This window comes from Lampris incognitus, chromosome 18 (genome assembly GCF_029633865.1).
Source record: "Lampris incognitus isolate fLamInc1 chromosome 18, fLamInc1.hap2, whole genome shotgun sequence".
Classification (NCBI taxonomy): domain Eukaryota; kingdom Metazoa; phylum Chordata; class Actinopteri; order Lampriformes; family Lampridae; genus Lampris; species Lampris incognitus.
The window spans coordinates 43327257-43399345 of record NC_079228.1 but is presented as its reverse complement, the minus strand read 5'-3'; the positions used below and the strand labels follow the sequence as shown (position 1 = coordinate 43399345).

The 72089-nt window shown below is 45.9% G+C and overlaps 2 protein-coding genes across 3 annotated transcripts in view; one reads left to right on the top strand and one right to left on the bottom strand.

Moving 5' to 3' along the window:
* The first annotated feature begins 18710 nt into the window (after nucleotides 1–18710).
* On the top strand, nucleotides 18711–61422 carry rnmt (RNA (guanine-7-) methyltransferase). 2 transcript variants are annotated; one of them, XM_056298553.1, is made up of 11 exons: nucleotides 18711–18873; nucleotides 19571–19834; nucleotides 35368–35497; nucleotides 36085–36207; nucleotides 36332–36447; nucleotides 41863–42044; nucleotides 45188–45352; nucleotides 49263–49380; nucleotides 50909–51010; nucleotides 51222–51255; nucleotides 60342–61422. In XM_056298553.1, exons 2-11 carry the CDS (start codon nucleotides 19670–19672, stop codon nucleotides 60377–60379), a joined length of 1173 nt encoding a protein of 390 aa, XP_056154528.1. In that variant the 5' UTR covers nucleotides 18711–18873; nucleotides 19571–19669; the 3' UTR covers nucleotides 60380–61422. The 2 variants fall into 2 exon arrangements, with proteins under 2 accessions (XP_056154528.1, XP_056154527.1); XM_056298552.1 differs by having other exon boundaries at nucleotides 18711–18887.
* A 9851-nt stretch (nucleotides 61423–71273) lies between these two features.
* Nucleotides 71274–72089, bottom strand: part of LOC130128974 (zinc finger and SCAN domain-containing protein 2-like) — a 21264-nt gene continuing 20448 nt past the window's right edge. Inside the window, exon 2 of the mRNA XM_056298756.1 lies at nucleotides 71274–72089. This exon is cut by the window's right edge and continues 766 nt beyond it. Within this exon, the coding sequence (XP_056154731.1) occupies nucleotides 71870–72089 (220 nt within the window). The 3' untranslated portion in view covers nucleotides 71274–71869.

The window sequence follows — 72089 nt, the reverse complement described above, 5'->3', positions numbered from 1 at the left end:
TGTTGGTCAGGAAGTCCAGGGTCCAGTTACAGAGGGAGGGGTTGAGGCCAAGGGAGAGGAGTTTGGTGGTTAGTTTGGCGGGGATGATAGTGTTGAAGGCAGAGCTGTAATCTATAAACAGCATCCGGATGTATGTGTTGTTAAGTTCAAGGTGGGTCAGAGCAACATGCAGGGCAGTGGCAATGGCATCCTTAGCAGACCTTTTGGGATGGTAGGCGAACTGATGTGGGTCGAATGTGGGCGGGATAATGTTTTTGATGTGAGCCAGAACCAATCTCACAAGGCAGTTCATGGCAATGGGGTTGAGTGCTATGGGTTGGTAGTCATTCAGACATGTGGATGTTGGTTTCTTGGGGACAGGAGGTGGCCTTAAAGCATGCCGGGACTATGGATTGGGACAGTGAGAGGTTAAATATAGTTGTGAAGACCTCAGCCAGCTGGTCGGCACATTCCTAGAGGACCCGGCCCGGTATGCGGGGCATATGCGCTGATAACATTCATCAATACACCTTCGATTTCCAGCTTCATATTCATCACCCTGTCTGACACTCTTCACCTCCAGCACACTGTTGACATAGTCTTCCTTCAGAATTAGCCCTACCCCATTTCTCCTCCCATTCACGCCATAATAGAAGAGTTTGAACCCACCTCCAATGCTGCTGGCCTTACTCCCCTTCCACCCGCTCTCTTGCACACACAGTATGCCTACCTTTCTTCTATCCATCATATCAGCCAGCTCTCTCCCTTTACCAGTCATAGTGCCATCATTCAAAGTTCCGACTCTCACCTCCACACTACCCTTCCTCCTCTCTAGCTGCCTCTGCACATGCCTTCCCCCTCTCCTTCTCCTTCTCCTTATGTATGCAAGTGCATGTAAGAAATGGCAGTAAATTGTTCCTGTTTGTTACTGATTTCTGATTCCTTCATCCAACAGTAGCATAGTTTCCACCAGCACCCTGCTGGCCAACAGTACCGGTGGCAGTTGTTGGTAATCCGGGCTTTGACCAATCCACTATGAAAATCTGAATTTTGATCCTCATAATTGATTTGGCAACCTTGCCCATTTATCCGGGCTTTGGACCAGCACTAAGAATGCACTGGCTTGTGCATCCTCAGTGGCTGTTTAATTGGAACCATCTGGAAATTCTTCCTAAAGTGAGCTTTTGCCATGAGTACAGAGAATCGCTCCATCTATGCATACTCATCATCCAACCTCCCACCTCCCACACACACACACACACACACACACACACACACACACACACACACACACACACACACACACACACACACACACACACACACACAGGCAGAGTGGTGGTAATGGTACTCTGGTTTCTTTTCACTGGCTGGTGGTATCTGATAGCAGTCTTGTGTTATCAAAGCTTCTTCTGTCTGCCACAGGACTTTCCCTTCAAGTGGTACAGGAGAATTACAGACAGTGTCTAAAGAAGCTTTTTAAGCCCCTGTGCTCTGCAGAGACGGCCTATTCAGGCCTCATGTGCCGCTCTGAAAACTGGTAAGGTCAAATTTACATGTTTATAGAGCGACAGAGTTCCACATCTCTGTCTGCCATCCATACCGCTGTCTCCACCCCTGGGGTCCCTGTGACTACTGCACCTGTCTCCATCCCTGGGGTCTCCGTGACTTCTGCACCTGTCTCCATCCCTGGGGTCTCCGTGACTACTGCACCTGTCTCCACCCCTGGGGTCCCTGTGACTACTGCACCTGTCTCCACCCCTGGGGTCCCTGTGACTACTGCACCTGTCTCCATCCCTGGGGTCCCTGTGACTTCTGCACCTGCCACCTCTCCACTGCTGTGTGGAACTACACACTCTGACCCACACAAACATATACAAAAACACACATCCAGATGCAAGCTTACCATTTGCCGGTAGCTGCAATAGCGTTTTTATGACAGTAAGAAAATACGGTAGACTTATTATCAAATACGTAGATTTTCAGAAATAGATAGCCTATAGATGTATTGGCTGAGTGAACAAATACATTTTCTTCCCGCCTTGTCATTCACGCCGTGACCCCTCGGCTTGACCTCCAGAACTGCTCTACGAGCTGCGTGCAGGACACAGAACCAATCATTTCGCATTTTACAAGGGGGAGGAGGAAGAGGAGAAGAAGAAGAAAAAGAAGAAGAAGAAGAGAAAAAGAAGAAGATTTTTTTTAATCAAGACTTCAAATATACAAACCCATCAAACAAAGGCAGTATACTCTAAAGCAGCAGAGTAGCTAAGAACAGAACATCAAACATGTCAAAGACCATGAGGACAAAGCAAGGAAAATTAAAAAGATCAAATAAGATCAAATAAAATAGGACAATGCAATATTCCAGGGTTAAATTACATTAAATCGTTCAAATACAAAGAATAATTTTTGGGCATTTCCGTTTATCATACATTTTAGAGATTTTGACACCAATTCGGTTTTAAAGGCTGCCAGACAGGGAGGCGATTTGCAGTATTTACATTTGTGTATGAAACATTTTGCCAAAATAATCACATTATTCAACAAGAATTCTGTATTTCTATCCTCCATAAACACTCCACATTTGACACTTACTAGTAGAAATGGCGGCAGAGCACTAATGCTCGGCTTCATCCATACATACAAATTATAGCAACACGTGTAGAAGTCCTGTCACAGTGGAGGAATACATGACCCGTCGTTCCCATGTCGGTCTTGCAGAACTGGCAGAAATTACAGCCTACATTACATTTTAAACTTATAAATTCACTGGAGGGGTAAATATCATTAATTATCTTGAAGTGGACCTCTTTGGCTTTTGGGGGGGAGGGTGGGGAATGAAATGTACCTTTTTCTAATTTTATGGGCATTCAAATGTGAGTACATGTCTAAAATATGATTCCTTCTTAAAGGGCGAGGGCAGCACATCTTCAACAGAGAGTTTCTGATGAAGAGATCACTGCAGGTTCTGTCGACACGTGATACGTTGTCAGTCATGAAGGGGCCAAGTGCGGGGCTGCCAGAGGAGTAGATAAGACACTGTGAGACCATCATCTGGAGCTGTATAGGGATCACACCTGCTACCATGTCATAGACCTTTACACTGGAGGATAAGCTATATTCCAAACACAACTCATTATAATTCAATAGATTGCCTCTGTCATCCATGATGTGTGTAATGGATCAAATACCCTTCTTCCACCCCTCTTCCAAAAACACAGATTTCCCCTTAAACAGGACACACCTATTATTCCAAACTGGAGCCTTGTGGGAGGTAACGTTGTGTTTAAACACCAGTTTCCAGTATTGCAAAACTTGCTTATGAAAGGCGGATAAACGTAGCAGTATCTTGGACAGTTCAAATGAAAAGCAATCCCTCCCAACTTATTAAAGACAACAAGAAGAAGAAGAAGAAGAAGAAGAAGAAGAAGAAGCAGCAGCAGCACCACCACCACCAGCAGCAGCAGCAGCACCAGCACCAGCAGCAGCAGCAGCAGTACCAGCACCACCACCACCAGCAGCAGCACCAGCAGCAGCAACAGCACCACCACCACCAGCAGCAGCACCAGCAGCAGCAGCAGCAGCAGCACCACCAGCAGCAGCACCACCAGCACCACCAGCAGCAGCAGCACCAGCACCACCAGCACCAGCAGCAGCAGCACCAGCAGCAGCAGCAGCAGCACCAGCAGCACCAGCAGCAGCAGCACCCAGCCACCCTTTGGAACTCTATTGCAGCAGAGCTCTGCAACGCTGCTTCGTTGGGCCATTTTAAAAGACTGCTGAGAGCCTGCCTTGGACTAAGGCCTACGGACTGCAGTCTTCTGATCTGGGTTTTAAGCTTTTTGTTGTTGTTCTTATCTAGTGTAAAGCGTCGCTGGGTTCGTCACTGGATCGCTGGGGGCTATACAAAACTAAGTTGTTTTTGTTGAAGAAAGAAAGAAAGAAAGAAAGAAAGAAAGAAAGAAAGAAAGAAAGAAAGAAAGAAAGAACGAACGAACGAACGAACGAACAAACGAAAGAAAACCACTTTATTTTGTCATCGTACAATGAAATGTGCTCTCTGCATTTAACCATCCTATTGTATAGGATCCGTTGTGAAGCTGTGGTGCAGCTGCGATGCAGCTGTGGTGCAGCTGTGATGAAGCTGTGATGAAGCTGTGGTGCAGCTGTGGTGCAGCTGTGACGCAGCTGTGGTGCAGCTGTGATGCAGCTGTGATGAAGCTGTGGTGCAGCTGTGGTGCAGCTGTGATGAAGCTGTGGTGCAGTTCTGATGAAGCTGTGGTGAAGCTGTGATGAAGCTGTGGTGCAGCTGTGATGCAGCTGTGATGAAGCTGTGGTGCAGTTGTGATGAAGCTGTGGTGAAGCTGTGATGCAGCTGTGGTGCAGCTGTGATGAAGCTGTGGTGCAGCTGTGATGAAGCTGTGGTGCAGTTGTGATGAAGCTGTGGTGAAGCTGTGATGCAGCTGTGGTGCAGCTGTGGTGCAGCTGTGATGCAGCTGTGATGAAGCCGTGGTGCAGCTGTGATGACGCTGTGTTGAAGTTGTGATGCAGCTGTGGTACAGCTGTGATGAAGTTGTGATGCAGGTGTGGTGAAGCTGTGATGCAGCTGTGATGAAGCTGTGGTGCAGCTGTGGTGCAGCTGTGATGAAGCTGTGGTGCAGTTCTGATGAAGCTGTGGTGAAGCTGTGATGAAGCTGTGATGAAGCTGTGGTGAAGCTGTGATGCAGCTGTGGTGCAGCTGTGGTGCAGCTGTGATGCAGCTGTGATGAAGCCGTGGTGCAGCTGTGATGACGCTGTGTTGAAGTTGTGATGCAGCTGTGGTGCAGCTGTGATGAAGTTGTGATGCAGGTGTGGTGAAGCTGTGATGCAGCTGTGATGAAGCTGTGGTGCAGCTGTGATGCTAAAGGAATTTCCCATCATATTTGGTAAAAAATAATAATTCAGTTATTGAAAATATAGAGAAAAGTGCAAATGAGTTTAATAATATTTTTGTTAACGTCGGCCCAAATGTGGCAAAGGAAATTAACCTTCCTACAGATGAAGACAGTAACTTTGATTTTGCATTTGACAACAGAAATTCAATGTTCCTGAGTGGAGTCTGTGAGCGATGTGGCAGAAGTGCTTCGGAAGTTTAAGAATAAAAAATCCACTGATGGTTATTCCATCAATCAATCCATCAATCAATCAATCAATCAAGTTGCATTCTATACAGCGCTTTTCTCGCTGCAACAGCCACTCTAAGTGCTTTACATTTCTGGTCAGATCTGAACGTCAGACACCTGTTACAACAAACACAAGCCGTTTCCTGTCCAGTCGCTCCCCATTTCCTGTGCGTAAGGCCACCGAAATGTGATTCACAATGATTAACTTATTCACACGTGTATTACAAAAAGATGCGACATGGGCCGTTTCAGACTCCTGACAAGGCGCAGACCAGTGACAGACCTTAGTCGGTGAGCAGATAATGAGACTCCTGACATAGGGCAGACCAGTGACAGACCTTAGTCGGTGAGCAGATAATGAGACTCCTGACATAGGGCAGACCAGTGACAGACCTTAGTCGGTGTGCAGATAATGAGACTCCTGACATAGGGCAGACCAGGGACAGACCTTAGTCGGTGAGCAGATAATGAGACTCCTGACATAGGGCAGACCAGTGACAGACCTTAGTCCATGTGCAGATAATGAGACTCCTGACATAGGGCAGACCAGTGACAGACCTTAGTCGGTGTGCAGATAATGAGACTCCTGACATAGGGCAGACCAGTGACAGACCTTAGTCCATGTGCAGATAATGAGACTCCTGACATAGGGCAGACCAGTGACAGACCTTAGTCAGTGAGCAGATAATGAGACTCCTGGCATAGGGCAGACCAGTGACAGACCTTAGTCGGTGTGCAGATAATGAGACTCCTGACATAGGGCAGACCAGGGACAGACCTTAGTCGGTGAGCAGATAATGAGACTCCTGACATAGGGCAGACCAGGGACAGACCTTAGTCGGTGCGCAGATAATGAGACTCCTGATATAGGGCAGACCAGTGACTGACCTTAGTCGGTGTGTAGATACTGAGACTCTTGACTTAGGGCAGACCAGTGACAGACCTTAGTCGGTGAGCAGATAATGAGACTCCTGACAGTAAGCAGACCAGTGACAGACCTTAGTCGGTGAGCAGATAATGAGACTCCTGACATAGGGCAGACCAGTGACAGACCTTAGTCGGTGTGCAGATAATGAGACTCCTGACATAGGGCAGACCAGTGACAGACCTTTGTCGGTGTGCAGATAATGAGACTCCTGACATAGGGCAGACCAGTGACAGACCTTAGTCCATGTGCAGATAATGAGACTCCTGACATAGGGCAGACCAGTGACAGACCTTAGTCGGTGAGCAGATAATGAGACTCCTGGCATAGGGCAGACCAGTGACAGACCTTAGTCGGTGTGCAGATAATGAGACTCCTGACAAAGGGCAGACCAGTGACAGACCTTAGTCGGTGAGCAGATAATGAGACTCCTGACATAGGGCAGACCAGTGACAGACCTTAGTCGGTGTGTAGATAATGAGACTCTTGACATAGGGCAGACCAGTGACAGACCTTAGTCGGTGAGCAGATAATGAGACTCCTGACAGTAAGCAGACCAGTGACAGACCTTAGTCGGTGAGCAGATAATGAGACTCCTGACATAGGGCAGACCAGGGACAGACCTTAGTCGGTGTGCAGATAATGAGACTCCTGACATAGGGCAGACCAGTGACAGACCTTAGTCGGTGTGTAGATAATGAGACTCTTGACATAGGGCAGACCAGTGACAGACCTTAGTCGGTGAGCAGATAATGAGACTCCTGACAGTAAGCAGACCAGTGACAGACCTTAGTCGGTGAGCAGATAATGAGACTCCTGACATAGGGCAGACCAGTGACAGACCTTAGTCGGTGTGCAGATAATGAGACTCCTGACATAGGGCAGACCAGTGACAGACCTTAGTCCATGTGCAGATAATGAGACTCCTGACAAGGGCAGACCAGTGACAGACCTTAGTCGGTGAGCAGATAATGAGACTCCTGACATAGGGCAGACCAGTGACAGACCTTAGTCGGTGAGCAGATAATGAGACTCCTGACATAGGGCAGACCAGTGACAGACCTTAGTCGGTGAGCAGATAATGAGACTCCTGACATAGGGCAGACCAGTGACAGACCTTAGTCGGTGTGCAGATAATGAGACTCCTGACATAGGGCAGACCAGTGACAGACCTTAGTCGGTGTGCAGATAATGAGACTCCTGACATAGGGCAGACCAGTGACAGACCTTAGTCCATGTGCAGATAATGAGACTCCTGACATAGGGCAGACCAGTGACAGACCTTAGTCGGTGTGTAGATAATGAGACTCTTGACATAGGGCAGACCAGTGACAGACCTTAGTCGGTGTGCAGATAATGAGACTCCTGACATAGGGCAGACCAGTGACAGACCTTAGTCGGTGTGCAGATAATGAGACTCCTGACATAGGGCAGACCAGTGACAGACCTTAGTCGGTGTGCAGATAATGAGACTCCTGACAAAGGGCAGACCAGTGACAGACCTTAGTCGGTGAGCAGATAATGAGACTCCTGGCATAGGGCAGACCAGTGACAGACCTTAGTCGGTGTGCAGATAATGAGACTCCTGACATAGGGCAGACCAGGGACAGACCTTAGTCGGTGAGCAGATAATGAGACTCCTGACATAGGGCAGACCAGGGACAGACCTTAGTCGGTGAGCAGATAATGAGACTCCTGGCATAGGGCAGACCAGGGACAGACCTTAGTCGGTGATTAGATAATGAGACTCCTGGCATAGGGCAGACCAGTGACAGACCTTAGTCAGTGTGCAGATAATGAGACTCCTGGCATAGGGCAGACCAGTGACAGACCTTAGTCGGTGAGCAGATAATGAGACTCCTGACATAGGGCGGACCAGGGACAGACCTTAGTCGGTGAGCAGATAATGAGACTCCTGGCATAGGGCAGACCAGGGACAGACCTTAGTCGGCGATTAGATAATGAGACTCCTGGCATAGGGCAGACCAGTGACAGACCTTAGTCAGTGTGCAGATAATGAGACTCCTGGCATAGGGCAGACCAGTGACAGACCTTAGTCGGTGTGCAGATAATGAGACTCCTGACATAGGGCAGACCAGTGACAGACCTTAGTCGGTGAGCAGATAATGAGACTCCTGACATAGGGCAGACCAGTGACAGACCTTAGTCGGTGTGCAGATAATGAGACTCCTGACATAGGGCAGACCAGTGACAGACCTTAGTCCGTGTGCAGATAATGAGACTCCTGGCATAGGGCAGACTAGTGACAGACCTTAGTCGGTGTGCAGATAATGAGACTCCTGACATAGGGCAGACCAGTGACAGACCTTAGTCGGTGTGCAGATAATGAGACTCCTGACATAGGGCAGACCAGTGACAGACCTTAGTCGGTGTGCAGATAATGAGACTCCTGACATAGGCCAGACCAGTGACAGACCTTAGACGGTGTGCAGATAATGAGACTCCTGACATAGGGCAGACCAGTGACAGACCTTAGTCGGTGTGCAGATAATGAGACTCCTGACATAGGGCAGACCAGTGACAGACCTTAGTCGGTGTGCAGATAATGAGACTCCTGACATAGGGCAGACCAGTGACAGACCTTAGTCGGTGAGCAGATAATGAGACTCCTGGCATAGGGCAGACCAGTGACAGACCTTAGTCGGTGTGCAGATAATGAGACTCCTGACATAGGGTAGACCAGTGACAGACCTTAGTCGGTGAGCAGATAATGAGACTCCTGACATAGGACAGACCAGTGACGGACCTTAGTCGGTGAGCAGATAATGAGACTCCTGACATAGGGCAGACCAGTGACGGACCTTAGTCGGTGAGCAGATAATGAGACTCCTGACATAGGGCAGACCAGTGACGGACCTTAGTCGGAGAGTAGATAATGAATTGTCGACAGCAGTGGAATGGTCACCAGAAAGTACAAAGTTATTTTGCTGCACCTAACATGACCATCTCCATTATTACCACGCGGGAATGAACCAGAGCCTCTGAACACACACAGGCTTGGCACATCAACACGGCCGAACGGGTCTCCATGGTTATTTCAGCGCATGCCAGGCCAACCGCGTGCATAAAAATCGGTTGTCACTCAACAAGCCAAACAGACTGTGGAATGGAGGATGCTGCTGACTATTGAGCCACTGCTGCAGCGGTGCTGTCAACCAGCACTTGTACCATCAACGTTACCGCTGGCCTGACATGATATTTAACAACTGTATCATTCATAACTGTATCATTCATAACTGCTTGATTCCCTAGAAACAAAAGATGTGAGACGAGTATTAATCTGAACAATACGACTGGCTGTTTCTCCCAAATGTACTGGCTACACTCCGGCCGTATCCACGGGCCACTTTGTCTTGTAGTGGCTGGGCAGCTTGGCACAGACACAAACTCTACGGCCTGTGTCGTTTAAAAACACAAATAACAGCTCAACGCCACATTAGCCAATAGCTTATAGAAGTTGTTAATTACTATTGATATGCCACTAATAAAAGAGGTAATTGACTGTATCCTCAAACCATTTACTTATATATGTAATAAATCTTTTCGAACAGGTTTTTTTCCTGATATAATGAAAATGACTAAGGTGGTTCCAGTCTATAAAAATGGTGACAAACCTCTAGTATCAACTTATAGACCTGTGTCTTTGCTACCTCAATTTTCTAAAATACTTGAAAAACTATTTGTAAATAGACTTGATGACTTTACTGACAAATATGAGTTATTGAGGGACCATCAGTATGGGTTTAGGAGCAATCGATCGACATCTTTAGCAGTGATGTGTTTTGTAGAAACTATAGCAACAGCAGTAGATAAGAAACAAAACACTGGAGGTGATTTTATTGATGTTGCAGCGCTATGGTGTAAGAGGTGTCACACAACGCTGGTTAAGGAGTTATTTAAATAATAGGTGGATCAGTTCTAAGAGTAACTTTTGGTGTTCCACAAGGTTCAGTATTGGGACCTAAGTTGTTTATACTTGATTTAAATTATATTTTATGGTATCTAATATCTTTAAATGTGTTACGTTTGCTGATGATACAATTTTATTTTCTTCCGGGGAGGATATGAAAGAATTGCTGAAAGTAGTAGAAAGGGAATTGAAAATGTTAAAAATGGTTGGATATCAATAAGTTATCACTAAATGAAAATAAAACAAAATGTATGGTGTTCGGTGGTTTTAGGGTTAATTGTGAGACACCAAGGGGTTTTTGTTTAAAGGACAGGTTTAAGACTCGTGTTCAGTTGTCCCATAAGACACCATTGTAAAGCTGAGTCCAGTGGTGGTCCTGTGTCCAAATTCTCCAGAATGAAGCCGGTGGCTAAATGAGATCATAGCTGGTATGAACAATGGATAAAGTATGAAAATAAGACCCAGGTTGTAAAAAAAACCTGAAATATCCTGTGATGCTTCATGTTTCCAAACGCACCCAGTGGCATCACATTAAGAGAGCCCATGTAGGGCTGGCTGATAGCTGATCTGACATGAACCCTGATCCTGGTATACCAGAGAGGGGACAGATAGTGGCTGATCTGGTCCCATGAGCCGCCTCCGTCATATACAGGAGTCTTACAGCCCGCATCTCCATCACCACCGTCAATTAGAGGAGTGCTGAGATCCAGCCACATACCAGACAGGATTTCTATTGAAAGCTGTCTAGTCACCACTAATATGAATTAGCATAGAAACCCAATACAACCCATGACACAACATCCTGTGCTCTGTTCTCTCTAACCTCACCTAATACACGTGCTTCACAAAACCACACACTTGTGGCGATACACAGTTGAGGGTAGATTCCCCAGGGGCTGCTGCTCCTTAAGGCAGACGTTCAGAGTGATGACGTAAGCACTGCTTGGTGTTTCCGGGGCGGAGCCATGTTGGCAGCAGCCTAGCGGTTGGTCAGCTGGTTGCCAGGAGAGGTTGTGCTGTATCGGTGTTGTTTTGTGTGGCGAGTAAACGGGATGGACTCGACTCGACCTCTCTGTCACCTCCTCCCTGCACTCCCACATCGGTGACCCCGCACGTTGACAACGAACATGTCGACCCAAAGCGATGACGACACCGCTCCGGTTTCGAGGGATGCTAACGGTACGGCTCATGTTAGCGCTAGCATCTCAGCAGCGACGGGGAAGATGCCCGAGTTTTGGCAGCACCGTCCCCGCCCGGCCATGGTTTCAGCACATTGAAGCCCAGTTGGAGCTGGGAGGAATAACGCGGGACGGTACGAGGTGTTTCCATGTGGTGGCGGCGTTGGATGCCCGGATGACGGCCCGAGCTATGGGGCTACTGGAAGCCCCGCCCGGCTGTGGGGAAATACGGCGCATCAAGGCTTCCTTTTGCAGCTCTTCCAGCTGTCGGAGATGGAGAAGGCGGGTCGCCTGCTGTCACTCAACGGACTCGGCGACAGCAAACCTTCCGAGCTGCTGGAGAAGATGTTGGCCGTTTTGGGCTCGGCGGACCCCTCCTTCATTTTCACCCATATGTTTCTGCGGCAGCTCCCAGCGCCTGTGCGCACAGCGCTAGCCGGCTCCCCCCCCCCCCCCCCTCTCCTCCAGCAAAGACTACCGCGCTCTGGGTGCGGAAGCGGACAGGATTTCCCTCGCCAACCGGCAGCAGTTCGTTCATGCGGTGCTCCCCACCCAGACCTCGCCCCCGCCGCCAGCGTGACAGCAGCGGGTTGTGTTATTACCACAGCAGGTCTGGTGCCAGGGCCAGGCAGTGTCGCCCGCCATGCAGCTTCAGCGTCCAGGGAAACGCCAGGGGGCGCTCATAGCAACAGCAGGCTGTTATTTATCAAGGACGCCTCATCTGGCCGGCGGCTGCTGGTCGGTTCGGGCGCTCAGCGTAGCATCCTGCCTGCGTCGGCCGCGGACACCATGGCCGGCGGTCAAGGCCCCCCGATGGATGCCGCGAACGGCACGCCCATACGTACCTACGGCATCAGGTATGTGGAGGTGTGTTTCGGCGGGCGGCGTTTCGGCTGGGACTTGGTTATGGCCGCGGTGTCGGTTCCCCTCCTGGGCGCGGACATCCTGTGCGCCTTCAGGCTGCTGGTGGATGTTACGAACCGTCGCTTGATCGATGCTGTCTCTTTCGCTACATTCCCGTGCACACTGGGAGGTGCAGGGACGCTCGGCCTGTCAAACATGCTCACCGCCGGAGACGCGTATCAACGCCTGCTCGCAGAGTTCCCTGACCTCACCACACCTACGTTCTCCTCAGCGGTGGCCAAGCCTAGCGTGGAGCACCATATTGCCACCGACGGCCCCCCCGGTCTACGCACGTGCTCGGCGCCTCGACGCAGTTAAGCTCGCGATCGCCAGGGAAGAGTTTGCCCCCATGGAACGCCTCGGCATCGTGCGCCGCTCGGACAGCCCGTGGGCCTCCGCCCTGCACATGGTTTCTAAGGCTGACGGCGGTTGGCGCCCCTGCGGCGATTTTCGTCGCCTGAACAACGCCACAACCCCCGACCGGTACCCCGTCCCGCACATACATGACTTCTCCGCCCACCTGGCGGGGGCCACCATCTTTTCCAAAGTAGATTTGGTGCGGAGCTACTACGAGGTACCGGTCCACCCTCAGGACGTGCCCAAGACAGCGGTCATCACGCCATGTGGACTCTTCCGAGTTCCTGCGGATGCCCTTCGGTCTCAAGGGGGCAGCGCAGACGTTCCAGCGGCTGATGGACTCTGTGCTACGGGATTTGCCGTTCTTGTTTGTTTACTTGGATGACATTCTCGTGGCCAGCGCATCCGCGGAGGAGCACCTGACGCAGCTCCGGCAGTTGTTCGAGCGGCTCAGTGCGCATAGACTCATAGTCAACCCACCAGAGTGCCAGTTTGGCCTGTCGTCCATCGACTTCCTCGGCCACCGCATCTCCCCGCAAGGAGCCGTTCCCCTCCCTGCCAGAGTGGACGTCGTCCCCAGTTTTCTACGCCCCCGCACTGTGAAGTCCCTGCAGGAGTTCCTGGGCATGGTGAACTTTTATAACAGGTTCATTCCCCACGCAGCTCACCGCATGCGGCCCTTGTACGAGGCCCTGCGGGGCAAGGAAGCCAAGGGCGAGGTAGACTGGTCCCCGGGGATGGACGAAGCTTTCGACGACGCCAAGGCTGCGCTGACCAATGCCGCTTTGCTGGCGCACCCGTCCCCCACTGCCCCGACTGCCCTCACGACCGACGCCTCTGACTATGCGGTCGGGCCGGTGTGCGAGCAGTGGGTGGGCGGCGCCTGGCAGCCCCTTGCCTTCTTTAGCAAACAGCTTAAGGACAACGAGCGGAAGTACTGCACCTTCGACCGGGTGCTCCTGGGGTCTCTTCCTCGCCTCCCGACACTTCAGGTTCCTGTTGGAAGGCCGCCGTTTCACTGCCTTCGTCGACCACAGGCCGCTGACTTTTGCCATGGCCAAGACCTCCGAGCCGTGGTCCGGGCGCCAACAGCGTCAGCTCTCTGCCATCTCGGAGTTTACCACGGACATCCGGCACGTGGCTGGCAAGGACAACTTGGTCGCTGACTGTCAATCAATTGAATTTACTACAGGTGGACTCCAATCAAGATGTAGAAACATCTCAAGGATGATCAGTGGAAACAGGATGAACCTGAGCTCCATTTTGGGTGTCATAGCAAAGGGTGTGAATACTTATGTACATGCAATATTTCAGTTTTTTATTTTTAATAAATTTGCAAAAATTTCCACAAAACCTTTTTCACTTTGTCATTATGGGGTATTGTGTGTAGATTGATGAGGAAAAAAAGGAATTTAATCCATTTTGGAATAAGGCTGTAACATAACAACGTGTGGGGAAAGTGAAGGGATGTGAATACTTTCCGGATGCACTGTATGTGCGTAATGTGGTCAGTATGAGGTCGCGCTCTGATTCCTGTTGTAGCTCCTCCAATGACACTGCTGGCTGTAGGGGTGTGTGGAGCATCTGGATGAGGTCAGGTTCTGTGTTGTCACCTGGACAGATGATCGGTGTGGGGTTGTTGATAGAACGTGAGAATAGGTCGGCGACCACATTGTCCCTCCCAGGGGTAAATTTCTCGTAATCATATTGCCTCAGGCATTCCCCCCATTTGTGCAGATGCAGGGGTTTATGGCCAGAGCCAGACCGCATGGCCTGATGGTCCATTTGGAGGATGAAATGCTGTCCGTAGAAGTAGAGGTGCCATCTCTCGGAGGCCCAAACACAGGCGAGCGCCTCACGTTCACCTACAGAGTAGCACTGTTCTGTTGGTGTTAATGATGATAATAATAATGATAATAATGATTATTATTATCGTTATTATTATTACAATTATATAGTAATTTTCTAGACACTCAAGACCCTGGAGGCAAAGGGTACAGGCATCTCCACCCTGTCCTGTACCTGGGACAGGACTGCTCCAATCTCACGAGCTGAGGCATCACAGGTGATTATATTCGGGCAATCTGGATTGAAGTGGCCCAAAACAGGAGGTGTTGTGAGCTGGAGAAGCTGAGTTGGAAAAGCTGGGACTTGATTGTGTTGGAAAAGAGTGTCAGAAAAGCTGAGATGTGTATTTTAAAAACATCATGTCTCAGTTGCTTTCAAACCCCAAAACACGCTGCACCAGAAGTTGGTCCACGTCAAGGATCAGGTCCCCCGTCACAAACAGAGCAATATAGTGTAGCTGTTCAGTGCCAGGAGGGTTGCCGTGACTCGTACATTGGGGAAACTAAACAGATGCTGGCCAAGAGGATGACACAACCCAGGAGAGCTAACACGTCAGACCAGGACTCTACAGTCTACACCATCTACAGACCAGGACTCCACAGTCTACACCATCTACAGACCAGGACTCCACAGTCTACACCATCACAGACCAGGACTCCACAGTCTACACCATCAACAGGCCAGTGGCCACTTTTTCAGGGATGAGGATGTGAATATCCTTGATAGGGAGAAACGCTGCATTGAACGGGGAGTCAAAGAGGCCATCTATGTGAAGAGGGACACATGACCATTTTAACTCTAGTTATTGGTCACACCCATATTTGGATATGAAACTGGTGGTTGGTTTGGGTTGTTATGACACTGTATACCTGCAGTCACTGTATTGTTTATAAGGGTGGGGGTACCTGCAGTCACTGTATTGTTTATAAGGGTGGGGACACCTGCAGTCACTGTATTGTTTATAAGGGTGGGGACACCTGCAGTCACTGTATTGTTTATAAGGGTGGGGACACCTGCAGTCACTGTATTGTTTATTAGGGTGGGGACACCTGCAGTCAGTTGAGAGTGAAGAGGTCACTTAGATCAGTGGTTCTCAACCTTTTTGGGGTCCTGGACCCCCTGCGTATTGTTGATCTACCCTGAGGACCTCTCCACCTGATCTTGGGGGAGGGGGGTTGCAATTTGATAGAAACAGTAGAAACTGCGTTTTAAATTGCATTATAGCATTTATTCACTCTTTGGGGCAAAAATAAGAGCTTTCAGTTGTAACTTAGATATAGTTAACAAAACACAATTCTTATACAGTAACTTTCAGATATATGTAAAAAACAGAATATGTATTCAGTAACTTTCAGATATATGTAACAAAACAGAATATGTATTCAGTAACTTTCAGATATATGTAACAAAACAGAATATGTATTCAGTAACTTTCAGATATATGTAACAAAACAGAATATGTATTCAGTAACTTTCAGATATATGTAACAAAACAGAATATGTATGCAGTAACTTTCAGATATATGTAACAAAACAGAATATGTATGCAGTAACTTTCAGATATATGTAACAAAACAGAATATGTATTCAGTAACTTTCAGATATATGTAACAACACAGAATATGTATTCAGTAACTTTCAGATATATGTAACAAAACAGAATTCTTATGCAGTAACTTTCAGATATATGTAACAAAACAGAATATGTATTCAGTAACTTTCAGATATATGTAACAAAACAGAATTCTTATGCAGTAACTTTCAGATATATGTAACAACACAGAATATGTATTCAGTAACTTTCAGATATATGTAACAAAACAGAATTCTTATGCAGTAACTTTCAGATATATGTAACAAAACAGAATTCTTATGCAGTAACTTTCAGATATATGTAACAAAACAGAATATGTATTCAGTAACTTTCAGATATATGTAACAAAACAGAATTCTTATGCAGTAACTTTCAGATATATGTAACAACACAGAATATGTATTCAGTAACTTTCAGATATATGTAACAAAACAGAATTCTTATGCAGTAACTTTCAGATATATGTAACAAAACAGAATATGTATTCAGTAACTTTCAGATATATGTAACAAAACAGAATATGTATTCAGTAACTTTCAGATATATGTAACAAAACAGAATATGTATTCAGTAACTTTCAGATATATGTAACAAAACAGAATATGTATTCAGTAACTTTCAGATATATGTAACAACACAGAATATGTATTCAGTAACTTTCAGATATGTGTAACAACACAGAATTTTTATGCAGTAACTTTTAACAATGCAAACGGGAGCGAGGTCTCTTATTAAAATACAATAAATTACACTTGTGAAACAGATGTAATTAGAGAAAAAAGTCCTGTTACCCTTTATAGTTTAGGTAGATAAAGGTCTCAGTCACATTTGAGTAAAATAATCCTATTTCTATAAATGTCATAGGATCTTTTTTTTAAATATATTTTATTTTCACGGACCCCTTGCAATTACACCACGGACCACTAGGAGTCCGCGGACCCCCGGTTGAGAAACATTGACTTAGATGATGACGACACGTTTCTGTCAATAAACGTGTCCACATAAACTGATTCAACCTTCTTTGACTTTTGCCCAATGGCGTCATCTTGTGGCCTGACTAATGAGCTTGCGACTGTATTCATGGCGCTTGTTGCCTCTGACGTCTAACGCTTGAAAGGCTTTGGCAGGCCAAACATTACGGTCATCTCCACGGTCAGTTCGGAATGTGACCTTCCTTTTATTTGTTATAAGATCTTCAGTCCATCTGTCTTGATCACTTTGTGCAGTTTCAAAGGCTTTGATGCTCTTCATCTCTATCGTTCCAGTGAACATGTCACCACTGTCCTGGCTGCTCCACGACATGCATTATTCTGCGTTTAGGTCGACTGTTTGCTCTGCACATTCTCGCGAAATTCTTTTTCTTTTCACATTGTTTGCATGTTTGTCCAAAGGATGAGCTTTTTCTTTGTACCTTGGTGATGTGAGTTACAGGGTGCGGCCATATGACACTTTCATGTCCTCCTGCTTGGACTACTGCAACTCCATGTATACTGAGATTAACCTGCCTGCACTCGGTCCAGAACGCCCCAGCCAGGCTACCGACAGGTACCCGAGAGAGACCATATGACCCCTATATTGGCCTCTCGACTGGCTGGCTGTGCAATTCAGAATTGATTTTAAATGTCCCCTTTTTGTTTATAAAGCCCTAAATGGGCTGGCCCCCTCCTACATCGCAGACCTTTTAACTCTCTGTTCCCCCCCCCAGGTCCCTCAGGTCGGTTGACTTGGGGCTCCTGGCTGTCCCGCGATCTAAACTTTAGCTCAGGGGTGACCACCCCTTTGCGGTTGCAGCCCCTAGACTGTGGAACAGCATTCTCCTCTCTACCAGATCTGCTCCCTCCATCGACTCCCGGCTCAAAACTCCCTGCCTTTATCTCTAGTGTTTTAATCTTTCTGATGTGGCTGATTTCTGGCTTGTACCTATGTCCATGTGTTGTTTATTTGTGCCTACGAGCTATGTGCTTTGTTGTGTTTTAGCTATACCTACTCTGGCCTGTACAGGGGTTGTTTTTTTTTAAATGTGCTCTATAAATAAATGTGACTTGATATGACTTGAGAGAGCTCCTGTCAGAGGTTTCTGCTGCTATCAGTAACATGGACATGATGCAGCAGTAAGTAATGGAGTCAAGATGTGTGAGATGTGGGGGGGACAACTGCAATATTTAAGATTGTAAAGTTGATAAAGCGCAAGCAAAGTGCCTCCACTGCAAGGGAACTCATGATACGGGGTCAGCACGGTGTCCAAAACGAATTAAGAAAGAGAACGTGAGTAAGATGAGAGCAGACAAGTCAAGTCAAGTCGGCTTTAGTTGTATAGCCCAATGTCACAAAACACAAGGAATTGTCGTGCTGAAACTGGTACAAGAATGGAGAGAAGCAAGGAGAATGATGTGAGACAAGAACCTAAGGAGGACAAGTCAGTCAGGAAGCATGCTGAGTTTTGTTTCTGTAACCACCGGATGAAGTTTGGGGCATTTTGGGCAATTGTAATGACCTGTACTGCTGGAGCAGAAGTGGCACAACAGCAGATGCAGCGAGGACACAACATCCGGTGTTGTGGGAGTTTCTGGAGAAGCTGTGCAGCAGCTGCTGAGAGAGGCTTTTAGTCCCGCTCACAAACCTGAGAAATAACCCGTTTGATTTAGAAGGAATCAGTTTCGTTTGTGTTTTTGTGTTTTTTTGGGGGGGGGGGGGGGGTTAGCAACTAGACATTCTGGTTCAACCACCACTCCAGTTGGTGGCGGTAATGCACGAAATCGTTGTTCGCCAACCGCCAATAAACCTCGAAAAAAAAGGAAGAAGGAGAAATAAACCCAGACGAGAGCGCGAGCGTCTCACGGGGGCGCGCACCATGCGGAGGCACGATGGCGGAAAACGGGCTTGAGCGTGTTCTGTGGTTTCCAAGTCTGCCAGCTTGAGAAATACTTGACATATACTTTGAAAGAAACACATTTGACTTTTCGTCTGAGTTGGGAGGTTTTATTCCCCAGACAGTAAGAGCAGAAATGTATGACTCAAGTCGCTATCGGTTAGCTTAACTCCTAGCTAACATTAGCTAACAGTGGAAACAGCGTTAGCTAGCGAGAGCGAGTCCACGCGCTTGCTGCTGCTGCTGCTGCTGCTGCGTGTCTGCAGAAACCCCATGCGGGCGGGGTGTGTTGTGTTGTGTTGTGTTGTGTTGTGTTGTGTGGCCAGGCCAGGCCAGCTTCATGCAGAAGCTTGCTAGCAAGTTACCAACTATTTAGCAAGTCAGGCTCTTTTCTAAACGTCCAGTTGGCTGTAAAATGGTGACCAGTAAGTTAGACGACTGTAGCAGCTTTGCTTTAATAAGTCGCTTCAAGAACGAGAGAGAACCTGTTCTATTCTAGAAAATGATAGCTTTGGTTTGCTAAATCAGCCATTTGGGCAACTTATTTATAGACATTTGAATGGTGGAATAATCTAGTGTTGTGCCCCTCGTGTTCTATTGCACATAGAGCTATTACTCATAGTCATATCGTTCATGTTATATTGTTCATAAAGCATGTCTGTTTGTAGAGAGCCATGGCCGTAAATTCTTCTGTATGTGTCTGTGTATTTAACACTGGTTGTCGTGTACTTTATGTGACCCAAGTTTTCTGCCTTCTGAATGAAATTGAATGAGGAAAATTACTTCTAAAAGCCGTTTCATTTCAATGTTTGTTGTTGCAGTATACCGTCAGACGCTGAGGTCATCAACCTAATCTGCTGTTTCGTAGCCCATTCTGTTCTCTATCCCACAAGCTGGCTGCCTCTGGGCCAGGCAGTGGAATGGAACGTGGGTCTGACCCAGCTTTGAGTGAGGGTAGAGAGGAGAGAAGAGAAAGGGAAGAAGAAAAGAGGAATGGCGTGATGTCGTCTGCAGGAGGACGACAACAGAAAGAAGTAAAGAGGAAACGTGAAGAAGATGAAACGTCTTCACCAGCAAATACACTGGTCAGTATAAACTCACTCCTCTTTCCAGTTTAACTTAACCACCTTGTTTGTGTGCATGTAAAATCAGGCAGTTTGTGTAGGTCTGGAAGTTTTGCTGTTTGTGAATTTTTTTTGTGTGTATATACAAACAAGTTGACAGTGTTCCAAAATCAAAAAACTGCTGTGCCTTGTCATCAAAATCCCCAAATTATTCACACACACTCTAGTTTTCCTTTGAAATATTAATGCATTTTATTTATGGAGGCATGCGGCATGGTGGCACAGTGGTTAGTGCGGTCGCCTCGCAGCAAGAAGGTTCTGGGTTCAAGCCCCGGGGTAGTCCAACCTTGGTGGGTCATCCCAGGTCATCCTCTGTGTGGAGTTTGCATGTTCTCCCTGTGTCTGCGTGGGTTTCCTCTGGGTGCTCCAGTATCCTCCCACAGTCCAAAGACATGTAAGTCAGGTGAATCGGCTGTACTAAATTGCCCCTAGGTGTGAATGTGTGTGGGTGGGCCCTGTGATGGCCTGGCAGTCTGTCCAGGGTGTCTCCCGCCTGCCACCCAATGACTGCTGGGATAGGCTTCAGCATCCCTGCGACCCTGAGAGCAGGATAAGCAGTTCAGATAATGGATCGATTTATGGAGGCCTTTCAAAGCATTCAAGGACACCTTACAAAACACAGTTAAAAACAAGCAGCACTGTATCAGACATCATAAAATCAAAACAAAGCAGGGTAGACGATAATAAGTTAATGCAACAGATAAGTATAAAATCATCATCAGTGCAAAACTCGATGTGGGTGTAACCATTAAAGTCGGGATCAGACTGTATATGCCGGTTTGAAAAGGTACGTTTTGAGATGGGATTTGAAGGAGGAAAGAGAGTCAGTATTGCAAATGTCTTGTGGGAGAGAGTTCCAGAGGCAGTGAGCAGAATGACTGAAGGATCTAGACCCCATGGTAGTCAAGCAGGCCGATGGTGTAGTGCAGAGGTCAGAAACCTTTTTGACTGGGAGAGCCATAAAAGCCAAATATTTCTAAATATATTTCATTGAGAGCCATATAGTACTTTTAACGTATAATAAATTAAATATGTCTTACTTTTAATGCGACTTCTGGTGCTGCATGGTTTTGCTGATGGCCTTGTAGTCTGGTTCATACGTGGTGAGGTTGAGCTTCATGCAGGTGTTGAGGCTTCCATCAGTTAAACGTGAGCGTAGGTTGGTCTTAATGTTCCTCATATGCGAGAATGACTGCTCACATGCATATGTAGAGCCAAACATGGTCAATACGGCAATACTCACATGCTGCATTGTGTGGTATGTCACCGGAAGCTCGTTCCAAGTTTTAAGAATCAGCTGGACTTCAGGTTGAAGATTTTTCATTTCTGTCCACTTGTGTTCCCTCGCCAGCTCTGCTCGCTGTCGCACAAGACTTTCCAACTCTCCATTAAGTGACTTGAACTTACTCATCCACATGTCTGATGCCTTCAGGTCAGCAACTTCCAGCTCAAAGTCTCTGATAGAGACCCCGGGGATGCATGTCAGGTCGATTTTGTCCACTGCACACTCATGTGGATGAGTGATGAACTTGAAAAGACCACTGCGCGCACGAAATTCTCCAAAACGTGCTTTGAATGACTGCAGGAGATTGGACGTAAAGCCAGCTAGCTGCTGGAGATCCAGATGTTGAGTGGAGTCACTTGCTAAGCATGCATCTCTAAATTGTTGCAGTCTTTCAAAGTGCAGAAGACAACCTGTTTCAATGTCCCTGAGAAAGACTTCCAGCTTGCTTTCAAATGCAAACACTGCTTGTTGAAGGGATGAGATTGTATTTCCGATACCTTGCATTTTCACATTGAGCTGGTTCAGATGGCCAGTTATGTCCACGAGATAGTGAAACTGCAGGAGCCAGTCAGTGTTGTCTAGCTCAGGATGCTTGACGCCTTTCATTTCAAGAAAAGTCCAGATTTCAGTCAGGCAAGCTGCAAAACGGCTGAGCACCTTCCCCCTTGACAACCAACGCACGTTGCTGTGTAAAAGCAGACCGGGATAATGATTCCCAACTTCTTCTAACAGAGCTTTAAACTGGCAATCATTTAAAGCTCGAGCAACAATAAAGTTGACCACTCAAATGACCAGCGACATCACCTCACCGAGCTCCTGGCCACACGTCTGAGCGCAAAACACCTCCTGTGCAGGATGCAATGAAAACTTAGGATGGCTCTCTTTTCATGTTCACGGAGAAGCGCTACAAATCCTTTGTTCTTCCCCAACATACAGGGTGCACCATCAGTACAGACAGAAATAAGTTTATCCATCGGTAGTTTTTTTTCTTTAGCAAACTCCATGAAAGACGTGAATAAATCCTCTCCTCTTGTTGTCCCTTTCATTGGCAAAACAGCCAAGCTTTCCTCAAGCAGTGTGTCACCTGCAGCATACCTGGCAATTATACTGCACTGAGATAGATGGCTAACGTCTGTTGACTCATCTAACGCGAGAGAAAAGTATGTCCCGGCGTTTATGTCCTTAATTTGTGTTTCCTCGACTTGATTTGCCATCATGATGCTACGATCGTGCACAGTTCTTGCTGACAGGGGCATGTCTTTTATTCGTTTGATTATCTTGTATTTATTTGGGAAGTCATCAAACAGTTCATTGGCCACATCAAGCATGAATGTTTTGGCATACTCGCCATCTGTGAATGACTTTCCATTCCTTACTATTGCCAAAGCCCCCGCAAAGCTAGCGGAATTCCCATCCCCTTGCTTGGTCCACACACGTAGTTGCTGCTGACTCGTCTGCACTCTCCGCTGTAGCTCCTCGCATGCCCTTTTCCTGCTGTCCCCCGCTGGAGATTTCGATGCAAATGAAGCATGGTGCGTATCGAAGTGCTGCTTTATATTTGACCGTTTCATCGATGCAATTATATCATTGCATATTAGACATACCGCAGATCCTGCTCTCTCCACAAATGCAAATTCCTCTGTCCACGCAGCCTGGAATGCACGGTAACCATCGTCTTTTTTTCTTTTCGCCATCTTTTCCGTTACAAGGGTTGAAGCAGATAAACTAGTTGGCTATCTGATAAAATTGATTTCTTCACCTTTACAATGACCCGGACATGCTCGCGAGCCATTGGTTCCCGACCCGACCCACGGGTGACCCGTGAAATTTATCTTCAAAACTAATTTTTGTTTACTTTAAAATTACACAGTATTATTAAGAAATATCACAAGTATTTTAAAATCAATTCCAAACTGATTTTTTTTTTCAACTCGAAATTGTCTGGGAGCCATATGCCGTCACCGGAAGAGCCATATATGGCTCGCGAGCCATAGGTTCCCGACCGCTGGTGTAGTGAGTTGGAGAGCAGAAGAGGATCTGAGAGTGCGGGAGGGCGTGTGCAGTGTTTTTCCTGGCTCAGAATGGGCCTTTGGGGGGTGACTATGCACGACAGGAAGCATGATCAGTCCGCGTCGTGACTATGCGCAACAGTAAAGTCAATGAATCTGTGTTGCCTTATTTGACAGAAATCTATGCATTTTCCTGTTATTTCTGACCATTTGATAAACAAAAATGTCTATTATGCTTGAGTAAATGAAACTCCAATTAACAAACTAGTTAAAAAAATCATTACAGCATTGTAAGGGGGAGAGGGGAGTGGGGTTCGGGGGGGAGGGGTTGAGGGAATGAGGTTGAGGTGAGGGGCAAAGATAATTCATAATGGGGAGTTGGGTTGGGAGAGGGGATGGGGGTTGAGGGAGTGGGGTTGAGGGTGAGGGGAGTGGGGTTGAGGGAGAAGGGAGTGGGGTTGAGGGAGAGGGGAGTGGAATGGGTAGATACAGTATTCTTCACCTCCGTAGCACTGTCACAAAACGGAGGACTTACAAATGCCTAGATGTCAAAAGGTATGAAAATATAACTATATTTAATATGCTAACTTACTGGCCAGTAGCCAAACTGAAATCAAGATATCTCAGTCCTCCTGTTACTCTCGCCTCGGTCCTGTGGTTGGTGAGAAGTGGTGGTTGCCTGACAACGTGGCTAGTTTTGTTGATGATCACTAGCTAGCTAGCTGGCTGAGTTGACCAGGGCTAATCAGCACAGTTGAATGGATGACAGGGGATGGTGGAGAAAATAATACAGCAACATTATCACTTGGCTATAAATAAATAAAATAAAGGGGGGTGGGCAAACGCAAGTACAGTACGATCAAAGAGTCTTCTTGGCCGCCCGTCACGGTCTTTCGATAGCTAGCTAATGTAACGTTAGTTTGCAGCAGGTATCGATACAACGTAGCTGACTGTAGCTAACGTGAACAGCTGTTAACTCAAAAAGAAACTAACTAGCTAACATTTACAGTGTATTACTGTAACAAATATAAAACATTCAACTCTAAGACTAACGTAGATACAGCAGGCTGCCCAAATACAAACTATTCAGTCTTTTACAACAGTTTGCCATGAAACGTTTGCTTCTCCCTCTTCGCAACCGTTTTTCAACAACCCCTTCTCTTTTCTCCGCAACAACAATACCGACAATACAATAATATGCAAATTCTTATTATTAAGAACGTGTTGGTTATACATTTATACATATTTTATAGCCTAATGTTACTCATGATATTTATAATTTGAAAACAAACTGAATTTAATTAATGTGCGCCTGTTGAGACGACGAGCGTCTGGTGGGAGTGATTTCGGTCTGTCATAACTCTACTACAAGTCAGTGACCGGCAATCCGGAATAAAATATGTAGCTATACATACGTATACTCAAATCAGTACATAGAAAATAAGCTGAATTTCACTGGAAACTTACCTCTCCGGTGACCCGACTCGAAGGCTGTCTTCAGAAAAGTTCTGCTGTCTATGTGCCGGCTGCCTGCTTGAACAAGCTTTGCTGTCACTGAGCTCACGCGCCGCTGTCACTCTGAGCTTGCTCTTCGCAATCGCGGGAAATCCCCAACATGACACGAAATGGACCCATAGATATGAAGCCAAAGTGTTTAAGATACTGATAACCTGTCTGTTACCTCGATTACTATTGGCCCAAACCATGGAAATTGCAAGAAAGAGGGGCTGAACAGGCTGAACTTGAAACAAGCTATTAAACACTTTCGGGGAGGATTTGAATTGCTATTTTTATTCTCAATTCTTATCGTTTTGGTGCTGGTGATTTTCCTTTGTCGCTGGCTAAAACCTCTTTAGGGGACGCCAAAAAATCCTCTATGCAGGAAAAACTTAGGGTGGAAGTATGCAGACCAAGTAACATTGTTGATGTGAGCTTCAAAAGGTAATTTACTGTCCAGGATGACACCCAGACTCTTAACCTGAAGCGATGGAGGAACTATAGAATTGTCAATAGTCAGAGAAAAATTATCAGGTTTAGCCAAACTAAATTTAGTACTTACGAGAAGAACCTGTTTTATGAAATGACTGACTGTCTGCATTTCAGTTTTCAACCTGGGCAGCGATAACCTAAAACTTTAAATATTAGCTTGGCCTTTACTTCAACAAAAGAGAGCAGCAGTCTTTTATTTCAGACATGTTACCATTAAAGGCCCAACATTGTTTCTTGAACAGTTCTACAGTGTCGGGTATGCCTGCTGTACAATATACTACTGTACAATATAGCTGAACATTTCCAACACATGTAAAGGTGTCTTGCAATCACAGGCCAAAACGGAGCCGTCAGAAATGTTCTGCCTGGTGGATTTCAACAGTTGGTTTTCAGGAGCTCTTTAAAAGTTTTTCTGTTTGGTAAAATGCTGTCAGTTTCCTACTATTGTTCAGAACATTTCCACCATTCTCTAAGAAAATCCTACATATCACAGTTTTATTCGATACTTCTAAAAGTTTGTGATGGTTGAGTAAGACTCATGTTGGATGGAGGAACATGGTACTCATGTGGACAGAAATTAAATGCACTCATTATATTGGAACAACATGAAATGGAAGGCACTCACAAAAACTTCTCAGTAGTGACGGGTCAAACCATGGCAAGATGAAATAAAAGCTTTATTAGATTGGGAGTGTGCATTTTAACTTCTGGAGTGATTCTGAATTGCTGGTTCATCTAGAAGAGAGTAAGTGTCATCTTTCTTGCTTAACAAGTTACTATTAGTCTTATTGATAGTCTTATTAACTCCCCGCCCCCTCCCTGGCTCAAAAACATGTCAGTAAGGTAACCAGGAATGTTAAATTCAATTTGAATAATTTTAAGAGCATCAGGCATCAAATATCTTCATCTGCCGCAAATCTTTTTCTACATGCCATGATTTTCCCTCATTTGTCGTACTGCATAACCACTTGGTCCCAAGCAGGAGTGACCACCCTCAAGCAAGTATATTCTCTATATAAACAGCTTTTTAAAATATTGGATGAAAAACGAAGGGAATATCACCACTGCCATATCCTGAAAAAAATATAACTTTCTTAATTTTGATAATTTTTTGTTTTATTCAGATGTATGCCTGATGTTCAACATTATTCATGGACTCGCCCCTCCCCCTAGAGCATGCCTGGCCTCTCCTGACAGTGACAGAACTGTAAGGGTCAGGACCAGAGCATCCTCAAGGGGAGATTGGGTACCACAGTTTAGGAAGACTACTTTTGGTCAATCAGCATTTCCAGTAAAAGTGGTGGAAAGTGGAATTCCCTTCCCCCTAATGTCAGCGAGTCAGCCAGCGTTACGGTCTTTAAAAAGTGTCTTAAGCTTTGGTTAAAATCAGCACAAACGTGTAATCACAAATAAATGTCCTTGCTTTAATATTTTGTACATACTTTAGATTGCACTCAGGGTTTTTGTTTTACTTTTTATTCAGAGTAGTTACTATATTTTTCTTAGTCAGGAGCAGCCTAGGGTTCTGGCTGGAACCAGCCCAGGTGCAACCTGACTGTGGACTGTGTGTAATTTATATTTCCTGCCATTGAATAGGCCAGATTGATTTTTATGGCTATTGTCATAGTTTAGGTCAGATTGTTATTTATTGATCTTTCAGGTCAGTTTACTATTTATATTTATTGTTGCTGAATAGATGAAATCCATATTCATTATGTTGTTGTCATATAGGCCAGATTGCTATTTATATCCACTGTTTTAAATAGATCAGATTGTATTTATAACATTAGAGATGTTTTCTGATGTATTGTCATGTTTTTTATTTTGTCTTGATTGTTCTTTGTCTGCCTGTCCAATAGTTTTTTTATGTATTGTTATGTTTTAACTTCTTTATTAATAGTTGTTTGTTTGTCTGCCCAGGGACTGCAGATGCAAATTAGGTGCCAGCTAACTCTGGTGCAATTGTAAAATTGTGTGTTGTCCCTGTCAAATAAACAATAAACTAAACTAAACTATTCCAGCTGCTTGAGTATTAGTCCTTTTTCTCTATAGCTCTGCTGCTGGTTCCTAGTGGGAACTACTGGGATCTTATTCTAACTGTAGCTGTCTTATTCTAGCTGTAGCTGTTTTTCACTTAGTGTGTCCTTAAATTTTTCTTGTTGCGTAGCTGTTTTGACTTAGTTATCCTTTTAGCTTATACAAACCCCAATTCCAATGAAGTTGGGACGTTGTGTAAAACGTAAATAAAAACAGAATACAATGATTTGCAAATCCTTTTCAACCTATATTCAATTCAATGCACTACAAAGACAAGATATTTAATGTTCAAACTGATAAACTTTATTGTCTTTTTTGCAAATATTTACTCATTTTGAATTTGATGCTTGCAACCCGTTCCAAAAAAAGCTGGGACAGGGGCATGTTACCACTGTGTTACATCACCTTTCCTTTTAACAACACTCAATAAGCGTCTGGGAACTGAGGACACTAATTGTTGAAGCTTTGTAGGTGGAATTCTTTCCCATTCTTGCTTGATGTACGACTTCAGTTGCTCAACAGTCCGGGGTCTCCGTTGTCGTATTTTGTGCTTCATAATGCACCACACATTTTCAATGGGAGACAGGTCTGGACTGCAGGCAGACCAGTCTAGTACCCACAATCTTTTACTACGAAGCCACGCTGTTGTAACACGTGCAGAGTGTGGCTTGGCATTGTCTTGCTGAAATGAGCAGGGACGTCCCTGAAAAAGACGTCGCTTGGATGGCAGCATATGTTGCTCCAAAACCTGTATGTACCTTTCAGCATTAATGGTGCCTCCACAGATTTGCAAGCTACCCATGCCATGGGCCCTAACACACCCCCATACCATCACAGATGCTGGCTTTTGAACTTTGCACTGATAACAATCTGGATGGTCCTTTTCCTCTTTAGCCCGGAGGACACGAAGTCCATGATTTCCAAAAACAATTTGAAATGTGGACGCGTCAGACCACAGCACACGTTTCAACTTTGTGTCAGTCCATCTCAGATGAGCTCGGGCCCAGAGAAGCCGGCGGCGTTTCTGGGTGTTGTTGGTATATGGCTTTCACTTTGCATGGTAGAATTTTAACTTGCACTTGTAGATGTAGCGACGAACTGTGTTAACTGACGATGGTTTTCCCAAGTGTTCCTGAGCCCACGAGGTAATATCCTTTACAGAATGATGTCGGTTTTTAATGCAGTGCCACCTGAGGGATCGAAGGTCACGGGCATTCAGTGTTGAGTTTCGGCCTTGCCGCTTACGTGCAGAGATTTCTCCGGATTCTCTGAATCTTTTGATGCTATTATGGACTGGAGATGATGAAATCCTTAAATTCCTTGCAATTGTACATTGAGAAACGTTATTCTTAAACTGTTGGACTATTTGCTCACGCAGTTGTTCACAAAGTGGTGAATCTCACCCCATCCTAGCTTGTGAACGACTGAGCCTCTCGGGGACGCTCCTTTTATACCCAATCATGACACTCACCTGTTTCCAATTAACATGTTCACCTGTGGAATGTTCCAAACAGGTGTTTTTTGAGCATTCCTCAACTTTCCCAGTCTATTGTTGCCCCTGTCCCAGCTTCTTTGGAATGTGTTGCAGGCATCAAATTCAAAATGAGTGAATATTTGCAAAAAACATTAAAGTTTATCAGTTTGAACATTAAATATCTTGTCTTTGTAGTGTATTCAATTGAATATAGGTCAAAAAGTATTTGCAAATCATTGTATTCTGTTTTTATTCACGTTTTACACAACGTCCCAACTTCATTGGAATTGGGGTTTGTAAATATATTCCTTGGTAACTTGCTGTTTGCAGTTTTAATAGTTTTGTGTGAGGTTTGATAGAGTTTTACATACGTGACCCGTTTCTGGGCAATAGGCCTAGTTTCAGTTTACGTCTTTGGCCAATTGGGTGTTAAGTGACCAGGGTGTGGTCTGCACTCCTGGCAGACAATTAGCAATCAGTGTTCTTTAAATCACTGCTGCTACTTGGAAAGTGTCAGCTTCCAAGCGTCAGGCAAACAAGCCGAGGGCAAACAGGTCTAGGCTGAATGAAGGCTAGAGTGAACAAAGGCAAGCGTGACGTTTTCAAGCCAAGACTTCGTCAATCAAGGACTGCTGTTTTTAGATCCAGTCAGTCATCTGTATTTTGTGTACCTAGTATAGACGATGTGTCTCCTCCGTATCCCTGTCCTTTCCTCTTCTCGGGGCTGGCATAGACGTTGGGTCACTCCTAGGCACTGTGACCCTACCAATCTCATCTATCCCACTCTCTCTACTCACGTTGAGCAAGTGGTGACAGGAGGACTCTGGAAATGCCAGTCTGCGGTGCCGAAAGCTGAGTTTATCTCAGGCTACCTATCCTTGCTCTCCCTCAAGTTTGTTGCTCTCATCATCATCGGCGGTCACTCGGGGTCGAGTATGACTGTCCTCCTCCTTGGTCCTTGTGAGTCTTCAGGTGGGCGAAGAGGCCAATCCTGGAGCCGCATATTTTGGTGCAGTGTGGGCAGGGCTGGGCGGTGGTAATCGTGGGATTGGTTTGGGCCTTTTTGGTAGAAACTCCCTCCTTTCTGAGTCTGCGCTTGTTTTCTGCAGCACGTTGGAGATCATTATCATAAAGTGCAGCTCCTTCCCGGACAAGTATTCTCCAGGTCGCCCTGTTGGTTGCTGTGTCCTCCCAGGTCTTGGGGTCAATGTGGCATTTTTTTTATGTTCGTTTGGATGTTATCCTTATACCTTTTCTTTTTACTACCTGGGGCACGTTGTCCTGTGAGACGCTGGGAGAATAGGACTTGTTTTGAAAGGTGAGAGTCAGGCATATGGATGACATGGCCAGTCCATCTGAGCTGGTGTTGGGCAATGGTGGAAGGGATAGCGGGAATTTTAGCCTCCTCCAGGACGCTGGTGTTGGTGCGTCTATCTTCCCAGGTGATCTTCAGGATTTTTCGGAGGCACCTCTGATGATGTGCCTCTAGTGCCTTCAGGTGCCTGCTGTATGTGGTCCAGGATTCTGATCCATACAGTAGGGTGGGCAACACTACCGCTCTGTAGACCAGAATTTTCGTTCTGGCCTGGAGGTCGCGGTTTTCAAAGACCCTTTTTCTCAGTCTTGAGAAAACCCCACTGGCACGGCTGAGGCGTTGGTTTATTTCCTCATCAATATTAGCTTTGGAGGATAGGAGGCTTCCGAGGTATGTAAAGTGGTCCACATTTTCCAGTCTGGTTTTGTCAGCATAGATAGTTGGGGGTGGAGCAGGGTTATTTGTGTTGGGTGGTGGCTGGTAGAGGATCTGGTTCTTTTTTATGTTAAGGGCCAGACCAAGCTGCTTGTATGCCTTAGCAAAAGCATCCAGAATGCACTGTGGGTCCTCTTCTGAATGGGCCACAAGGGCATTGTCATCGGCATACTGCAGCTCCATGATGGATATGGTGGTGGTTCTGCTTTTAGCCCTGAATCTGTTGATGTTCAGGAGTTGTCCATCAGTTCTGTACATGATTCTGACTCCTTGTGGCAGGTGTTTACCCATAAGATGGAGGATAGCAGAAATTAAAATGGAGAACAGGGTAGGAGCAATGACACAGCCCTGCTTGACTCCAGTGCTCTAACTGAGACCTGGATCACACCAGAAAACACTAACATACCCGCAGCTCTGTCAGATTTGTACTCTTTTTCTCACACTCCCAGAGCTGGGAGGCAAGGTGGTGGTACTGGCCTGCTAATCTCCCCGAAATGGAAATGCTCTCTTGTTTCCATTACACAATTTTATCCGCCCTCTTTTGAATTTCATGCTGTTACTGTCTCTTATTCAGTCAAACTCACCATTGTGGTTGTGTACCGCCCACCAGGCCCCCTTGGTGAGTTTCTGGAGGAGCTTGACACACTTGTCTCGCACTTGCCTGTTGATAACTCGGCACTTATCCTTCTCAGTGACTTCAACATCCACTCTGACAAGCTAGATCCTCTTCTCTCTTTCCTCTCCTCCTTTGACCTTCGCCTCTCACCCTCTCCTCCTACCCACAAGGCCGGCAACCAGCTGGACCTTATCTTTACTAGACACTGTCCTATTCCAATCTCTCTGTTATTCCCCTCCAGCTCTCTGACCACTATTTCATATCCTACTCTCTCTCCCTCTCTTCTTCCCCTCAGCCCCTCCCCCTACCAACATGGTTTCCACCCGTAGACACCTCCGCTCTCTCTCCGTCACTGATCTTTCTTCCTCTGTTACCTCTATCCTCCCTACACCTGAATCTTTCTCTGTCCTACCCCCTGACACTGCTACTGATCTTCTTCTCTCTACCTTGTCCTCTTCTCTGGACAATCTCTGTCCCCTCACCTTCAGGCCTGCACGCCGAACTCCACATGCCTGCCCAACTCAACACACATTGACAGACGGAGCCTAAGAGTGGCAGAGCGCAAATAGAGAAAAGGCAAACACCCAGAGGACCTTCTCAACTTCCAGTCTCTTCTTTCCACTTTCTACTCCTCCCTTTCTGCTGCTAAAGTTGCCTTCTATCGCTCTAAAATCCTATCCTCTGCCTCTAATCCTAATAAACTCTTTGAAACCTCTACACTTCTTCAACCCCCACCTCCTCCTCCTGCTTCCTCCCTTCTCCCTGATGACTTCGCTAACTTCTTTGAAAAGAAGATAAACGACATCAGATCCTCCTTTTCTCACCACCTGGTTAGCGCTCCTTGCACTAGCCCACCCGCTGCACCCTCCCTCACCTCTCCACATCCCACCTCGCTCCCCTCTCCCCTGACTAGGTCCTCAACCTCATCACATCTAGTCGCCCCACCACATGCTCCCTTGATCCAGTCCCGTCCCCTCTTCTTCAGTCTATAGCACCTGAACTTCTTCCCTTTCTAACCCACCTCATTAACACTTCCCTCCAGGCAGGATGCTTTCCATCTGCCTTCAAGACTGCTAGAGTCACGCACCTTCTCAAGAAGCCATCACTTAACCCCTCTACTACAGACCGGTTTCCCTTCTACCCTTTCTATCCAAAACTCTCAAACTTGCTGTCTTTAACCAACTTTCTTTGTACCTCCACCAGAACAACCTCCTGGACCCCAACCTGTCTGGGTTCAAGGTGGGTCACTCGGCAGAGACAGCTCACCTTGCGGTGACAGAATCGCTGCACTCTGTGAGAGCAAACTCTCTCTCTTCTGTCCTGATACTCCTGGACCTGTCAGCTGCGTTCGACACAGTGAACCACCAGATCCTCCTCTACTGTCGAGGGGCTGGGTGTCACAGGCTCTGCACTCTCAATGTTTGCATCCTACCTGATGGGTCACTCCTACCAGGTGACATGGAGAGGATCTGTGTCAGAGCCTCGCAGACTGACTACAGGTGTTCTACAAGGTTCGGTTCTGGGTCCTCTCCTTTTCTCCTTGTACACAACATCCCTGGGTTCTGTTATTCACTCGCATGACTTCTCTTACCATTGTTATGCTGATGACACCCAGCTGATCTTGTCCTTTCCTCCCTCTTGACACACAAGTAGAGACACGCATTGCTGCATGCTTGACTGACATCTCGGCGTGGATGGCGACACACCACCTGAAGCTCAATCTGGACAAGACAGAGCTGATGTTCCTCACAAGGAAAGGTTGCCCGCACCGTGACCTGGCCATCACCATTGACAACACCGTGGTGACGCCAACTCAGCCTGCGAGGAATCTGTGTGTGATCCTGGACGACCAACTGTTGTTTGCTGCAAACATTGCATCGGTTGCTTGCTTCTGCAGATTTCTCCTCTATAACATCAGGAGGATTTGCCCATTCCTCACCGACGAGACAGCACAGGTGCTCATCCAGGCTCTGGTCATCTCCTGGCTGGACTACGGCAACTCCCTCCATGCTGGCACCCCAGCGTCAGCCATCAGACCTCTGGAGCTTGTTCAGAAAGCTGCAGCTCGTCTGGTGTTCAACCGCCCTAAGTTCTCCCACACAACTCCCCTTCTCATGTCCCTACACTGGCTCCCAGTAGCTGCTCGCATCCAGTTTAAGACTCTGGTGCTACTCTACAGGGCAGTGAAAGCAACAGCTCCTTCCTATCTCCAGGCCATGGTCAAGCCCTTCGCCCCTGCCCAACCACTTCGCTCTGCTGCCTCGGGACACCTGGTTGCCCCGTTGCTCAGAGGCCCCTGCTGCTGATCGATCAGGTCACAGCTGTTTTCTGTCCTGGCCCCACAGTGGTAGAATGAACTCCCCACTGATGTCGGAACAGTGGAGTAGCTGCCCATCTTTTGGCACAGGTTGAAAACTCACCACTTCAAGAACTACTACCCTGTTACTTGTTCTTAGCACTTATTGTATTCACTCATTTAAGAAAAAAATCTCTTTCTTGTGCTTTTACTTTAGCACTGATGTTGCTCTTAGATCCTTGTTTAGAGAGAAGATGCACTTATGACCTGTGATGACTAGTAGTTCTCCTGATTTCCTACATTAAATGCACTTATTGTAAGTCGCTTTGGATAAAAGCGTTGGCTAAATGACTGTAATGTAATGTAATATCATGTATTGTTTTCATGTCCCTGCAGCTCTGGACCAGAACAGTGAGTGGGAACATGTTGATGCACTCTACTCAGCTTGATTGCATTTCACTGTGTGCTGCGTTGACTGTGATAACGAAGTGTTAAGCACATTTATATTTCTCTAAATGTCCGTTTCCATCGCATTTCAGTCAACACAATGCATTGGTCATACCAACATGAAATGCCATCGCGGGGGGGGGGGACTTGTTAGAGTAGCAAAGGAGGGAGCACAAGTTCTGATTTTTTTTTTTATTAGTCTCCTTTTTTTTGGAAGCTTGAATGATTTTGTCGAGTTTTTTATAAGCTGAAAGTCTTTAAATGTCTTTGCAAAACTGAAGAAAAAGACGCTGCTTCTGCAACAGACAGTCATGCTTGTCAAAGTTGAGTGGCCATTAGAGAGCACCAGATTGGTCAGGGGAATCAGATTTGACCAACATCTGCTGGAATACAAAAGTTGCTAATGGTCACATTTCCATTTGGACGCACAGCATTTAGCCTCAACCAGTTAATCAGTTCAGCTAAAGTAATCTGATTACATCCATCCATCCAGTATCCAAACCAGTTCAGCTAAAGTAATCTGATTACATCCGTCCATCCAGTATCCAAACCGCTTCGCCTATTGGAATGTGACTACGTTGCTGTCCAAATGAACAACAAACTTGTGGAAAACCAACTGACCATCTTTTCAGAGGGTACCTGCTGAAGTGAGCTCTGTTAATATTAAGTTATGAATCACATTCACTTGGTTACATATGGGCCAACTCATGTTTGAAAATAGCACAGCCAGCCATTACACAAATAATACAACTAAAAGGTTTTCAGGTTAAAGACAGTGTGAAATGGCATTCACAGTGTATCTTCTGTAATGTGACGGAGTCACAATAAGTAGAAAAAAACAACTGAGGTTTGACAAGTTTTTGGATAGGTAAATGGGCTGCATTTACATAGTACTTTTTTTTTTCAAAGCACTGTACCCACACACTCATACCTATGACGGGATCAGCCGTGCAAGGTAACAACCAGCTCATCAGGAGCAGGTGTGGATTAAGGGTCTTCCTTGGGGACATATTGACATCTTTGCAAGGAGGAGCCGAGGCTCGAACCAACAACCTGCAGTACCTCCTGAGCCACTCAGTGGCCCTTCATTTGCCAAGTGCAGGGTGCCCAATATGACTGAGGAAATACACCATGTGACTAGCCAGTCATTATAACTCTCTCTTTCTCTCTCCCTCTCAATTCAATTCAGTTCGCTTTATTGGTATGACAAATTGTTCATCTGTGTTGCCAAAGCTTTTGATACATTAAAATGTATGTAATACATTTTTTTCTCTCGCTGTCTCTCACTCTCTCGCTTGCTCTCTCTTTCACGCTCTCTTGCTCTCTCTCTCTCTCTCTCTCTCTCTCTCTCTCTCATTTCAATTCAATTCAGTTCACTTTATTGGCATGACAAATTGTTCATCTGTGTTGCCAAAGCTTTTGGTACATTAAACTGTATGTAATACATTTTTCTTTCTCTTGCTCTCTCTCTCTCTTTCTCTCTCTCTTTGTCACTCTCTCGCTCTCACTCTTGCTCTCTCACTCTCCGTCTTTCTCTCTCGCTGTCACTCTCTCTCGCTCTCTCTCGCTCTCTCATGTTATGTGTATGCAGGGTACAGAACACAGTGTGACTGTAGCCAGTCATTATAACAGTCTTCAGGAGACTGGTTTGGCCGCTCGGAGTCAGAGCCGAATCTTCTACATGAGGAACTTTAACAACTGGCTGAAGAGCGTCCTGATAGGTGAGACAGCTCAAATAGTAGAGAACGTTGGGATGACGCTGCTGTTGGGTCTTGGCTCTTACTACTGTACCCTTACTGACTTAGAAAGCTTTATTACCTGTGTGTGTTACTGTGTTTTTCATGTACCTGTTTCTGACATCTGTTGCACTTGGGGTGATAATATCTGTGGAAATGTAAATCTACTTTCTACCTTGGTTCTTGTATTCCCTGCCTTCTGATGAGCTACGACACACTTGTACTAAATGCAGTTGTCGTGCAGTCTTGGTAATGATATGACTATGAAGTGCTCTCTGGTGCGAGCTGTATCGCTCTGATTTGTTGCTGACTTTGTGGTATGTTGTGTTGGACAGAAGTGTCTGCTTCATGAGTAAATGTAATGATTAGAGAGGCATGTCCGTTAGAAAAGCTTTTATAGGGCTGTTCATTTAACTTGTGCTCATAGAGCTGTTTGTTAAGTTTGATAATCAAGCTGTTCATTAAATCTTCATCACAGTGTTGTTCACATAATGGCTGTACCCAGAGGATGTGGACAGGCTGTAGGAATGTTATCTGACCAGCTGACAGGTTGATGATGTGTTGCATTTTAGGGGTAATCCTGGAGAAGGTGAGAGAGACGCAGAGGGAGGTGGCTGTGTTGGACCTGGGCTGTGGGAAGGGAGGGGATCTCCTCAAGTGGAGGAAAGGAGGCATCAGACATCTGGTCTGTGCAGGTAAAACTCCTGTCATTATTTTGTTATTGTTACAGACAAAACACATTTTGTCTTGCATACAGTGGTTGGCCTCAGATATTGCTGCCGCTGTAATAAATGATTATTTTGTTTCTGCCATCCGCAGATATCGCTGCAGTGTCAGTGGAACAATGTCAAAGTCGCTACAGTGAGATGAGGAGGAGGAGTCGCCCAAGTGACAGAATCTTCACCGCCCAGTTCATCACGGCCGACTGCACCAAGGTACACCTGCTAAATTAACTCTTAAAACTATATTGGACTAGTCGACCCACTAAATAATCTGTTAAACCTATATAAACTAAGGGCCCTTTTACACCTACCTCGTTTGGTCCAGACTTTCAGACTTTTCAGTTTGCTCTGGACCAGAATTTCAGGTGTGAAACCTCCCCAGGACCACGGTCCAGACCAAACACCAGAACCTTGGTCCGACGAATAGAAGTGGTCTCGGTGTGGATCAAGCTGAACCATGGTTCGGTTTGCTTCTAGTGTGGAAAAATTTTTTGGATGGTTCAGACCAATTACAGGCAAGCTATCGTCACAGCCGGAAAAATTAGCCACGGTAGCACATGGAGACAGGAGGAGAACAAGTTTTGAATTGCAATATGGTGCAACGATGTTATATAAAGTCAACTGAAAACTCATATTGGGCTTGAAGTTAGTACTGCTGGAAGTAATGTTATAATAGTAATAAGATTATATAGTAAAAATAATGTTATTGGGGCGTCCGGGTAGCGTGGTGGTCTATTCCATTGCCTACCAACATGGGGATCGCCAGATCGAATCCCCGTGACGCCTCCGGCTTGGTCGGGTGTCCCTGCAGACACAATTGGCCTTGTCTACGGGTGGGAAGCCAGATGTGGGTATGTGTCCTGGTCGCTGCACTAGCACCGCCTCTGGTCAGTCGGGGCGCCTGTTCGGGGGGGGGGGGACTGGGGGGAATAGCGTGATCCTCCCATGTGTTACATCTCCCTGGTGCAACTCCTCACTGTCAAGTGAAAAGAAGCGGCTGGTGACTCCACATGTATCAGAGGAGGCATGTGGTAGTCTCTGTAGCCCTCCCTGGATCGGCAGAGCGTGTGGAGCAGTGACCGGGACAGCTCGGAAGAGTGGAGTAATTGGCCGCATACAATTGGGGAGAAAAGGGGGGGGGGGGATAAAATTTAAAAAAAAAAATGTTATTATAGTAGTAGTAGTAATGTTATTATAGTGGCAACAAAATGATTCTGTTCATTCATTTTTTCTCCATTAATTCAAATGGTGATAGAAGGCTACCCGCCGAATTGACACATGCCGACATCAGACACATGTACGTCTACAAACCAGTCAATGTCAAGTATGGGGAGACACAACCCACGTAGGTGATGATGAAAGGATGTAGGTTATTTATTGCGCTCGCATAATTGCAATGTGCATGGATTAAAGTGCTCCGTCGCTATGACGGATTTCGGTCAGTTGGATTCCAGAGGCTATGTATGAGGCCATGTATGAGGGCCATGTATGAGGCCATGTGTGAGTCCATGTATGAGGGCCATGTGTGAGTCCATGTATGAGGCCATGTGTGAGTCCATGTGTGAGGGCCATGTGTGAGGGCCATGTGTGAGACCATGTGTGAGGCCATGTGTGAGACCATGTATGAGACCATGTATGAGGCCATTTATGAGGCCATGTATGAAGCCATGTGTGAGACCATGTATGAGACCATGTATGAGGCCATTTATGAGGCCATGTATGAAGCCATGTGTGAGACCATGTATGAGACCATGTATGAGGGCCATGTGTGAGTCCATGTATGAGGCCATGTATGAGGCCATGTGTGAGTCCATGTGTGAGGGCCATGTGTGAGGGCCATGTGTGAGGCCATGTATGAGGGCCATGTATGAGACCATGTGTGAGGCCATGTGTGAGACCATGTATGAGACCATTTATGAGGCCATGTATGAAGCCATGTGTGAGACCATGTATGAGACCATGTATGAGGCCATTTATGAGGCCATGTATGAAGCCATGTGTGAGACCATGTATGAAGCCATGTGTGAGTCCATGTATGAGGCCATGTATGAGGCCATGTGTGAGGGCCATGTGTGAGGGCCATGTGTGAGGGCCATGTGTGAGGCCATGTATGAGGGCCATGTATGAGACCATGTGTGAGGCCATGTGTGAGACCATGTATGAGACCATGTATGAGGCCATTTATGAGGCCATGTATGAAGCCATGTGTGAGACCATGTATGAGGCCATGTATGAGACCAGTGCAGGGTTTACAAATGGCCTTTTCAGACACAGTGCAACATAAGCTGCGCTCGCAGCGGGGTTTAGTGCAGATCTGACTCGGTGTTTGGGGAAGTTGTGGAGGACAGAGCAAAATAGGTGGCATTTTCAAAACTTCTAGAAGGACAAGTTCATAATGACCTTTATTTTCTTTTTATCGTTCAGTTTTATTTTATGTTATTCATATTATTATATGTTTTGCTTAATTTTATAATATCTTTTCCTCCATTTTGCTTTCCGTGCCTGGCTGTCTGCCTCGTTTCTATTGGCTGCGCGGATATTCGCCGCAGCATGCTGCGACTTAAGGCGCAGCACAAACTTGGGGCATGCTGTGCCCACGCTTGGTACAGCACAGTGAGAAGCTGTGGTGGTGCAGATCAAGCCATTGGAAATATTGGGTTTCAGAATGCAGTGGTGCCGTTGACGTCTTGTGTCTGAAAGCCCACTGAGCACATAAACCACATGACCGGAAAACACTGTGCTGAGGGTTGTCTATGCCCTGAGAAGAAAGATATCGTATTGGCCCTAATATAAGACAATATTTTTTTCTGAAACTTTGATTTAAACAACCAAGACGGTAATTTTGACCGTTTTGGATTTTCAAAGTTTAATAACTTTGAGGGGAAAAAAAAGATACAGACCTGCCGTTCCCTGAATGCTCCCGAAATTGCATATATTTGCATTAAAATTAGTTTGAGATCAGTTGAACAAAAAAGTTATGATAACATCTACTTAAAACGACCACGAGCCGTCAAAATGACCACACGTGATGGTGTGCGTCTTGTCAGTATTTATGACGTGTGTTGGTCGCATCATTTCCTTCATGAACTTCGTCGCTCTGTCCTACAAACACAAGCATTCTCCAGTGCAGAGAAATAGTCTAAACTTGATGTTTGATCATGTCCAACATGTGTGGTTACAGACACACCATGACTACCACTGAGGCATTGCAGTATTTACAGGCGTTGGACAGCGGCCATTGTAAATTGTTTGTAAAATAGTATTCTTGTGAGGTTTCTTCCTATTTTTTCTCCCTGTTAAAGTTTTTTTAGGGAGTTGTTCCTTATCCAGTGAGAGGGTGTAAGGATAGGATGTTGTGTTGCTGTAAAGCCCACTGAGGCACATTTGTAATTTGTGATATTGGGCTACACAAATAAAATTGACTTGACTTCTTCTTCAAGGCCTCCTTGTTAGCGAGGGTTGCCAGCACCATCAGGATGACATGCTTGCCAAACAAGTCTCCTCCAGTTCTGTCTGTCCGGAGCTGCTCTTGTTGCCTCTGGTATTTTCAGACGAAGCCGTTCTCTGATGTCGTCATCATACTGCCTTTTTGGTCAGCCTGTCGTGCGCTTTGCTGGTGTTGTTCCCAAAATTGCTGTCTTCGTTAATTTAAAATAGCATTAAAATTAAAATTGTTAAAATGTTAATTTTGGTGTCAGTAAGTTTCTTAGCAGACATACTAACATATCGTCACCTTCTTAAAATAATGGCCTAAGTCATATTTTCAAGTTTTTCAAAAAACAGAATAAACTGAAACTGCAACAAAATTTGTCAGTTTATTCTGGCGGGGAAGGAGCCCGAGCTGGTGCGAAAGGTGGAGCGGTGCCATCTAGACATAGAATAAACTGAAACTGAAACAAAATTTGTCAGTTTATTCTGTTTTTTGAAAAACTTGAAAATATGACTTAGGCCATTATTTTAAGAAGGTGACGATATGTAATGCATTAATATCTCAGTTGTCTATTTCTCTTGACAGAATATAGAGTTTTAACACCGGCCATCAGTTTGACTGCCCATGGTGGTTTAGGAGTGAAATCCTTCTGGTTCTAGTGTTAGGACAGGAGGCTAGTGAGGAACAGTGTCTGTAGCCTCGTTGACAGGTAGTGAAGAGAATTCATTATGAGGAGGCATGGAAGCTAAGACCTCATTGGAGAGCTGGGTCGGTGTAAGGGACTGGAAGTTTCGGCAGAAGGAGACCCTTTGTGGAGGAACGTGAGGATGTTGCAGTTAGGAGGTGGTGAATTGAATAAAGAAGTGGTCTGACGGATGTAGAGGGGTGACAGTCAGATCTGCTGTGGAGCAGTTCCGAGTCAAGATGAGATCAAGAGTATGTCCCGCTTTGTGTGTGGGAGCGGGGGAGACATGTCTGCGGTCAAAGGAGGACAGAAGAGACAGGAAGTCAGTCAGATTAGCAAGTGCTTGGGTAAATTCTGTTTTATTTACAGCCGATTGGCAATTCCGTAAGCCAAAACTGAAGGAGGAGTGAGTAGAGGAGGCTTTCCTGAGTCAACAGAGGTTCTCAGGGTTGCATTGTCTGAGATGGATGCTATTTTTTTTTGGGGTGAGGCAGGTCACGAAAAAATTGTAGAAAAGGGAATTACCAGTCAGTGTCCTTGCTCGGTGGACTCGCAGGTCAATGAGGTCTTTACCCAGTGAGGGCTGACACACAAGGATTGACAGTTTGGCTGATGCTACAGCGCAGCTCTGTGTTTAAATACCAGGAAGTACCACAGCTGAACCCGCCCCTGTCTGATTTTCATAACAAAGGAAGCAATAGAGGGCGGTACCTGCATCTGCTGACCCAGCTCTTGAAGCTCAGAGAGGGAAACTAGCAAGTGCTCAGCCCAGCAAAGCCTGATGACTCGAGTCCGAATCAAAACTCAAAGCAAGTTTTAAATCACTTACCAACCGACTGCAGTGTCCTATGTTGAAGATCAGCGCTTGTCCTGCTGGGTGTAGTTCAGTCTCTCTGATAAGCTGACTCCAGAAGATGCTGAGAAACAGCTTCCAGATGGTTTGTGCTTCCAGTTTCCTGGCTGCAGCCTTGGTGCAGGACAAAGTGTTATTTCATGTTAAACTGAATGTTGTCAGATGTTTCACCCAGGGTGTGAATTCAGCTTTTTTCTCCACCAACCGTTGTGGCAGATAGAGGAACATTTCAGCCTGCCAGATCAGAATTTTGACCTGCCACTTCTGAGGAAAACATAAAAATCCCAACATGGGCTATAACATCATTTTCAATATCGAGTGATAATGAATTCCAGTCTGAAGTGCATCAGCTGTGCTGCCGTCTCCATCAGATGTGGTTTGAAAACAGAACGTGCCATGTCGCCTGTCTTGTTCAGTACTCAGGAGAATGGGTGGACCCACATACACCTGAACACATCAGCATGTGTAGACGTGTGGTCACTTACTTAAGCTCACCCCCAAAAGGAGCAGTGGGCCCTTCGATGTAGTAACAGCAAACACATTTGTGGCATGTATGTGAAGATTTAATACCAACTCACTGCGACGAGACTGTGTTAGACCTAAATGATATGAAGGTTTAACTGTAGACCCTGTCCCCCAACTCCTCTAACCCCTGACCAGGAACTTCTGTCAGCCAAGCTGGAGGATCCAGAGCAGCTGTTTGACGTGTGCAGCTGCCAGTTTGTCTACCACTACTCGTTTGAGAGCCAGAAACAAGCAGAGACGATGCTGAGGAACGCCTGTGAGAGGCTGCGGCCTGGAGGTTTCTTCATAGGAACCACCCCCGACGCCTACGAACTGGTGTAAGTCCTCCTGTGTGGGTGTGTATGTATGTGTGTATATAGGCATGTGTGCATGTGTGTATGTGCGTGCATGTATATGAGTGTGTGTGTGTGTGTGTGTGTGCATGCATGTATATAGGAGTGTGTGTGTGTGTGTATGTGTGTCTGCATGTATATAGGAGTGTGTGTGTGTGTGTGTGTGTGTGTCTGCATGTATATAGGAGTGTGTGTTAGTGTGTGTGTGTCTGCATGTATATAGGAATGCGTGTGCGTGTGTATATTGTAGTGTGTGTGCGTGTATATGAGTGTGTGTGCGCGCGTGCGCACGCATGTATATTGTGTGTGTGTGCATGTATATAGGAGTGTGTGTGTGTGTGTGTATGTGTGTCTGCATGTATATAGGAGTGTGTGTGTGTGTGTGTCTGCATGTATATAGGAGTGTGTTAGTGTGTGTGTGTCTGCATGTATATAGGAATGCGTGTGCGTGTGTATATTGTAGTGTGTGTGCGTGTATATGAGTGTGTGCGCGCGTGTGCACGCATGTATATTGTGTGTGTGTGCATGTATATAGGAGCGTGTGTGTGTGTGTGTGTGTGTGTGTGCGTGCGTGCGTGTACATTGTAATGTGTGTGAGATGTACAAACCCCAATTCCAATGAAGTTGGGACGTTGTGTAAAACGTGAATAAAAACAGAACACAGTGATTTGCAAATCCTTTTCCACCTATATTCAACTGAATACACTACAAAGAAAAGATATTTAATGTTCAAACTGAAATATTCACTCATCTTGAATGTGATGCCTGCAACACGTTCCAAAGAAGCTGGGACAGGGGCAACAACAGACTGGTAAAGTTGAGGAATGCTCTAAAAACACCTGTCTGGAACATTCCACAGGTGAACAGGTTACCTGGAAACAGGGGAGTGTCATGATTGGGTATAAAAGGAGCATCCCCGAAGGGCTCAGTCGTTCACAAGCAAGGATGGGGTGAGGTTCACCACTTTGTGAACAGCTGTGTGAGCAAATAGTCCCAACAGTTTAAGAACAATGTTTCTCAACGTACAATTGCAAGGAATTTAGGGGTTTCATCATCTCCAGTCCATAATATCATCACAAGATTCAGAGAATCCGGAGAAATCTCTGCACGTAAGCGGCAAGGCCGAAAACCAACACTGAATGCCTGTGACCTTCGACCCCTCAGGTGGCACTGCATTAAAAACCAACATCATTCTGTAAAGGATATGACCACGTGGGCTCAGGAGCACTTGGGAAAACCATCGTCAGTTAACACAGTTGGTCGCTACATCTACAAGTGCAAGTTAAAACTACCATGCAAAGCCAAAGCCAGATATCAACACCACCCAGAAACACCGCCGGCTTCTCTGGCCCGACCTCATCTGAGATGGACTGACGCAAAGTGGACAAGTGTGCTGTGGTCTGACGAGTCCACATCTCACATTGTTTTGGAAATCATGGATGTTGTGTCCTCCGGGCTAAAGAGGAAAAGGACCATCCAGACTGTTATCAGCGCAGAGTCCAAAAGCCAGCATCTGTGATGGTGTGGGGGTGTGTTAGGGCCCATGGCATCATGGGTAGCTTGCAAATCTGTGAAGGCACCATTAATGCTGAAAGGTACATACAGGTTTTGGAGCGACATGTGCTGCCATCCAAGTGACGTCTTTTTCAGGGACGTCCCAGCTTATTTCAGCAAGACAATGCCAAGCCACATTCTGCACGTGTCCCACTAGCGGGGCTTCGTAGTAAAAGAGTGCGGGTAGTAGACTGGCCTGCCTGCAGTCCAGACCTGTCTCCCATTGAACATGTGTGGCGTATTATGAAGCGCACAATACGACAACGGAGACCCCGGACTGCTGAGCAACTGAAGTCGTACATCAAGCAAGAATGGGAAAGAATTCCTCCTACAAAGCTTCAACAATTAGTGTCCTCAGTTCCCAGACGCTTATTAAGTGTTGTTAAAAGGAAAGGTGATGTGGTGAACAGTGGTGAACATGCCCCTGTCCCAGCTTCTTTGGAACGTGTTGCAGGCATCACATTCACAATGAGTGAATATTTGCAAAAAAACAATAAAGTTTATCAGTTTGAACATTAAATATCTTGTCTTTGTAGTGTATTCAATTGAATTGAGGTCGAAAAGGATTTGCAAATCATTGTGTTCTGTTTTTATTCACGTTTTACACAACGTCCCAACTTCATTGGGATCGGGGTTTGTATTATAATAATAATAATAGTCATTACATTTGTATATCGGCATTTCTCATGACTATTCCATTTGCTTTTAGGGTACATGTATCAAATACTTTTTCTACTAATTTAGTTTTGGGAATACGTTTTAGAAATAGACTCATGGGGGGGCATCTGAGTAGTGTCGCGGTCTATTCCGTTGCCTACCAACACGGGGATCACTGTTTTCAACTCCCCGTGTTGCCTCCGGCTTGGTCGGGCACCCCTATAGACACAATTGGCCATGTCTGCGGGTGGGAAGCCGGATGTGGATGAGTGTTCTGGTCACTGCACTAGCGCCTCCTCTGGTCGGTCGGGGCGCCTGTTCGGGGGGGAGGGGGAACCGGAGGGAATAGCGTGATCCTCCCACGTGCTACGTCTCCCTGGGGAAACTCCTCACTGTCAGGTGAAAAGAAGTGGCTGGTGACTCCACATGTATCGGAGGAGACGTGATAGTCTGCAGCCCTCCCCGGATCAGCAGAGGGGGTGGAGCAGCGACCGGGACGGCTCGGAAGAGTGGGGTAATTGGTTGGATACAGTCGGGGAGAAAGAGGGGGAAAACGTCCAAAAAAAAAGAAAGAAATAGACTTACAACAGTACACAGGCAGCATCAACCTTTAGAAATGGATTAGCTGGAGATGAGATGGCATGTGCCTGCATCACTGCAGATCTTATTTTCTCCTCCCACTCATGTGGGAGGCACGTGATGGTACCCAGTTTATTTTTAATGTTAGGCACCAGGTACATATGAGGATTAATGTCTACTCGCTTCTCTCCTCTTGTCCTACTCCTCTATCTTTCCTTCTCTCATTTCTTGCTTTCTCTTCTTTTCATCTTCCCCTTCCTCTCCTTGTCTTATCCTCGCTCTCTTTTCTCTTGTCTCCTCCCTCTGCTTCTCCATCCTTTCCTTTCTCCTCTTATCAGTAAGCGTGTGGAGGCATCAGACTCGCTGTCCTTTGGGAACGAGGTGTTCAATGTGACCTTTCAGGAGAAAGGTTCATATCCGTTGTTTGGCTGTCAGTACCACTTCACCTTGGAGGGCGTGGTCAATGTTCCCGAGTTCCTGGTCTACTTCCCCCTCTTTGAGGAGTAAGAAGCTACAAACTCTTAACTAATGTTATTACCGTCTATAATCATTCTAAATATATTTTGTTTGGCTTCATGACGAGGATTAACTTTACTCCTTGCTTTTCATGTAGTGGAGTTAAAATTATTAGTTATAAGCCATGCTAGTGATTAGAGTTGGGACTGATCTGATCCACTATCGGTATCAGGTGCCGATACCGATGTAATTCACTCATCAGATATTGGACTGACGTTACCGATCCATGACTGATCCAGATTCCATAGTCTGATGAGTTTATGAGTTATAAATATGCAATAATGCAATTTTAAACCCATAGCCAAAATGGTATATGTTTTGAGTGTGGGACGTGGAAAAGAATCACTTTGCTTGCCCGCATAGAGAGGGGGAAGTGGAGAATGCAGAAGCCGCCGACCAGGCAGCTGAAGTGGCGAAGGCGAAGTAGCGAGAAGGCGTCGCAGGAGTAACAAGGCCGATGGCTGCAGGGAAACAAGTGAAACCCCATAAAATGTAAACTGGTGTCTCCTAAACTCCACAGTTTAAATGGACTGTGTTTATACAGCGCTTTTCTAGTCTATCGACCATGCAAAGCCCTTTATGCCTCGCATCACACACATATTCACACTCTGATGGCGGACGCTTCCATGCAAAGCACCAACCTGCTCATCAGGAGCAGTTAGGTGTCCAGTGTTTTGCTCAAGGACACTTCAACACACTCTCTGGAGGAGCTGGGGATTGTACCAGTGACCTTCCAATTACTCGTTTGACCTGCTCTACCTCCTAAGCCATGCCGCCCCATAATTCCCCATGATAGTAATTTGGGAAAAGAAAAAATGGCCGTAGATGATGTCTAAACTGTATCAGAGGCACCCAGTGTGCGTGGAGTTGGTGGCACTGCTGCGTGCGTAACCTCCCCGGCAGCTGTTGAAGCCGAGCCTGGAGAGGAGGCGCAGAGTGATGGGGAGGAGGTGGGGTGTGGCGGATCTGCCTGTCACCGAGAACCAGGAGAAGGAGGATGACGATGAAATAGAGTACGATTGTGAATCAGAAGGCGTGGTAACAGATACCCAGCGACCAGCCAGTGAAGTGTACACTTTGGAGGAAGTCAGTGGTTTTTCTGGATGAAACTTGGCAACTCTGTCAAAGTAATTGATTATTTTCTGGACACACAACCCTCCCCATTTATCTGGGCTCGGAACCAGCACCAAGAATGCACTGGCTTGTGCGTCCTCAGAGACGGGGTTTTTCTGGGCACAACCACGTTTCTCAAAACTGTCACAGCACTACAAACACTTTCAGGGTCTGACTTATTTGATGGAAAAGCGATATCATTTAAGAGAGCACGTCACCGCCTTAAGAAAACAAGAACCTGTTCGCTAGAAAGGAAGGACGCTAAAAGACAAACCTAACAAACAACTGTAATGAATAACAAGGTGTTATTTTCTTTCTGTCCCATGTTTGTTTTTATCAGTCATCTTCTCCTTTTGCGTTCGTTAAGTTTTGGGTCTTTGAGTATTAGTGGAAGGAGAGCGAGGCGGATGAGAGCAGTACTTTCTGATTTTTGTACTCAAACATTTAGATATCATTTGTCTTCAGGAAACACACACACATGGGAGGGGAATGGATCTGCACTACAGATTTCACGCTGGACAGAACAAGTGAAGAGCCACATTTACAATCTCCTGTCACTTTATCCAGGTTATCGTCACAATTTGGTTTAATGGATGCTTGGAGAATAAAAAGTCCAACAGCAGACAGTACACGTGACTGAAGGTTTCAGGGTGTAACCTGGTGTTAAGGTGTCTGGTGATACACACAGCGTCAGACACCTTAACACCAGGTTAGTCAGCAACCACACGTTTTCAGTTGGTTTTACAGAGCACCACTTAGTCAGTGCTATTTTGTCTTTCACTAACAACTAAAATATAAATCTTTCTGGCATTTTAATGGGAAATGACTGAAGGATATGTCTTTGTAAAAATATTGAATTATTTGGAAAAGATAAAAAGCACACTTTTACTCTTAGTTAATTAACACATTGAAGGGATTTGTCATAGCAATTTACATGCCTACACTTGTTCATATGTGAAGCCTACTTAGTGTAACTTCTGCCCCAGGTATGCCCCTAACTCCACCCACTGCATAATTTGGAAGAGTGCTAAAAAGTGGTCATGGGCTGAGAGGGAGGAGGGGAGGGGCATGGATGTTTGAGGCAGGAGCATGGGCAGGAGGGATTGCAGGCACTAATCAAGAGGGTCTCGCCAAATGCACAGTGGACAGACTGTCATACACAGAGGAGCGCAAGCATCAAGACAGATTAGCCTTGACCTAAACCAGGTTTTGACGGATGTTGTTAGCGTGGTCTGTTTCACCAAAACAAGACCCCTGAGATTGCGGCTGTTCTCTGAACATTGTGAGGAGATGGGAACTGAACATTCAGCTGTGTTGTTTCACAGTGAGACTACATGGCTGTCACGAGGTAAAGTGTTGCCGCGAGTCTTTGAGCTCAGAGAGGAAATTCGGGTGTTTCTGGAGGAGGAGCGTATGCATGAAATTGCAAGCAAGTTTAGTGATGAACAATTTCTGATGAAGCTGGCCTGTCTTGGAGATATATTTGGAAAGCTGAATGAATTAAATCTTCACCTTCAAGGCAGAGACAAGCACCTTCCTCACCTGGCAGACAACATCAGTGCATTCACTCGAAAGCTTGAGATGTGGGGCAGGCAACTTGATCAAGGAAATACTGATTTCTTTGAGAATCTGAGTGAATTTGTTGAAACCAGTGATTCTGGGGCCACCACTGTGATTTCATGTCTTATGAAGCACATCTCTTCCCTGAGAGGATTCTTTCAAAAATACTTCCCAAACAGCAGTCCTCAGTATGACTGGGGGACAGATCCAGTCAGTGCAGCAGCTCTGCTGAAGAGGACCAGTTCATGGAGAGGACATCTGACTCCACCCTGAGGCAGAGCTTTACAGTTCAGACACTGAGTGAGTTCTGGCTTGGTGTGGAGAGGGAGGATCCACACATGGTACAGAGGGCTGTGGGCATTCTGCGTCCCTTCGCCACATCCTATCTCTGTGGGCTTTTCTGCCGTTGCCTCACTTAAAACCAAGTACAGATCTAAGCTCAACATGGAGCATGACTTGAGAGTGGTGGTATCAAGCCTGCAACCCCGTTTTGAAAAGATGTGCAGTGCAAAACAGGCTCACTGCAGCACTAATGCAGTGATAAGACTTGAGCGCTCACAAATTGACTTGCTCATCGTTCTACCCAAATATCTGCATTTGTTCTTTTTTTGCACAGATTGAACTTTATTGTTCTAGTAAAGTGGTTTTTAATTTTTTTGTTTTTGTGTTTTTGAAAAAGCACACAGGCTGACAGAGCAGTCTAGTGACACACGTCACAAAAAGAGGTTTGATAAAGTTGAAGTGGAACTTGAGTTTGTTATTTACACAACCGAAATTAGTGAAAGGAATGTTCATGATGTTGATGTGATTTAAATAAAGTTAAACTCGGCCCATCTCGTCACCATTCTGTTGGGGCGGGGGGCATGAAAATGTTTCTTCCTCCAACAGGGGGCATGACAGGAAATGTTTGAGAACCACTGGTCTCTACCGTTATTCTCCTGTGCTTTTATATGTACTGTGATAAGGGCGTGCTTGTAAAGAGCTTGCTCTCAGTGGCCCTCCCTGTTTGAATAAAGGAGACATACAACTAAACTTCCTTGGGTGACAGAGAGGAAACTTTTACTGACTGATGTTCAACACATGAAACCATGAGTATTTATTTACTACGGTGTTGTACAAATGAGCTCATATGTTTTGTAATCAGACTGATCTCTACTGTTCATGTTATCAGCTATATATCTGTGTGTGTGTGTGTGTGTGTGTGTGTGTGTGTGTGTGTGACAGGATGGCTAAGCGCTACAACATGCAGCTAGTGTTTAAGAAACGGTTCTCTGAGTTCTTTGACGAACACGTAAGGAAGGAGGAACATCGAGGTCTGATGATGAAGATGATGGCTCTGGAGGTATGTTCACTTATAGCTGAAGGTATGATCCACATCAAAAACCTGACTGATTCAATTAGAGTTCACATTTTGTAATGGTCCATTTTTCCTTAGATCATTGACATTTTTTGTACTTGAATCAGGTATGTCTGAAGTAATTTAGTCTAAATCCTGATCAGAACCAAAGACGAGCTTTCATTGTGTTGTCAACTCATCATTGTAGGGGATTAAGAGTGATAGGAGATATTGTATTGTCACTCTACATGCATATTTTCTGAATTTAACCCGTTATTGTCAGTGTTTAATACTTGTCACTAATATGTAATATCAGCATTTCTATCTTTGATTGAGGATGGCACCGTACTGTGGTGACTTGCTACGAGCTACTCTCGTTTTGTTGTTTTTCGTGTTATATCCTGCTTTCGTTGCACAAAACGCATCTTGCACAATTACCTAAAATCGCCAGACTCTATGGGACATAAGACTAGACGTCCCAATGGCTGGAAGCTGTGGAACTTGCCGAGAGAGGTTACCTACAACAAACATGTACCAGCCCAGCTGCAGCACAGCAGAGACTGTCCTGTAGCCAGCAGAGACTGTCAAAGTCGCTTAGATGAGTGATGAAATGTTTCTCCCACTAAATTTTGTGTCCAGATGAACTGATTCAACTTTCTGGGACATAGCAGAGACTGTATTTCCTGAGGCATCTCAAGAGTTTTCGTATGAGTACCGAAACTCTTATGGCAGTACCTGGAGAGTGTGTTGACAGGCTGTATCACAATGTGGTTCGGACACCTGACTGCTCAGGACTACAGACTGCTGCAAAGAACTAAAGACAGCAGCAAAAATCATTGACATGAAACTACCACAGCCTGATAATATTTACACCACTCGCTGCAAAAGGAAAGGCCAAAACGTCATTAAGGACACCAACCACCCGCTCATGTTCTGTTTTCACTCCTAGAAAACACTACCGGAGCATCAGATCACGCACCACCCGTCTCAGTGACGGTTTCTTTCCACAGGCAGTCAGGCTGCTGCACAGCCGATACACCCATATGCACCTTACAGTGTTGTGTTATGGTGTACTGTATCATATTGTGTACATGATGTGATATATTCTCTGCACCAGTACACTTTCTCTCCTTTTCTATAGTCCATCTTGTGTATATATCTGAAGGTTAAGTACGCTGTGAGAGCCATGAAACCAGTCACATTCATGTGTTCAAACTTGGCCAATAAATCCAATTCTGATTGTGATGTATGAAGTCACTGTGTACATGGTCTAGGATTTCTTTCCAGGACGGTGTGTCCTTGTGTATCTTTTTTTTTTTTTCGGGGGGCGGGGGGAGGGGATAGCATGTCCTCATTTTCTTTCTCCTCGTGTCCCTTGTGTTAAGGCAGAGAGCCAGGGCACAAAATTGTCATTGTATTCTAAATACATATGACAATAAAGTTTAACTTTTACCATTAATTAACAGCAGTTACTATAATGTGTGTGCAGACTTCCTGTTCTGACGCTGAGTCTGTTGTAACCATGTTGTTTCAGCCGTATCTGTGTGACCAGAGGAGTCCGCTGGCTGCCGTCGCTGATGGTGAATACCAACACGCCCAGGAACACACCCAGAAACCCGGAGTACACCTACCTCTGGTAGGAAGACAGGGTCACCAGGTCCACAGCAAGGGGCTGTTTGATGTGGGCTGATTTGATCAGATCTGACGGGTCTAGTCTGGTCTGGCCCAGTCTGGTTCTATTGTCTGGTCTGTTCTGGTCCAGTCTGGTTTTATCTCGTCTGGCCTGGTCTCATACAGTCTGGTCTGGTCTGGTTTTGTTTGACTGACTTTGTATCTTCTCTCTCTAGGGCACCCTGAGCCGGTCTGAGTGGGAAGCTACCAGTAAGTCTGTCTCCACATGTGTCTTCATGTCTATCGCTGGTATAGTGGATACAAAAAGTCTACACACCCCTGTAAACATGGCAGGTTTTTGTGATGTAAAAAAAAAAAAAGGAAATGAAACCAAGAGAAATCATGTTGGAACATTTTCCTTTTTTTTTTTTTAAATTGCAACCTATAAAGTAAAGTCAAAAATAATCCAAGATTTTAGGGGGAAAGTAAAAATGCAAAATGTAGAATAAGCTGGTTGTGTAAGTGTGCACACCCCTAATCTAACACTTTGTTGAAATATCTTTTGATTGTATTGCCGCACTCAGTCTTTTTGGGTAAGAATCTATCAGCTTGACACATCTTGACAGTATTTTGGCAGTATTTTTCCAGTCTTGCAAAAATGTTCTCAACCCGTCATAGCGCTTTTCTAATACTCAAAGTTGCTTTACAATAAACAGGGTGAAACAAGACGACAGATAAACATAACACAGACATACAGGGGTGGATGGGAAGCGGGGCTACGAGAGGGAGAAGCAGCAGCCACACACGACACCAGCAGTACTCTCCAACTTGGACAGATACAAAAGGGAGCGCTCAGTCCCCCGCCTGCCCCAGACCAGGGGTGGACGAGAGGACGGGGGCACGAGAAGGCAATGGAGAAAAGGTGTGTCTTGAGACGGGATTGGAAGAGTGGGAGGGATTCTGAGTCTCTAATGATTTGGGGGAGTGAGTTCCAGAGCCTGGGAGCTGCCCTGGAGAAGGCTCGGTCACCAAAGCCGCGAAGGTTGGATCTGGGGGTACAGAGAAGGGAGGCTGAGGTGGATCTGAGGGACCGAGAGGGTTGGTAGGGGGAGAGGAGGTCGAGGAGGTCGGTGAGGTATGGTAGAGCCAGTTTGTGAAGGGCTTTATGAGTAAGAACCAGGATTTTGTAATTGATCCGGTGGGAGATGGGTAGCCAGTGGAGGTCTTTTAGGACTGGGGTGATGTGGTGCCAGGATTTGGTGAAAGTTAAAAGTCGAGCGGATGCGTTCTGGATCAATTGGAGTCTCTTGATAGAGCTGGCACTGATGCCATAGAGGAGTGAGTTGCAGTAATCAAGGCGGGAGGAGATGAAGGCATGAATCAGTATCTCAGCAGCAGGGTGTGTGAGAGAGGATCTTATTTTCGCAATGTTGCGAAGGTGGTAGAAGGAGGATTTGACCATTTGGTGGATATGTGGCTCAAGGGAGAGGGTGGGATCAAGGATAACACCAAGGTTGTGGGCCTGGGAGGAAGTGGAGAGAGTAGTGCCATCGATGGTGAGTGCAAGGTTGTTGATTTGGCTGAGAGTGGACTTGAAGAGGAGTTCAGTTTTGTCACTGTTGAGTTTGAGAAGGTTTTGCTGCATCCAGACTTTTTTTTTTTTAATTTATTTCTGATTTTTCCCTTTTTTCTCCCAATTTAGTGGCCAATTGATCCCTATTTTAATTCAAACACCCACCCTCGTATTGCATGCGTTCGCCAACTGCATCTCTCCGGCCGGCAGTCTCGAAGGAAAGCGCCTCCCCACTTTCGTTGCAAGGCGAATCCAAGCCGAACCACTGTTTTTCCGACACACACAGAGACGCATTCACATGACGAACACAAGCCGACTCCGCCCCCCTCCCGAAGACAGCGTTGCCAATGATTGCTGCTTCCTCGAGTCCGGCCATAGTCGGATCTGACGAGACCGGGGCGCGAACCCCAGTCCCCAGTGGGCAACTGCATCGACACCAAGCCGATGCTTAGACCGCTACGCCACCGCGGACCGCATCCAGACTTTTTGAGAGAGGGGTGGATTGTGAGGGGATTTGGTGCTGAGGTATATCTGGGTGTCATCAGCATTACAGTGGAAGTCCAAGTTGATATGGCAGAGAATCTGACCAAGAGGGAGGATGCAGATGATGAAAAGGGGTGGGCCGAGTACAGAACCTTGGGGAACACCTTGTGTGACTGTGGATGGAACAGAGGAATGGTTGTGAAGCGAGATGAAGTGTGACCTGTTGGAGAGGTAGGACTGGAGCCAGCTGAGTACGGTACTTTCAATACCGACATCTTTCAATCTGGTGAGCAGGATGTTGTGGCTCACAGTATCGAAGGCTGCACTCAGGTCAAGGAGGATGAGGCTGTTAAGGGCTCCAGTATCAGCAGAGGTGAGGAGTTCATTAAGTACTTTAAGGAGTGCAGTTTCAGTGCTGTTGAGTGGGCGAAAACCGGACTGGAGGGTTCAAGTAGGTTGTTGGAGTGTAGGTAGGTTTGGAGTTGTGTGGCGACAATGCGTTCCAGGGTTTTTGAAAGGAAGGGGAGGTTGGAGATTGACCGGTAGTGGTTGAGGCAGGATGGATCAAGATCGGGTTTCTTGAGAATTGGGGTGACAGTGGCAGTTTTGTAGGCAGAGGGGACAATTTCATGGGACAGTGAGGAATTGAAAAGATTGGTGAGGTAGGGGCATAGGGCAGGGAGGCATTTCTTCAGTAGGGGGGTGGGGAGGGGATCAAGGGAGCAGGTTGTGGATTTTGATGAGCTGGTAAGTTCAGAGATAGAGGTAGGGGCAACTGGAACCAACCGGGAGAGGCGGTGATGAGGGGGAGAGGTAGGGAGGTCAAGAGGAATGGGGAGAAGAGGGGCCAGAGTAGGTGCTGCCGAGTCAGACGCAGGGGACATTGATTTGTTGATAGCGGCGATTTTGTCTGCAAAAAATTGGATAAATGAGTTGCATTGGTCAGGAGTAGAGTTGGAGAGGGCATCGGCACAGGGCTTGAGGAGGTTGTTTACAGTGGAGAAGAGGATTTGGGGGTTACGGTTGGAATCATTAATGATGGTGGAAAAATAGGCAGACTTGGCAGCGGTGAGGGCATCTTTGTAGGCAGAGAGGTAGAGGTTGTGGGCTTCTTGATGTACAGTGAGAGATGTTTTCTTGACAAGTCGTTCCAGTTGGCAGGCAGTCTGTTTCATTGTGCGGAGCTCAGGTGTGAACCAGGGTGCAGAGGTATTGAATGAGACTTTTTATTTTGAGGGGGGCCAGTGTGTTGAGGGAGGCAGACAAAGTGGCATTGAGGTGATTGGTGAGATCATCAGGTGAGGTAGAGGCTGGTTCCAGAGGGAGAGCAGATCGGAGAGTTGGAGGGGGTCAATAGATTTAGTAATGCGGAATGTTATTTCTCTGAGGAGGTGTGGCCGAGGAGTTGGAGATGGAATAGTGAAGTGGATGAGATTATGGTCTGACAGAGGAAATGGGGATGAATGGATGTTGTGTATCGGTAGATTGACATAGCAGACCAGGTCAAGGATATGGCCTTTGACATGGGTGGGGAAAGTGACATGCTGGGTGAGGTTGAAATTTTCCAATAGAGTGATGACTTCTGATGCAAACTTACAGGTGGGTAAATCAATGTGGATGTTAAAATCCCCAAGCAGTAAGTAGTAAGTGTGAGGAGAGAGATGAGGCTATTGTTAGGAGTTCAGAGGTCAGACAGGAAAGATGGATTTGGTGTGGGTGGCCGGTAGATGAGAATGACAGCCATTGAGCAGGTTTTAAAGGTGAGGACTTCAAAGGAGACGGTGGGGAGTGAGAGCTCAGTGGTCCTGAAATTACGATTGAATAAAACAGCAGGACCACCTCCATTACGGGAGGGACGGAGTCTGCAGATGTAGCCAAAACCAGCGGGGGATGCTTCTTTGAGGGAGAAAAAGTCGCCAGGTTGTTGCCAGGTTTCAGTGAGCAGGAGAAAGTCAAATGAATTATCAGTGGTTGTTTCATGTAGGAAAAGGGCTTCGTTATTTAGTGATCGGGTGTTAAGGAGGGCAAGGTTGATGGAATGAGAGGGCAATGTAGTGGGGGCATGCTGGAGAGGTCTGAGGTTGTCCAGGTTAGTAGTGCGGGGAGGTGCAGTGGAGGGGGGGCGGTGGGAACATACGGTTTGGATGTGGGATATCGTATCGGGGTTAGTGGAAGGATATAGATGACAGGAGTGTCTGGGGCTGCGATGCAGATAACAGCGGCAGCGGAGGATGCCGGCAGACAGAGCAGAGGTGCATGCAATAGAGGATAGCCGGTAGTTTTTGTTGAGGGACAGGAGTTCATCAGGAGAGTAGTGTAAGGGAGGAGGAGGGAAGCTAATCGGGAGGAAATAAAAAGGGAAACCAGGGTATTGTATGTAGTCGTAATAAGGGGGGTAACGTAAGTAAAACCAGAAGAGGGCAGAGTGTTGGTTCCATGAGACGGGTGGGTTAATAACGCTGGAAACGTAGGAGGGATAGCGCAGAGCACGGATGGGATGAGGCTAGCTACTCAAGATATGAAGGGGAGTGCCGCCGCCAGGGATGGTGATGTCAAGATTATGCTAGTCCCAACTGATGATGGTCCAAAGAGGGATAGTGTCCACTGCCGAGGGAAAATAAAATGAATAAAATAAAATAAATAATCCAGCGGGGGTTGGGGGACGGAGCCAGATCCGCAAGCTAGCATGCAGAACCAGGAGGTCAGAGCTCATGTAAAGCAAACGTTAGCCGAGTGGTAGTTAGCTAGTTAGGCAGCCAGTATGGTGGGCCGAAAAAAAAAAAACTGGGACAGTGAGGGGAAAGACACAACGGTGGGGGAAGCGGCAGCCACACATGAAACCAGCAATACTCTCCGACTTAAACAACAAACAGACTACAGACATACAAAAGGCGAGGAAGACAAAAAGAAAACAACGGCAAATCTAGCTGACAATAGACGAGCAGTTGCAAAGAGCGTCTGCTCAGGCCGCCATCTTGGACAGGATATGTAACGGCATCTCCTGTGCACTGCCCCCTTCAGGTCACCCCACAGATTTTCTGTTGGCTCCAGGTCTGGGCTGTCTGGCTGGGCCATTCCAAAATGTTGATCTTTTGGTGAAGCCATTCCTTTGTTGGTTTGGATGTATGCATTGGGTTGTCGTACTGAAAGTTGAAATTCATCTTCAGCGTTCTAGCAGACGCCTGCAGGTTTTGCACCAAAATCATCAACTGGCGTTTGGAGCTACTCATGATTCCCTCCACCTTGACTAAATCCCCATTTCCAGCTGAAGAAAAGCAGCCCCAAAACCTGATGCTGCCACCACCATGCTTCACAGTAGGTATGGTGTTCATCTGGTGATATGCTGTGTTGGTTTTGCACCAAACATGCCTTTTGGAATTATGGCCAAAAAGTCCAACCCTGGTGTCATCAGACCCATTTTCCACATGGTTTTAGGGGATTGGATGTATCTTTTTGCAAAATTAAGCCGAGCTTGAATGCTTTTTTTCCCCCATGTGAAGAGGCTTCCATCCTGCCACCCTACACCATAGCCCAGACACATGAAGAATGCGGGAGATTGTCATCACATGTAGGGAGCAACCGGTACTCACCAGAAATTCCTGAGGCTGCTTAAATGTTGCCGTAGGCCTCTTGGCATCCTCCCTGACCAGTTGTCTCCTCGTCTGTCCCTCATCACTTTTGGAGGGATGTCCTGTTCTTGGTATGTCACTGTTGTTCTACAGTTTCTCCACCTGTTGGTGATGGTCCTTACCTGTACTCCGTGGTATATCTGATGCCTTGGAAATTCTTCGGTACCCCTCTCCTGACCCATGACTTTCAGCAATGAGAACCCGTTGATGTGTTGTAAGCTCTATGTGGACCATGACTTTTGCAGTTGGATGCAACCAAGAAGATGTCAGGAAAGTCCTACAGGATCAGCTGAACTTATTTGGGTTCATCACAGTCACGTTAATTGCTGGCAGGTGTATACTGACTACTATTTAACATGCGTGTGAATGTGATGGGTCAGTTCTGAACACAGCCACATCCCCAGTTATAAAAGGGTGTGCACCAGGGGTGGAAATTTAACTTTTTTGTCCACCTGCCACTGTGGCTGGTGGATTCCAAAATCTACCAGCTCAATTTTTTTACCAGCCACTTTCTTGTTTTAACCGGCAGTGTGTAACTGCATGTGAAAAGTAATAAAACAAGATCTACAATATTCAAGCAATAGGCTATTTTAAATATTTAAACTCTTAAAATACTATTTTCAAAATCTAGTTTACTCTTCTATGGTTTTCAAAATTGTGTACGCTACCTTTAAAACATTTAACATATTTGTCAAAAAATAACCAGTGTATCAGTGCCACCAAAATTCCCTTTATTATTACATAAACCAAGACTGTAACAAGTAGAAGGAATTGTGTCAGTATGGGTCTTAATTCAACACTTCATCTAACGTTAGTAAATGACGATTTACTTGCTAACTACACGTAACATTAGCTAGCTAATGACATTACATGACAGCTACAGTGGTGTGAAAAGGTGTTTGCCCCCTTCCTAATTTCTTATTTTTTTGCATGTTTGTCACACTTAAATGTTTCAGATCATCAAACTAATTTAAATATTAGACAAAGATAAAACACAAAATGCAGTTTTTTAATGAAGGTTTTTATTATTAAGGGAAAAGAAAAATCCAAACCTACATGGCCCTGTGTGAAAAAGTGATTGCCCCCCCCCCCCTGTTAAAACATAAATTAAGTGTGGTTTATCACATCTTTGGAAAGCTGAGTTAAATTTCTCTAGCCATACCAGGCCTGATTACTGCCACACCTCTTCTCAATCAAGAAATCACTTAAGTAGGACCTGCCTGACAAATTGAAGTAGACCAAAAGAGCCTCAAAAGCTAGACATCATGCTGCAATCCAAAGAAATTCAGGAACAAATGAGAAACAAAGAAATTGAAATCTATCAATCTGGAAAAGGTTATAAAGCCATTTCTAAAGCTTTGGGACTCCAGCGAACCACAGTGAGAGCCATTATCCGCAAATGGCGAAAACATGGAACAGTGGTGAACCTTCCCAGGAGTGGCCGGCCGACCAAAATTACCCCAAGAGCGCAGCGACGACTCATCCAAGAGGTCACAAAAGACCCCACAACAACATCCAAAGAACTGCAGGCCTCACTTGCCTCAGTAAAGGTCAGTGTTCATGACTCCACCATAAGAAAGAGACTGGGCAAAAATGGCCCGCATGGCAGAGTCCCGAGACGAAAACCACTGCTGAGCAACAAGAACATAAAGGCTCGTCTCAGTTTTGCCAGAAAACATCTTGATGATCCCCAAGACTTTTGGGAAAATACTCTGTGGACTGACGAGACAAAAGTTTAACTTTTTGGAAGGTGTGTGTCCCATTACATCTGGCGTAAAAGTAACACAGCATTTCATAAAAGGAACATCATACCAACAGTAAAATATGGTGGTGGTAGTGTGATGGTCTGGGGCTGTTTTGCTGCTTCAGGACCTGGAAGACTTGCTGTGGTAAATGGAACCATGAATTCTGCTGTCTACCAAAACATCCTGAAGGAGAATGTCCGGCCATCTGTTCGTGACCTCAAGCTGAAGCGCACTTGGGTTCTGCAGCAGGACGATGATCCAAAACACACCAGCAAGTCCACCTCTGAATGGCTTAAGAAAAACAAAATGAAGACTTTGGAGTGGCCTAGTCAAAGTCCTGACCTGAATCCGATTGAGATGCTGTGGCATGACCTTAAAAAGGCGGTTCATGCTCGAAAACCCTCCAATGTGGCTGAATTGCAACAATTCTGCAAAGATGAGTGGGCCAAAATTCCTCCACAGCGCTGTAAAAGACTCATTGCCAGTTATCGCAAACGCTTGATTGCAGTTGTTGCTGCTAAGGGTGGCCCAACCAGTTATTAGGTTTAGGGGGCAATCACTTTTTCACACAGGGCCATGTAGCTTTGGATTTTTTTTTTTCCCTTAATAATAAAACACCTTCATTTAAAAACTGCATTTTGTGTTAACTATTATTATCTTTGTCTAATATTTAAATTTGTTTGATGATCTGAAACATTTAAGTGTGACAAACGTGCAAAAAAATAAGAAATCAGGAAGGGGGCAAACACTTTTTCACACCACTGTATATTCTGACCTTAATTCAACACTTAATCTAACGTTAGTGAATAGATTTTTAAAAAATTACGATTTACTTGCATTGCCACACGTAATCTGTAAATGGCCTTCCTTTTTTGGCGATTGCGTGGGCATTTCTAAACAGTAGGCTCATCTTCTCCAACTGGGACGTGTTCATGGCAGCGGTATCCTGCGGGGTCGATTCCCCCTGTACTATCTTTATTACATGGATGTGGCATTTGGATGATTCATGGTCTTTTATGGCTTCCAATTTTAGGCTTTTAGCCCCAATAATGAAACTGTTAGCTTTCTTGTTGGCATCCGAAGCGTGTTGACGACATACCCAACAGAACATTGTCTGGCTCGTCTCCTCGTAAACTAACCAATCACTCGACTCTCTGTCTCCGCTGTCAGTTATTCTCCACTTCTCATTAAAAAACGTTTCGTTTCGTCTGCGCCTCTTTAACTTGTGTCTCCTGCTGGGATGTTTTCTCTGCAGACCTCTTCACCCCTGCGATGTAACGCCACCTTGTGTTTTCTGGCTCTCTCCTCATCCTCGAAAGTGTCTGTGTGAATTAGCAGACTCGCAAGACAAGCGTCCCTATACTCTGCCTCTGATTGGCTAACCAACGATGGCAACAAGTACTAGCCAATCAGAGGCAGAGTAGGGCGGGTCATAGGGGGGAAAATAAGGCAGATTCGCGATTCAGTACGTCACAAATTGCTACTTTTCTTTACCCGCCACCGTGGCTGGTAGGTTGAGCAAATTCACCCGCCAATATGCAAATCCACCTGCATTTGGTGTGTAGTGGGTGCTAATTTCCATCCCTGGTGTGTACACTTATGTCACCAGGTTATTTTAAGTTTTGTATTTTTTTCCCTTAAAACGTTTCTAATTGTTTTTCACTTTATTTTTATAGGTTGCAATTAAAAAAAAAGTGGAAAAAGTTTTGATGATTTATCTTGGTTTCATTTTTGACATCACAGAAACCTGCCATTTTAACGGGGGTGTGTAGACTTTATATCTACTGTACTTGAAACTACTGTACACCTGCCAGCCAATCAGAAACAAGTACTTTCACAAGCCTTGGAGTAATAGAGAGAGAGTGTAGAATACTGAAATAATTTCTGTCTCTCTGTCTGTCTCTCTCTTTCTCTCTCTCGCTCTAGGTATATATCTGGTGTTTGCCTTTCAGAAGATGTCCTGATGGACACACAGACTGTTAGTGTCAGTTGCTGTGTAAGAGATTTGCTGCAGGATGAACAGCGCTCCATGTTGGTTCAGGTCTGAACTGGTCCAGTTCCGCACCTAGACACACACACGCAACACCCGCCATCAGTATGTCGTCGCCTATTGTAGGTCTGAATGGTCACATGACTGATTACTTCAGTCAGTTCCATGTCTTTTTTCTTTTCTTTTTTTTTTGGCTTTTTCTCCCCAATTGTACTTGGCCAATTACCCCACTCTTCCGAGCCGTCCCGGTCTCTGCTCCGCCCCCTCTGCTGATCTGGGGAGGGCTTCAGACTACCACATGCCTCCTCCGATACATGTGGAGTCACCAGCCACTTCTTTTCACCTGACAGTGAAGAGTTTCACCAGGGCGACGTAGCGCGTGGGAGGATCACGCTATTACCCCAGTTCCCCCTCCCCCCGAACAGGTGCCCCGACTAACCAGAGGAGGTGCTAGTGCAGCGACCAGGACACATATCTACATCCGGCTTCCCAACCACAGACATAGCCAATTGTGTCTGGAGGGACGCCCGACCAAGCCGGAGATAACACAAGGATTCAAACCGGCGATCCCTATGCGATTTCTTTTTTTTCACCGCTGTCTTGTCTGTACACAGTGTTGTTTTGGACACTGGTTCCGTTTTTCCATGATTGATTTTCCACAGCAAGTAGCTTTGTTTCTGAGGGGTCTTTGGAATCAAATTTAAATGAACTCCTGGTGAATTTTCGGTGTCTCAGATGTGAAGAACCAAGTCTGTTTAGGGTTCTCATTTGGTCCAACGAAGAGTTTAGTTAGTAATGATCCTGTAGAAAACCTTGTTTTGTTTTAGTGCTGAGCTGTCCGTAACGTAGTCTTGGTTTAGTGGTGTATGCTAACAGCTCGGGTGTCTATATTCTGTTATCCTGAGTCATACCTCTTCAGTTTGTTGTTGTGATGAAGCCCAGATGATGTCAGGGTACTAAAACTGTTATGACTTTTGTCAGTGGGACACATTTTTTACTCTAAATAAAACATGTCTGTCACTACCTCATGCCTGGCGTATATATGGGTCTGTGTGTCTTTGATGCCTTCATGTTATGCAGACACGTCGGGGTAGGGGTTGATTTTAATGTATGTTTTCCTCAAAGCTGTCATATAATGCAGTCCAATTTTTGTTGAATTTATCTCCAGGACAGTCAGTTCTACCGTACTAGCCCAAGAGCAATATATTTTCAGCTCAGAACTTGTAAAGGGGTCAGTCCCTCTCTGATTTAATCTGCCGCCTATGATGCGGTATTGGATTGGTTTATAAACCAGATGACATGCAGCATGACAGCCAAGAAGTTATCCAACATGGTCACAGTGCACCATTGATTATTCACCACACTAGCTAATGTAAACCATGGTGATGCCGTTCTGTTGCTTTACAGTTACGGGCTACAGTTTGGCATGGTAACAGCATTTTTTTGCTACGACCAGTTCTTCCTCAGTGGTTTCTATATGTATTGTGAGCCTGCAGCAGCGTACAGTACCAAAGGCTTGACACCAAAACATGTGTTTCTTGTCTACCACCAAGTCAGAAGTGCTGAAGCGCCATCAGCCCTGGTCCTTCCTCATGTGTGAGAGCCCTTTGTGTATGTGAGAAGACCAGGGTGCCTTCATAAACCCACTCATAGATCACCAAATACGTTTCAACCGCTGCAGTTTGTCTAAACTGGACATCAGCCCCCTTCATGCAGAGACAAGCATCTGTTCAGCTGGACTGTCTGGTGTCTCTGAACACTCCCAGAATGCACTGTACATTTGTGAGTGGGGAACAAACTGAACACTCTGAACTGCGCTGAGCTCTCAGAATGAGTCCAACACCTCGGGGTCAATTTAGCAGAACATCCCACCCAGTCGCCCCAGAACACCTGAGACTGCAGCAGCTGGACTGCCCAGTATGTTGAATCGTTTGTGGGAGTGGTTACTTCTGTTTAAACTTAGTAACAGTTCATTAATTAATTAGTTGAGTAACTAAAGGGGAATTACTTCTCACACTGGGTCAGTGGGTGTTGAACAACTTTTTTCCTTAGCTAAAATGATCATTTAAAAAGTAAATTTTGTGTTTACTTGGGTTTTCTCAGTCTTACGTCACATCGTGTATTAAGCTCTAAAACAACTAACCGACAAATATGCCGAAATAGAGGAAATCAGGAAGGGTCTTGATGCATGCTCAATAATCCAGGTTAGGAAATCTGGACACAACATTTAATGGGAGTAATGTTTGTGTATTGTTTATAAGTTTGGGGGTACCTGCAGTCAGTTGGTTTGTGTATTGTTTATAAGGGTGGGGGTACCTGCAGTCAGCTGAGACTGATGAAGTCACTGAGATGATGATGATGATGAAACCTTTCTCTCAATAAACGTTGTGACCAGATGAACGGATTCAACGTTCTGTGAGCCAATTATTCCTTTTTGTTGTTTTTTTTTTCCTCTCTCTTATTTGTGTGAGGGATGTCTGCAAGTGCTAGAAGCTTCTCTGTACCGGAGTCAAATTCTTCGTGTGCATAGGAACACTTGGCCAATAACGTTGATTTTGATTCTGATGTATAATTTGGGTTATACAAATAAAACTGACTTTATTCTGATGCTGATCTGTGTAGGTTGTTTTTGCTGAATTCTTCTTCTTCCAGCTTGTTTCCTGTTTTCTAGGGGTCGCCACAGCGGATTTGATAGTTTCCATCAGTATTCTGTGAGGGCACAGCACTGATGGCGGTCGTTGTCAACCCCGGCCTCGACCGATTCGGTATGGTCTTGTCAATCTAGTATGGTCTTGTTAGTCCGGTATGGTCTTGTCAGTCCATTAAGGTCTTGTCAGTCTGTTATGGTCTTGTTGATCCGGTATGGTCTTGTTAGTTTGGTATAGCCTTGTTGATCCGGTATGGTCTTGTCGATCCGGTATGGTCTTGTCTATCCGGTATGGTCTTGTCAGTCCATTAAGGTCTTGTCAGTCCATTATGGTCTTGTCCATCTGGTATGGTCTTGTCGATCCAGTATGGTCTTGTCAATCAAGTATGGTCTTGTCGATCCGGTATGGTCTTGTCAGTCCAGTATGGTCTTGTCCATCCGGTATAGTCTTGTCGATCCGGTATGGTCTTGTCAGTCCGGTATGGTCTTGTCGATCCGGTATGGTCTTGTCCATCTGGTATGGTCTTGTTAGTCTGGTATGGTCTTGTCAGTCCAGTATGGTCTTGTTGATCCGGTATGGTCTTGTCAGTCCGGTATGGTCCTGTCAATCTACAAAATAGGAGCAACTGTACAGAAAACGGCTTGCGTTCTGTTGTAACAGGTATCTGACATTCGGATTTGACCAGAAATGTAAAGCGCTTTGAGTGGTGACTGTTGCAGCGAGAAAAGCGCTGTATAAAATGCAGCTTGATGGGTCCGCGGTGGTGTGGCGGTCTAAGCATCGGCTTTGTGTCGATGCAGTTGCCCACTGGGGAGCGGGGTTCGCACCCCGCTCTCTTCAGATCCGACTATGGCCGGACTCGATGAAGCAGCAATAATTGGCAGTGCTGTCTTTGGGAGGGGGGCGGAGTCGGCTTGTGTTCATCACATGAATGCGTCTCTGTGTGTGTGTCGGAAAAAGCAGTGGTTCGGCCTGGATTGGCAAGGCGTCTCCTTCAAGACTGCCGGCCAGAGAGATGCAGTTGGCGAACGCATGCAGTACGAGGGTGGGCATTTGAACTAAAATAGGGATCGATTGGCCACTAAATTGGGAGAAAAAGGGAAAAATCAGAAATAGATTTATTTTAAAAAATGCAGCTTGATTGATTAATTGATCTGGTATGGTCTTGTCAGTCCGGTATGGTCTTATCGATCCGGTATGGTCATGTCGATCTGGTATGGTCTTGTCAGTCCAGTATGGTCTTGTCCATCTGCATAATGATTTGGTAAAATGTTACGTCATCGCTGAATTAATTGTGTAAAGGTGCGCCACCTGCGGGGCAAAGTTTAGCACGTGGTTGCAGTGAGTATAATGGGATATGAGGAAGAGCATTCATGGAGCTGTGAATCTTAATGTCAGAATTTACGTTGTTTTGGGTTTGTCTTATTTCTTTTTCTTTGTAGAATAAAGCCACTACCTTGTTTTATTTGGATTCAGTTGTACTTTTCTATGGGAGGTGTTCAGTGAGATCAAACCAGTTGGGTTCTATAGATAAACTTCTATCCAGGGAAGTCCATTCTCCTGTGGACCGCTAGGCTCAGTGAGTACACCAGCAGTCAGAGTAAAACCACTGTGAAGATAGTTTGGTGTCCTGTGTTGTTCAGTTTAACACATTCCATCACATATATTTATTGATTTTCCACACATCAGAGTATTAAGTCAGTATTCAGTATGGCCTGCATATACATTTAAACCCTCCCGGTTCTAACATAAAATACGAAAAATATTTTAAAAAGTCAGAGAAACCCAAACAAAATACGCAGCACAGCAGATGCTGACAGCAGGGTTGTATCTACACAGCTTCATTCAGCTTCACGAACCCCGGGTTCTCCTTGCTCCTTCAACATTCCCACATATCAGAAGACTCATGCACCACTTTTCTTACCATGTAGGCAAGTTTCTCAAGAGCCGAACTAGACGTTACATCTTCCAACAGCTGGAAAAGACAGACAGTCTTCCAACGTAGAGCAATCCAGTAGCTAGCCAGTAGCAGACAGAGGTCACCCACTTCCCCTCTGGTGGGAAGAAAATGTGTCTGAATGAAGACAACATGCAGTTTAAGAGTCGCTGCTGTTGAGGAGGTAATGTGATAATATAGATACCACTGAACTCCAGATGGTTCATCTAGAATAGAGTAAGTATTATCTTTCTTGCTAACAAGTTATTAGTCTTATTCCAACTGCTTGAGTATTAGTCCTTTTCTCTGTACATCTGCTGCTGGCTCCTAGTGGGATGTTATTCTAGCTGTAGCTGTCTTATTCTATTTACTTGTCTTATTTACTTATTCTAGTTGTAAATATTATATTATAAATATTTCTTATTGCCTAGCTGTTTTGACTTAGTTATCCTTTTATCTTATAAATATATTCCTTGGTAACTTGCTGTTTGCAGTTTTAATAGTATTGTGTGAGGTTTGATAGAGTTTTACATAAGTGACCGTTTTCTGGTCAATAAGTCTATTTTCAGTGTACCTCTTTGGCCAATTGGGTGTTAAGTGGCCAGGGATTGGCCTGCACTCCTGGCAGACAATTAGCAATCAGTGTTCTTTAAATCACTGCTGCTATGTCAGGCAAACAAGCCGAGGGCAAACAGGTCTAGGCTGAACAAAGGCTAGAATGAACAAAGGCAAGCACGACTTTTTCAAGCCAAGACTTCGTCAAGCATGGACTGCTCTTTTTAGATCCGGTCAGTCATCTGTATTTCGTGTACCTAGTATAGACTATGTGTTTCCTTCGCATTCCTGTCCTTTCCTCTTCCCGGGGCTGGCATAGACGTTGGGTCATTCCTAGGCGCTGTGATCCTACCAATCTCATCTATCCCACTCTCTCCACTCACGTTGAGCAAGTGGTGACGGGAGGGCTCTGGAATTGCCAGTCTGCGGTGCTGAAAGCTGAGTTTATCTCAGGCTACGCATCCTTGCTCTCCCTCAAATTTCTTGCACTAACTGAGACCTGGATCATGCCAGAAAACACTACCACACCCGCAGCTCTGTCTGATGTGTACTCTTTTTCTCACACTCCCAGAGCTGAGAGGCGGGGTGGTGGAACTGGCCTGCTAATCTCCCTGAAATGGAAATACTCGCTTGTTTCCATTCCACAGTTTTCTCCACCCTCTTCTGAATTTCATGCTGTTACTGTCTCTTATCCAATCAAACTCACCATCGTGGTTGTGTACCTCCCACCAGGCCCCCTTGGTGAGTTTCTGGAGGAGCTTGACACACTTGTCTCGCACTTCCCTGTTGATGACTCTGCACTTATCCTTCTCGGTGACTTCAACATCCACACTAACAAGCTAGATCCTCATCTCTCTTTCCTCTCCTCCTTTGACCTTCACCTCTCACCCTCTCCTCCTACCCACAACGCCGGCAACCAGCTGGACCTTCTCTTTACTAGACACTGTCCTATTTCCAATCTCTCTGTTACTTCCCTCCAGCTCTCTGACCACTATTTCATGTCCTACTCTCTCTTCAGCCCCTCCTCCTATACACATCGTTTCCACCCGTAGACACCTCCGCGCTCTCCTCGCCACTGATCTTTCCTCCTCTGTTACCTCTATCCTCCCTACACCTGAATCTTTCTCTCCTACCCCCTGACACTGCTACTGATCTTCTTCTCTCTACCCTCTCCTCTTCTCTGGACAATCTCTGTCCCCTCACCTCCAGGCCTGCACGCCCAACTCCACCTGCCCCTTGGCTGTCCGACTCGGTACGCACTGACAGATGGAGCCTGAGAGTGACAGAGCGCGAATGGAGAAAAGGCAAACTCCCAGAGGACCTTCTCAACTTCCAATCTCTTCTTTCCACTTTCTCCTCCTCCCTTTCTGCTGCTAAGGCTGCCTTCTATCGCTCTAAAATCCTATCCTCTGCCTCTAATCCTAAGAAACTCTTTGAAACCTTCTCTACACTTCAACTCCCACCTCCTCCTCCTTCCTCCCTTCTCCCTGATGACTTCGCTAACTTCTTTGACAAGAAGGTAAACGACATCAGATCCTCCTTTTCTCACCACCCAGTTAGTGCTGCTTGTAGTAACCCACCCTCTCCACGTCCCACCCTATCCCACCTCGCTCCCATGTCCCCCGACGAGGTTCTAAACCTCATCACTAGGGCCCTACCAAATTCACGGCCGTGAAAATCGCGTCACGGACCGTGAAATCAGCCTCTTCCTGTGTAATTGACCATTTGCCGTGAAATGCAGAATTTAAGTGCGCAACTAGTTTGAGAAAATACTGTGCTGACATGATTGACATTTTGGATGCGCGAATAAAAGCATTCACGTGTCTAAGACATTGATTGGTTAAATGAGCATCCGGGGTGGCCGCAATGATCATTTTTGTTACTAGCATAGTTGGAGTTAGCTGTCGTCAGCATGTTAGCTTAGGCCCTAACGTACTGAAGATGTTGAAATCTAAAACCTCAAAAAAACACGACTGCAGACGACAGAGTAATTGAGTTTGGAAAACATATTTTACACGCTGATGGCGGAAAACTATTTTGTACGAGTTGTAATATCTCCTTAGATCACAGTCGACGAGCAACGATTCAGCGTCACTTGGAAAGTGAAACTCATCTCAACAAAAAGAGGGCTGCCGAAAAAGAACCACAAGGTGGAACCAACAAGAAGCAAAAAACAATTTCATCGATGTTTAAGAAAACAACCGACATTTGGCGACCATAGAGCTTGTTGAGGCGTTTGCTAGTGCTAACATACCGCTGGAGAAGCTTGATCACCCGAAACTGAGGGACTACCTTCAACGTAATGTGAGACATGCGGGCGGTTTACCCAGTGCAAATAAGCTCCGACAAGACTACCTTCCTAAGCTGTTTGACGCACAATTTGAAGAGGTAAAATCTATCATAAATTCATGTGAATCGTTTTCAATTATTTCGGATGAGTCCACCGACGAGCAGGACAATTATGTTTTGCATGTTATTTTCGATTTCATGTCGGACAAGGCCGAAGATGTTGAGACTGGAACTCTAACAGCAGTGCTGGCCGACTGTGCTTACTTGGATGCTGTAAACTATACCACTGTTTCACAAGCCATCATTAAAACCCTCACAAAATATGGTGCAGACTTTAACAAAGAATCTGCTTTCATTAGTGACAATGCAACCTACATGACGAAGTCATACAAATCTGCACTCCAGGGTCTCATGCCAAATTCGGTGCATATCACTTGCAATGCCCACATTATTTCTCTGGTGAGTGAGTTGTGGAGAGCTGAGTTTCCTAGAGTAGATAAGTTAGTGAGCTACGTCAAAAAAGTGTTTAAGCATTGTCCCAGTCGCAAACTACACTATCGGGAAAGCATTGCAGACAGAGAAGACAGGGGAAATGGTGGGGAAAATTGCCCTTCCACCTGAACCAGTGATTACGAGATGGAACTCGTGGTTTCGGCTGTACAGTATCACGCAGCTCATCTGGAGCTTTACGCAGATTTTGTGAAACAGGAGCTCGCACTGACACCCCGAACACAGGCATTGACCGAACTGTTAAATCTTTTACACGATCCTCACCTGAATGAGGAGGTCAAATTCATTTCCAAAAATGCCACTAAACTAATGGACTTGATCACTTGGTTTGAATCTCGACATGTATTAATTCACAAGGCGCACAACAGGGTCATGGATTTGCTCTTTTGGGCAGAAGCACAGGCGAATGAAATTCACTCCGAGCGTGCAGATTTAAATGCCAGTGCTCATCACTTGTTTTCTGGCATGATACAAAAGATCAGGCAGTATTACTGCTACGGAGACGAGTCAAACGAGAACATTACACAAAGTAGATTTAAACAACCAGCGGCCGAATTCCTGAAAGCAGTGCACATTTTTGACCCTGCACAAATGCTTATTTTGACGGTGGATTTAAACTCACTCAGCACGGACATTCCTGGATTTGACAAAAACTGTAGGCTGGAATTGCCGAACTACAAACACATCGCACAAGAGGTGGACACAACTTTACCAGTGCTAACTTTTTGGAAATCCTCCGAATCCAGGCTACCACATCTTGCTAAAGTAGCGTGGCGCTGTCTGTCAATCCCGACGAACTCTGTGGACGCGGAGAGGGCCGTGTCAAAACATGGACAAGTATTTTCATCGCAGAGACAGAGCATAAAGCCAAGCACCGTCGCAGGATGCTCAATGCTTACATTCAACCACTAGTACGGTTATGCTGTGTACAGTAGGCTGGGCTATTAAGGCCCTGTGTGAATAAAAAGTGTAATTTAATCATTGCCGTGAAATGTCGCATTTTTCTTATAGAATCCGTGAAATCTGTGATTTTCGAGAAACGGGCCGTGAAATTGAGCGAAATGTACCATGAATTTGGTAGGGCCCTACTCATCACATCCAGTCGCTCCACCACATGCTCCCTTGACCCAGTCCCCTCCCCTCTTCTTCAGTCTATTGCACCTGAACTCCTTCCCTATCTAACCCACCTCATCAACACCTCCTTCCAGGCAGGATGCTTTCCATCTGCCTTCAAGACTGCTAGAGTCACCCCCCTTCTCAAGAAACCATCACTTAACCCCTCTGACGTCAAAAACTACAGACCGGTTTCCCCATCTACCCTTTCTATCCAAAACTTTCGAACGTGCTGTCTTTAACCAACTGTCTTTGTACCTCCACCAGAACAACCTCCTGGACTCCAACCAGTCTGGGTTCAGGGTGGGTCACTCGACAGAGAAGGCCCTCCTTGCAGTGACAGAATCGCTGCACTCTGCGAGAGCAAACTCTCTCTCCTCTGTCCTGATACTCCTGGACCTGTCAGCTGCGTTCGACACAGTGAACCACCAGATCCTCCTCTCTACCCTCGAGGGGCTGGGTGTCACAGGCTCTGCACCTTCAATGTTTGCATCCTATCTGATGGGTCGCTCCTACCAGGTGACATGGAGGGGATCTGTGTCGGAGCCTCGCAGACTGACTACAGGCATTCCACAGGGTTCAGTTCTGGGTCCTCTCCTTTTCTCCCTGTACACGACATCCCTGGGTTCTGTTATTCACTCGCATGACTTCTCTTACCATTGTTATGCCGATGACACTCAGCTGATCTTGTCCTTTCCTCCCTCTGACACACAAGTAGAAACACGCATTGCTGCATGCTTGACCGACACCTTGGAGTGGATGGTGACACAACACCTGAAGCTCAATCTGGACAAGACAGAGCTGATGTTCCTCCCGGGGAAAGGTTGCCCACACCGAGACCTGGCCATCACCATTGACAACACCGTGGTGACGCCAACTCGGACTGCGAAGAATCTGGGTGTGATCCTGGACAACGAACTGTCGTTTGCTGCAAACGTTGCATCGGTTGCTCGCTCCTGCAGATTTCTCCTCTATAACATCAGGAGGATTCGCCCATTCCTCACCGACGAGACGGTACAAGTGCTCATCCAGGCTCTGGTCAGCTCCCGGCTGGACTAGGGGAACTCCCTCCTTGCTGGCGCCCCGGCGTTGGCCATCAGACCTCTGGAGCTTGTTCAGAAAGCTGTAGCTCGTCTGATGTTCAACCGCCCTGAGTTCTCCCACACAACTCCCCTTCTCATGTACCTACACTGGCTCCCAGTAGCTGCTCGCATCCAGTTTAAGACTCTGGTGCTTAGCACTTATTGTATTCACTCATTTAAAAAAAACTCTTTCTTGCACTTTTACTGTAGCACTGGTTTTGCTCTTAGATGCTTGTTTAGATGCACTTATGACCTCTGATGACTAGTAGTTCTCCTGATTTCCTATATTAAATGCACTTATTGTAAGTCACTTTGGATAAAAGCGTCGGCTAAATTACTGTAATGTAATGTCTTTTTGATGGTGGGAGGAAACCAGAGTACCCAGAAGAAACCCACACAGACATGGGGAGAACATGCAAACTCCACTCAGAAAGGACTTGGGACAGCCTGGCGTTCGAATTCAGGACCTTCTTGCTGTGCGGAACAGTGCTAACCACTGGCCCACTGTGCTGCCCAACTTTCTTAGTTTAGTTCTTGAGTTGGTAGTCTGAGTTCTTTAACCATGTCAAAATAAGACATGTCTAGAAAAGTGCCCTTGTGGCACACCACATTCCTCCCTCAAGTCATCAGATGACACGAAACTTGTCTTTATACAGCGCTGATGTTTTTACCATGCCCTTACAGGTGCTGTGAGTAATGAGTCAAACAAAGTCATGACAACAGTTACACTTTTACTTGTGTTATCATGAACATAAACAATGTGTCACAACAAAAGTGAGTATATACAAAAAGATGAGTGTTACTATGCAAAGATTCAGTAAATAATATAAAAACAGACTGGCTCGCCCACAAGTCCTGGCATCATATGTACATGAACATTAGAGGACCTGGCCTGGTCAGAGGACAAACGGACGGTAAGGCAAGGTGACTTAATATTCTGTATCTCACAGAGGCATACTGTATCGTGTTGTGAATCTGACGTGTTACAGTAACAGTTGATGCTGAACGGTCGCTGGGGTAAATAACATGTACTACGCTATGCTATGCTAGGACAAGACTCACTAGGCTGGCTCAAGGTTAGCCATGCAGCCATGTCTACTGGCTGCAATCCTAGTGAGAGTCCTCACTCAGGGGCTTTTTACTATGAGACAATGAGATGTCTCCCAGATTCTAAACCATGAGGTTTTGTTTACTTTAAAAAAAAGTTTAAGAATAAAAATGACATCACGTTAACATCTGGCCCCACTTGCCCTCAAAAGCGACACGGACCCTTGAACAACACAAAGTGGTTGAACTCCAAGTTGTTTGGGCAGGTGTAACTCTCCCCTGAGTTATTTTACTGTTGTGACAGATGACTGAGCTGTTTCCAACATCCACTGCAGCTTTACAGCTTCTCCTGTGTGAACCTTCATGTGTGTCTTCAGGGAATCCTTGACAGTAAAGCATTTACCACAGACGGGGCAGCTAAACGGCTTCTCCCCTGTATGACTCCTCATGTGTGGAACTAATCTCTCCTTTCGACTAAAGCTTTTGTGACAGACCGAGCAGCTG

What these genes read in the sequence shown, in the direction of transcription:
- rnmt (XM_056298553.1), top strand. Translation starts at nt 19,670, where the DNA reads ATGGAACGTGGGTCTGACCCAGCTTTGAGTGAGGGTAGAGAGGAGAGA. An exon ending in CTTCACCAGCAAATACACTG is followed by an intron (nt 19,835 to 35,367) that starts GTCAGTATAAAC and finishes ATGTGTATGCAG; the next exon opens with GGTACAGAACACAGTGTGAC. An exon ending in GTCTGAGTGGGAAGCTACCA is followed by an intron (nt 51,256 to 60,341) that starts GTAAGTCTGTCT and finishes CTCTCGCTCTAG; the next exon opens with GTATATATCTGGTGTTTGCC.